General features: G+C 41.0%; 1 protein-coding gene across 1 annotated transcript; it reads right to left on the minus strand.

Annotated features, from left to right (window-relative positions):
- Positions 1 to 6218: 6218 nt before the first annotated feature.
- On the minus strand, positions 6219 to 36799 carry CREBL2 (cAMP responsive element binding protein like 2). The gene is made up of 4 exons (XM_064591548.1): positions 36480 to 36799; positions 16172 to 16369; positions 14870 to 15014; positions 6219 to 13197 (listed from the first exon to the last, which is right to left on the minus strand). The coding sequence occupies exons 1-4, from the start codon at positions 36492 to 36494 to the stop codon at positions 13193 to 13195; spliced, it is 363 nt and encodes a 120-aa protein (XP_064447618.1). The 5' UTR covers positions 36495 to 36799; the 3' UTR covers positions 6219 to 13192.
- Positions 36800 to 59032: the final 22233 nt, after the last annotated feature.

Consider the following 59032-nt stretch of genomic DNA (forward strand, 5'->3'; position numbering starts at 1 on the left):
TCCGACTAAGTAACATTGAGGGAGTGTTAATATTGTACATATTTTTACATCACCTTTTTCCAAGTAACCACTGTCCAGATCTCCTGTGGGATGCACTCCATAGGATGGAATATACTGGAACTTGCTGGGAAGCCTTCTGTGACTGAATTTTAATCAGGATTCTTAGGGAAAGAAAAGTGATAATCAAGTTGCCTAATTTCCCTCTTTGTCTCTCTCTCCATTCTCCCTTAACCTAAGCAACTGATGATGCCCTGAAAATTCTGAAGTCATGATGTTTTTCTCACATCTGTGTCCCATCTAGGCTGTATCTGGGACGTTTACTTCCCTTCTTTGAGTTAAACTCAAGCCAGTGAGTAGATGTCCTTGCTAGGCAAGCCCAGAAAGTGCCAACGGGAGAAACGGCAGGTGGCATTTCTCTGGGCTCTGCAGTTCGGGCAGAGGTCTTTGGCTGCCCATCCCTACCCTACACACAAAGACACCAAGGACAAGGAACACCTTCTTCATTGTCCTAGAGACTCGGACATGAGGCCGTTTCCCCTGCCAGCACCTCTTTCCCCTCATCTCTCTGCAGGATACATCATCACACCCTTGCCAAGCCCAGACTCTTCTTTGCCTGTGATATCTCGAGGTTTTCTTCTCTGCTTGTCAGTTTCGGTTATTTCAAATCTAGGGCCAGCACATTAAAAAAAACATTCTTATTTAAATAATAAAAGGCTTACAGACAAGACACGTATGCATTTTCACATCCCAGTTCAGAGCTGCAAATAATAATTCCAGTTGTTAGTGATTTTTACCAGCATGATCTCATTTTATCCTCTCAAAAGAATTCTGCGATGTACTTGTCACCTCTGCTTCACAGATGAGGAACCTGGGATGCCATGGTGTGTGACTTGCCCACATTGGAGTCTGACAGGGCAGGTAGTCACACTTGGGTCCTCTCACTGCAAGTATGTCACTCTTCCCTTGACATTACAGAAGTCTCTCTAAGGAACACGTGAGTGGCCAGTCCCAGCCAGGCCTCACTGGGCCTCCTGGCTGCTGCCTTGGTGGAAATCTAAGGAAGGTCTAAGAAAATCTGGCCATTCTTAAAAGGAGAGTCTAGGTGAAATTTGATGAGCTGGCCCTCATATTTTCTTTGGCCATGGATAGGTTGATAGGTTCTTGGACTTGTGGTGCTGAGTGTCAGAGATACAATCACAGAGAAACACAAGACTAGGTTTGATATTCAGGGCCAGGAACAAACACCATGAAATATCTTATCTGCAAAACATCTACAGAGATGTTTTTAAGTGGAGGTGCTTCCTTCAATCAACAGATTGAAGAGAGAAAAAGAACATCTCATATTTTTCTTCCTTTTCTTTTTCCTCCTCATCTTCTTACTTATCCCATCAGCAGATGGCACTCTAAAATGACTGAATGAGCTAGACAGTTCTCCCATTGGCTCTTGAATTCGGAGGTTCAGACCTGTTAAAAAACAGAGAAGACCTTTGCATTTTTGTCCATTTTTTTGTGCATACTTTTATTTTGATCCCTTTAAATGGTATATTTTTTGAAGTTAGATTGTAAAAAGTTAAATTTAATTCATCTCAATTTTATTTTGATACATCTTTTCAGGTCTCAGTTTAAACTAAAAGATGAGTACTAAGCTCCATTCTGTCTTGAATGTTCTGTGAGTTTACCCCAGTAGGTGGCGATTCAGTGAGACAATCTCATGGTGGTTTTTTTTTTTTAAAGAATCCCCCCAATAATGACAAAAGTGTCAACCAAATCATAGTCTCATGGCCTACGATAATTCAGCTGTATTCTCTTAGCATGTTGATAATTCACTGTATTTTGGTTCAGGCTTGTTTAATATTCAGGATTCCGGTTGTCTCACTTGATCCTGAAATCAGAGGATACTGGACATAATGCACAGATTGATGAAGATTTGTATAAGTCCCAGCAGGACAAGCACAACATTCACCATAACTCACATCTGCCTGGCAAGAACCAGAGTTAAATCCACAGGGAAGCAGGTTGTTGGAGAGAGTGAAAAATGACCCCAGTCTCTGCACTGGGTCCATGATGAGGTGCACCATGAATCTGGATTCATGGGGCCTCCAAACAGGAGTTGAAGAAAGGTAATGGGGGGCAGGGGGCAGGGTAGAGCCAATCGTCCTACCTGGCTCCCAGAGACTGTCAGAGAAGGGACAGGGGTGCATCCTGTGGGTGGAATGCAAATTTCTCCTGCTCTTCTAATCTTCAGTGGAAGCATGAGTCCAGCCAGCCTTCTGCTGAGAGTCCACAAGCACATGCTGCTCAGATGCACTTCTCTGTGGACCTTACATCACAGGTTTTTACCCAAGATGCCTGGAGCTGCTTCCCTGGGCCAGAATTCCTTGCTCAGGAAGGACAGATTTACCCAGGGGGACTCCACCAAACATGTGGGAGCAGTCATTTGCCAGAGAAGGTTGGCAGTTTGGCCTGTGGTGGTGGGCACAGTCCTTGCCTTTCCCCCTCCAGCTTTGCTTCCACCCGCTCAAACTCACCGTGAAGCCACATCACCGAGGTCTGCTGGAGCTCCTTGACTAGGATCAGCTGCAAGGATAAGCTCCTCTGGGGAAGAACTGCGTGTGAAAGTAGCAAAGAATTGGAGATTTGGGGATGGAAGGGACATTGAGAGACGTCGCACACGCCCCTCCTTGTTTAGAGGAAGACATTACAACCAAGAGAAGTCAGAGTAGGGGCGAACTAAAATGCCTTCTGCCAACCTATCCAGCATTCTTTTAACTTCACCATCCTGCTTGCCATGGCATGATTCATTTATCGAAGGAAAAAACCCCTCACTGTGTGCGGAAGAGCACGGAGAGAATACACAACTCCCCGCGGTTCAGCGAACCGGCTAATTCGTCTGGAACCGAGACAACCTGAGTGCTCTAATTAGAGAACAGGGGACACAAACCCACTCTGTCGAACCGTTTTGCAGAGTGACCGCTTGATGGCACTGTGGCTCGTCGGCAGAGCCCACCACCTCTTCATGATGCCTGTCACACAGGCCGGTTCGGAGCAGTCCTGGTCTCCTAGCAACAAGACAGGGAAAATTGCTGAGCACCAGGAGCAGCTGTAGATTAACTAATCAATCAGTGTGTTCCAAAGACGGAGCATCTAAACATTGGAGGAAATCCCAAAATAATTAATACTCTTTACGGACATGAAATCACCAGTCAAAATAGTATTTTAAACCCATTTTACAAATGGTATCATTTTCGAAAAATGCCATCAGACCCCAAAGTGGTGGTCGTGCCGCCCACACTTAACCCAGGCCTCTTTCTCTCTTTTCTGCTCCCTGTACCATTCCACTCTGAGAATTCGTGGCCCTTTTCATAGCAGTGCAATCCAGACTTGCCCAGCCTGAACCATTCTGAACTTTTTTGCTCAGCTGAACACTTCTTTTTTTTTTTTTTTTTTAAGATTTTATTTATTTATTTGAGAGAGCACATGAGAGGGGGGAGGGTCGGGAGGGTCAGAGGAAGAAGCAGACTCCCTGCCGAGCAGGGAGCCCGATGCGGGACTCGATCCAGGGACTCCAGGATCATGACCTGAGCCAAAGGCAGTCACTTAACCAACTGAGCCACCCAGGCGCCCGAACACTTCTGTTCAAAAGTTCTATATTCTTTTCCAGAAGAAGCCTCTTTCAAAGATTGCTTTGAAAACCCCCCTATCAACCCTGAGTTATACAGTTAGGGGCTCTACAATTAGGATTCACCTATAATTTGAAGAATGTGCGATTTTAGTTTTGCAGGAAAAGACTGCCAAGGAGCTCTGGGCTCTGCCATGATGGGTGCAAGAGTATCTGGCTTCATGATTAGGATGTAGGTCTGGAAGCTTGAGAACATCATCTGGTTTTCAGCAGGCAGTTAATAGAGCAGCGATTTGCCCACAACAGCTAGATATGGATTAAAACTCCTCTAAGGGAATTTTGAGTGCATCCTCTCTTCTGCTTCCCCGTTGTGTCTTCCAAAGAATAGTCTCTTTAAGAAGACTGGATTCTGCTAGTAGGACCCTGAGTGTGCGAAGATGAGGACATGGCAAAGATAATGGGGGAGCAGAGAAGTAGCTGTGAGGAGCTGGATGGGAGAGAGACAGGCAGCACAGTAGCTGAGAATAGATGTATATTCTGACTATCTAGATTCGTTTATACTTCTGGGCTCTCTGAATCTCCAGGCAGGTGCATTCTACTTGAATAACTCTTTAAACGTTAGTGAAAATTATGGGGCACCTGGGTGGCTCAGTCAGTTAAGCATCCAACTCTTGATTTTGGCTCAGGGCGTGATCTCAGGGTCCTGGGATGGAGCCCAGTGTGGGTTTCACACTCAGCAGGGAGTCTGCTTGAGTCTCTCTCTCCCTCTGCCTCTGCCCTCTCCCCACCCCTGCTCTCTCTCTCTAAAATAAAATAAACAAATCTTTAAAAAATAAACATTAGTGAAAATTAGGCACAACATTCCAGTGATATATCCAGCCAGCAAAGTTTTCTTTCGTCACAAATAGTATGATGATTGCTTTCAAAGGTTCTGAAGTCAACTTCTGTGTTGAAGTTCAGGTTTTTGCTTACCATCTGTTTAACCCAGCAAATTATTCTCAAACCACAGCTTCTCCATTTTTAAGATGGGGAACATGGCAGTGCCTACCTGTATGAGAGTTCTCTAGAACCCTAATCATAGAACCAGTAGGACATAGTTAGATGATGATTTTTGGAGGAAGTGGCTCAGGCCATTGAGGGGACTGACAAGCTTGAAATGTGTAGGGCAGGCAGGCAGGCTGGAAACTCAGGTACACAGTTGGTGTTGTCGTTTCTGAAATCTATAGATTGGGCCAGCAGGCAAGATTTGAAGCTGTAGTCTTGAGGCAGAATTTCTTCTTCTCTGGGAAACCGCATTTTCGTTCTTAACGCCTTTAACTGATTGGGTAAGTCCCACCCATACTATCAAGGATAATCTTTGTTTAAAGTCAACTGATTGTAGATGTTAACCACATCAACAAAGTACGTTCACAACAACATCTAGATTAGTGTTTGATAAATAACTAGGTATTACAGCTAGCTAAATTGACATGTACAGGGGCGCCTGGGTGGCTCAGTTGGTTAAGCGACTGCCTTCGGCTCAGGTCATGATCCTGGAGTCCCGGGATCGAGTCCCGCATCGGGCTCCCTGCTCGGCAGGGAGCCTGCTTCTCCCTCTGACCCTCCCCCCTCTCATGTGCTCTCTGTCTCTCTCATTCTCTCTGTCTCAAATAAATAAATAAATTAAATCTTTAAATTGACATGTACGACTTATCATCACACCACCTTATAGAATTGTAGTAGTAAAATGAGCCCAAATCCCTGTAAATCATTCAGTGCATTACTGAGCACAGGAGAAGCCCTTAATAAAAATTTCTATGGTTATTTTACTTTAGCCATTGCTAACCCAATGAGTTTTTCCAACTTTCAAGTTTCTTGGCACCTATTACCATGTGTTAACGTTAGTAGAAACAGGTTTTTAATGCTACTCTCAAATTGTGGCATTGTTTTCTTCCCTTAGCTCTTTTTTTTTTTTTTTTTAAGTTCTGCTAAGATTTTACAGACTCAAGGGAGAAGGAACAATTGGAAGCAGGAACTTGGATGGAAGGGACATAGGTGGTAGAGCTACTTCTCTACTCACCCCAAAGGAAATTATTCCCCCTTCAGATATTTCTTAAGAAGGAATGGTCTAAAAACAGGAGACATAAAATACTTGAGAATGTAGACTTTTATCATCACTCTTCTGTTGGGGTTTCCACTTACACGGAAGAGAAAACTGACGGGGGAAAATCAGTCTGTTAATTTAACTGTTTATTCTAGCAGAATATGAAAAAACAGTGAAACAGAACCTAAGTCACTGTAGGCCATGGTTAATCAGAGGCAACTATGGAGCTAAAACATGTAACGACTGTCTATTTTCAGTTAAACCATAAATGAATTATTACTAGAACTAGAAACAAATCTCAATGAAATCAAGTGAAACCCAAGTGATGGTATTAAAAAAAAAAAAGCTACTTGGTAATTGGAGTTGAAGGGGAAAGAAACACAATAAAAACCCAAAGACTCACACTTAGGAACACAAATAATGTAAGGAACATTTAAGTTTATTTTGAAGAAAAGTTTAAACTAACAGAATGGTTTATGGCTTTTTAATTTTTTTTTTTTTTTTTTTTAAAGAAAAGACACACGAGTTTACTGTTTGAGATGTTTATGAGAGGATAAGCCAAGGGCGAAAGCCAACCTACTGAGGATGGTAGAGCAAAAGGAAGGAAATACTCTGAGTCTTTAATGACTTTAAACGTCTTTCATGACATTGTCAAGCCACCATAACTTTCACTCTCATGGTTGTTTATAACAATTTCAATTGGGTATTTATTCTCACCTGAAAGACTCCTAACAGATTTCCTGTTCTTGTTCTATACAGATTATCCAGTGGTGTGAAGGTGGCTCATACGTGTTGCAAGAGCCAATTTCAAATTTTCAAAAAATGTTGTTTGCTGGTTGACAACACAGCATGAAATCAACCACGGTGGGAATTTTCCCACCCCAGAAATTGGTAAATACGACAAATCAGACCTCCCCCAACCAGGAGTCAGTCGTTAAACATCTATCAGCACACAACTGGCTACTTCTTTTTACTCAACAAAAATGTTTCCAAAAAGCCATCTGACTCAAAATGCCACAGGCACCTATTATACTTGTAGAGATACTCGATTTTCACTGTATCTGATAACAAATGAATGAGCACATTTTAGCTTGATGTTGTTCTGTCACCCCCAAGTACAGAATGATGTGGTTAATGATCAATAAAACATTTATTTTCACTAAAGGAGGGATAATGGAGAGGAACTCCGTGATGAGCCCTTTATAAAATTTGAAAAAGGACCTTCTCCTATTTCATACTTCCAGTATCTCTGGCTGGGTACAGAGTCAGCATCTCCTGAACCCAGTCATGCTAGGATTTGTCCTCAAGCCTCCCTTTCCCCACCTCTTCTGGCTCTCTTCACTCTGTCCCATGCCAGGAAGGGTGCATAGTTCTGCTTTAAAGACACCGCACTGGGTACTGGTAGGTAGGGTTCTTCCTCTGCCTCCCTAAAAATGCTCAAGGGATTGTGGCTTTTCTGTTTTCTGTCTGGAGTGGTAAAAACACAGGGCTACTCTCACAAGGGAAGAGGCACCTCCAGCTTTGATTTTGTATTTGACGCCCACATGAAGGCCTCCTTTTGGGAGAAGGCTTGGCTGTCTTGTTTTTGGCTTTCTTCCTTCCTTTTCTAATGCGGCAAGTTGGGGCCTAGGGCTGTCCTGGCCTGACGCTTGAGGGGAATTTTATATATACATTTATTTATTTATTTAGCCATAAATCCTATACTTCTCTCCTCGTGGTGCTGGCAGGCATGGTCTTCATTCCATTGAAATGGTATGATCCAAAACTCTGTGTAGGCCTGGGATGGCCTTTGGCCTGTTTGGTTCTGGACTATCCAAGTCTAGTCGGTGTAGGCAAAGTGGTCATTGTCAGCCTGCTAACTTGGTTCCATGTTGGGTTTGGGGCTGTGAAGTGCTTAGCAGGCATTGCTTTCCTTCTCAGCAGAGGGCCACTGAGGCGTGGCAAGTTTGGAATCGGTTCTGTTGAACCACAGGAAATTTTTCCTGCTCAAATATGTATTTTTCCAGTCAGAATGGCCTGCAAGCCAAAGCTCATTGTCCAACTCCAGCCCAACCCCCAGCCCAGGGATGTCTGGGGGACCTGTCACAGCCCAATAGGTGAATGAGTCTGTCCACTTGGACCCCAGGGCTTGCTTTAAGAAGTCAGCTGATTTACCTCTTAGTCACTTCAAGATTTGGGCCGAGTATCTCTCTGCGACCGTTAACAGTTTCTAAGTCACAACCATCATCTGTCTTGTGAAGTTCAGCTGACCCTTGAACAACGCAGGGGACACGAGTGCCAACACCCCACAAAGTCAAAAATCCACATAGAACTTTGGACTTCCCCACACTTAACTACTAATAGCCTACTGTTGACTGGAAATCTTACTGATAACATAAACAGTCAACACATATTTTGTATATGTATTATATTCTCTATTCTTGCAATATAGTAAGCTAGAAAAAAGAAAATTGTTATTAAGAGAATCATAAAAAAAATAGTGTTGGGGCGCCTGGGTGGCACAGTTGGTTGAGTGTCTGACTCTTGGTTTTGGCTCACGTCGTGATCTCAGGGTCACGAGATCCAGCCCTGCATTGGGCTCTGCGCTCAGCGTGGAGTCCGCTTGTAACTCTCTCTCCTTCTCCCTCAGCCCCGCCCCCACTGTTTCTCCGTATTTTTTTAAATTATTAAAAAATACAGTGCTGTGTGTATTGAAGATGTGTGTTAGGTGGACTTGCGCACTTTAAACCTGGCTTGTCCGAGGGTCAACTGCAATCTGATTTTGATATGGGCATCTCCAAGCTGCCTACAGACTTACAAAAAGAGCCCTTCCAGCTCCGGGGGTCTTCCAGTCATACATTTTTGAGGCCTCTACTATGCCTGCTCTGGTCAGGGCCATTCTAGCCTACACTAGGCCTTTTTCATTGGTGTGCTGGAAACCAAGTCTGGTGGGGCGGGTGGAGGGGGCGGTAATTCGTGATTTGTAGCATTCACTGATTTCTGTGGTGTCAATACTCCAATCGGGGGGGGCGCCTGGGTGGCTCAGTTGGTTGAGCGACTGCCTTCGGCTCAGGTCATGATCCTGGAGTCCCGGGATCGAGTCCCGCATCGGGCTCCCTGCTCGGTAGAGAGTCTGCTTCTCCCTGTGACCCTCCTTCCTCTCATGTTCTCTGTCTCTCATTGTCTCTCTCGCAAATAAATAAAATCTAAAGAAAAAAAAAAAAAAAAAAAAAACTCCAATCGGGGGCGCCTGGGTGGCTCAGTCGTTAAGCGTCTGCCTTTGGCTCAGGTCATGATCCCAAGAGTCCTGGGATGGAGCCCCACATCGGGCTCCCTGCTCGGCGGGAAGCCTGCTTCTCCCTCTCCCTCTCCCCCTGCTTGTGTTCCCTCTCTCGCTGTGTCTCTCTCTGTCAAATAAACTAATAAAAAGTCTTTTAAAAAAAATACTCCAATTGTTGCCGATTAAAAGCTACCAACTGGATGTCACTCAACGCGGAGTTGAGAAGAGTTGCACACAGTTGGCATTCCTCTGGGGAGCCAGCCATAGGCCAGCTGCAGCATGGCACTGTTTTGCATTTTTAAAAAGGCACCCTCTGGGTGGAAGAATTAAGAAAGGTACTTCCTTAGGGCAAATTTTAAAAAGGCACCTCGCTGGGCAGACCTGCACCACAGGTGCCCTGGTGAGGAGATACCTGGCAGGTGCCCGTTCCTCTGCACATGGCCTGTTGCAGGGAATGTGAGCTAGATTTTAGGCCCATTCACCTCCTCAACTGAGTGCCTTTGTGCAGTGCACAATTGGCAGAAACTTACACGGCAGTCTTGGCTCTGATTCATGACTACTCTATAGTTAAGTAAAATGGATGGAATAAGGGAAAAGAGAACCAAGTGACCTAGCAGCCTGAAAACCTGCTTTATGCAGATTATAGGATTATTACCAGTTAGAACACTAATTGTTCTTAAAATTAGCTTAATTAACAGAAGGCTATTATTGCTAAAAATGGCTTCCAACTATACCATTCCGGGGTAGACATAATGATAAAGCTAAAAAGACTTCAGAAATGTGATACCTACAACCCTACATGTTTAAATTCCAGCTTATCAAATAAATGTTTATCTTCAGTGATTTAAATCCTAACAAGAGTCAAACCCAGGCATACGTGACTATTTTAAATTTAATGTAGTTCTTTACTAATTAAGAAGCAGTTGTTCATAACTCCTATTTAGCCTGCCAATTACTCTGTGAAAGTTATCCTCCCCTTTTTTTATAGATGAGGAAACAGGCTAAGAGGTGACTCAGAAAATGGATCCAAGACCAGTTCTTCTGCCTCAATCTCACTCTTTTTACTACTCTGTGCTAACACAGACATATTTCAGTATTGTGAAACAGACCATTTGAGATGTCTCTGGTGAAGATATTTTATTTTTCATAAAAATATAATTGTACAATGCTCTTCAGAGAAAGAAAAATTCCCTCAATGCCCCCAATACCACGTGGATTAATAATCTTCCTCTTTTAAAACTAAGTATGTAATTGATAATATGCAACTGATTTCTTGTGAAATATATTTATGTTTTTAAATTTTCTTTGCCTTTATTTTAACTAAAGCTAAGTCCAGTTTAAACCTATGCTTTTTGTAATGAGCCAAATCAAGTCTATCATAATTCAAAGATGATGAAATAAAATGCTAAATGGTGATGCTGATAAATACTGTCAATTAGCTGGTACACAGTGATAGGAATTTGCTGCAGTAAGACAGATTCTGATTTAGATACAACAGACAGGTTTTAGATAAAATAGGAAAAAAATTTTAAGAATGTCAACTACATCCTAAAACTTGACCTGGTCAAACTTATTCCATATTATATTCAGTTGTTCTAATATATGGCAGGTCTATGCTAAGTTAATGACAGAATATGACTGGTCTAAATACACAAATATATATTTTCCCCTTACCTTCCTTTCTTTGGGGGGAAAAAAAGAGAAAAAGAAAACATTACTCTCTTTACTCAGGGAGCAAAGAGAACAGCACGGATCCAGAGGGACAGAGCTCAATGATTCTCTCACCCTCTTCTGTTCTCTCTCAGCCCGGATGTTGTCATTACAGTAAGTGAGAGATGCTAGGATTTCAGTATGCTGCTTCTTAACTGGAATGGGAAAAGAAATGCTCCAGCTGTTTTAATCAGTGACATTTATTAACATGCTTCAAGTGGCCAAAGCGTGCAGCCAGCACAATACCCAAAGCAATCAAAACATTCCTTTTTAAGACCAAGGAACTTTCTCTTGGTATGATCTACTTTAAAATACCAAAAAGATCAGTTTAGGAATAAACTCAGTAAGTTGTAATTTACTTTCATCCAAAATCACACATCCTCTACCTGAGGACAAAGTCACTGCTCTTGTAAAGATACTGGGGGTGGGGGTGGAGGGTTGCTCAAATGACCCTGTAATTTAAAGTTACAACCAGAGAAGAAATACTTCAAGCACAATGGAGACATTCCATTGAAGAGCCACATTCATTTTGGAATGTTTGCTTTGAAAACAACTCTTCTGGGGAATTCAAAAGGTACTGAACAAAGCAACACAGAGTAAATCTTGAGTTGTTTTGCAAAATAAAAATATACATTTGAGTAGACCAGATGGCAAAAACATACCCATTATAATCTGAACACTATATTTAAAACACTTAAATTCTGAAGGTCAGTATATTAACAATCTTTAATCTATCTATATTTGTGATCCTAAAAAGACATTAAATACTCTTAAATCCCCAGTCCTCCAAAACACAGAGAGACCCAACAGGCGGGGCTAGTGGTCTATCAGTAGTCACACAGGACTAGACTAGATCTGAGTTTGCAACCTACACACAAGAGATCTTCAGGAACTCAGGCTAAAGGGAAGCACTTTATTCAAACGTGTGGCCTAAGAGAAGGGGGGAGAGTACCTTGTAATCTGAAACTATGTGGTCCATCTCTTGTTCCATCTCACAATCTAGACTATGATGCCTCCTCTTAAACTGCCATTTCATAACAAAACATACTGTTTAGAAGCCAAAAATTTGCTTCATTAGAGCTAAGAACAATTATAATTTAGCAGCAACAGAGAACACAACTCCTGATTTAACGATGGGAAAGAGCAGAGAGAGTGATAAAGTGTCTCAGTGGGGAAAGTGAAAGATTCCTGGTCTGCACGTAGAATATGATGAGCTTGATTCCTCAACCATCACTGTGTTTTGTAGTCAGGAAGAAAGTAAATGTAGCTATGATGGGAACTGGAAACCCTGGCCTTGTGCACCTCCTGCCCGGCCTGCCAGCCGCCGAGCCATGCACAACGCCGGCTCAGTGCTTCGCTCCAGAGCGGAGGCGCCGTCAGGGCTGAACCAGAGGCACACCCACAGTGTGTTTCTTCCTGGCTCAGAACACATTCATACGGAAACTCATGTCAGGGAAGAAACTAAGTGTTCTGGTTATGCCTACAGCCATTAGATCTACTAGCAATTTCTCCCTCGTTTTGTTCCAGATCTCTTGAGGCAGAAACTCGATCTCAGCAGCTAATTTCATCCTATTTTCTTTAGAAAAATTCTCCTAGTTGACTACACAAGGCAATGTGTGTGAACATTCACTCCTACCCTCCCCACATACATATACAGACATACGATACAAACACATACATACATACAAACATACATACATACATACAACACTCTAGGTTGTCAAGATGATGTATGCTGCAGAAATGCCTAAAAGGTTACTTCCTGCTTAAAAATAAAATTTGACTAATTATTTTCCAAGTATGGACTAGGCCCTAGCAAACTTTTATAAATATAGTTTGAGAAGACAGCAACAAAAGTTTTAAATAGAGGCTGTCTTGAGGGCTTTCCTAATGGATTTTGTTAACACGTACATTATTTAAAACAGGCATATCATTATGGATTATAAAAATAGAAATGTATATATTTGTTAATACATATTCACAGCTTATGCTGGAATGGCTCACAGGAGAAATCATGGTTCAATGCAGAAAATAAACATTACTCAAGTAAATATAAACAAATAAAATTAGGTCCATTAAGGCTGAGAACTTGGTTATCAGCCCATTTGGTTTCTCTTTGTAGGGCAATCAAAAACATAGGTGACACCTAAACACACATACACATACAATGACATGAAATACATGGAAAGAATATAAATTAACCAATAAAGCAATGTGGAGTTAAGGTGCAAAAATACAATCTTCACCCACTTCTCTCTACTCCTGTGTTTTCAAGCATTGCAACATGTTCGATGCCATGGGTGGCAAGGCCAACCAGAACAGATCTGAATGTTTATAAATTCTCTAAGTGTTGAAAGTTAAAGCAAAATCCTTTGGGATTTTGGTAGAAATTGCAGATTTACAGAGATGACTACTGAGCAGTAGGTTGTAAATGGAGCCAAGAAGTACAATCTTGCCCTTTCATCCTCCATAGGAATCAGAATATTGACTTCAATCAGTGACTCGTCATTTTATATAATCTTCACCCTGAAAAATAAATCAAAGTTACCAGTGTAAGAATGCTTGTAAGTCAATGAAGCTTGGTTAATGTTTTAAAATGCATTTTGTTTGTTTAGTATCTACAGAGAAAGGCTTTTTTAAAATACAGCCTGAAAGAAAACTGAGCTGATTTGGCTTTTTTTCATCAATTCAGTTTAGATAAAGGCAAATGTTACCTCATCTAAGAAAAGCTATCAAAAAGCAAACCCTTCAATTTTATAAAAATATTTTAAAAGAGGGGCATCTGGGTGGCTCAGTCGGTTGGGTGGCTGGCTCTTGGTTTGGCTCAGGTCATGATCTCAGGGTTGTGAGATTGAGCCCCACATCAGGCTCTGCGCTGAGCGCAGAATCTGCTTGTCCCTCTCCCTCCCCCTCTGCCCCTCCCCCCGCTCTCTCTCTCTCTCTCAAAAAAATATCTTAAAAAAAATTTTTTAAAGATAAAGAGTTTTTGGCATTTTCTTTTAATTGTTACAAGTGCTCCCAAAGCAGTCACGATGATGAAGAAACCAATCCATGACATCTTCATTACAAAATCTTTCCAGTCTCTTCAACAAACAGTGCTGGAACTACTGGATATTCACATGCAAAAGAATTAAATTGGACCTCTATCTCACACCATATAGAAAATTAACTCAAAAAGGATCAATGACCTAAAATATAAGAGCTAAAACCAAAAATTCTTAGGAAAACACAGGGGTCAATCTTCATGACCTTGGATTTGGCAACGGATTGTTACATACGACAAAACATGAACAACAAAAGAAAAAATAAACTGGACTTCATCAAAATTTGAATGTTTTGTGCACCAAAGGACACTATCAAGAATGTGAAAAGACAGCCTACACAATGGGAGAAATATCTGCAAATCATGTATCTGATAAAGGTCTAGAACCCAGAATATATAAAGAACTCTTACAACTCAAGAACAAAATGAAAAACAACTCAATTAAAACATGGGCAAGGGACTTAGACATTTCTTCAAAGAAGATATACAAATGGCCAACAAGCACAAGAAGAGATGCTCAACACCATTAGTCTTCAGAGAAATGCAAATCAAAACCACAATCAGGGGCACCTGGGTGGCTCAGTCATTAAGCATCTGCCTTCGGCTCGGGTTGTGATCCCAGGGTCCTGGGAATGAGCCCCGCATCGGGCTCCCTGCTCCGCAGGAAGCCTGCTTCTCCCTCTCCCACTCCCCCTGCTTGTGTTCCCTCTCTCGCTGTGTCTCTCTCTGTCAAATAAATAAATAAAATCTTAAAAAAAACATACAACACAATCAGATACTACTTCACATCTTAGGAAGGCTAGAGTTTTTAAAAATGGAAAATAAAAAGCGTTGGCAAGATGTACAGGATTGGAAAGCTTCATGTTACCGGTGGGAATGTAGAAGATTTCATCCACTGTGGAAAACTACGGACTTTGGGGGTATACAAAGATTAGTCAGTTCAAAGGTTATGCCCTCAAATGGCTTATGCTGTAGAACGTGAGAAATAACTCTTCATAGATCCCATATAAAATTCATTTCAATATTTAGAATGTAACACTATTTCACTTGCTTATTAGTGTATTATAAATAAAATCAACATTTTAATGACATACCATGGAAACCCTACCTTAAGATGCTCCTCTAAATATAAACTCTCCCACTCATTGTACTCACAGGAATTGCTATTAGCATCTGTCTTTCCAGCTTTTGTGTGCCTGCTTGAGTTCTGCTGAGATTTGCTCTGCTCTTCTCCAGTGAGTAGGGCCTTGATTTCAGAAGGGATTTTTCCTTGGTCCATTGCCATGCACCACTGCTTGTACTGAAATATGTAAAATATTTTTAAGTAAAATTTTACTAGTCAGAGTTCAGGAACCAGTGGTAGAAATCCTAGACGTAGTAACTCCCATAACTAGAGGTCAAATTGGCTGCTGGGAATCCTACCCTCCACCGCATTTCCTATTTACCACGTAGCACATGTATGAGGCTTGCCATCTTTCAGAAGAGGATAGGCAACAGCTGAAGGATCTTCTTGTGCTAATACTGGCAATAATACTTCAGGCTCAGAAGGACCCTCTGGTGAAAAGAACATCTCCCCACAGTGTGCCACTAATTAGAATCCTCTTTTTGCTGGCCCTCATTTCTACTCCTAAAACAGTAATTCTGTAACTTCTGTTCTCTTTCATAAACATTCACTGAACATCTACTTTCTACCAGAATGTGTACTATGGACTTTGGGGGTATACAAAGATTAGTCAGTTCAAAGGTTATGCCCTCAAATGGCTTATGCTGTAGAATGTGAGAAATAATTTACAGCCTCTGAATTGTATATATCTGGACTCTCTTCAGGCCCCAACCTTATTTCTTGCCTTTTAAAATGCTGAGGTAGTAGCCTGTCCCAGTTTTGTAATAATCATGGTAGCATTCTCTCTCTTCTCCAACCTGTCACCTCCTCCCTTTAGGTCATAGTAATGAGATTTCTATTCTCTTTTACATTTCTACAGCCACCACCCAAGGTCTTAATGAATGAATGAAACATGCTGAATAAATAGATATGTTTAAATACAAATGATGTACTATACATATTGTTACATATTGCTATATTGCTTTCTCCACTTAGCAATATAATGTCTTGTAATGTCTTCCTACACCAGTAAATATATATTTGCATTGTAATTTTTACTGGCTGCAAAGTAGTCCCACATATGAATTAGTATAATTTACTTAACCAATCTCCTATTGTTGTACATTTGGGTTATTTTTCATTTTTTTCTTTGATAAACAGTCCCTCAGTGAAATAGTCATGTACATTCTACTTCCACCAGCACTGTGCCTACATCCTGGCTAAGAGATTAATATTATTTCCCGTATTTGTCAAACGGATACGTGAAAATCAGTATCTTCATATTTTAATGTAGATTTCTTTGACTGCTAAGCTTAGGTTGATTTTTTCATGTGTTTATTGGTGGACTTTCTTACCATTTCCAGTTCCTCTCTGAGGGCACATATGGCTCTTTCCCGACTGGATACCAACTCTTCCAAATACTGATATCTTAGTTTTTTCCTAGCTCGGCATTCTCTTGCACTCTGCCGGCTCCTCTCAAGTTTTGCCTTCAAGTCAATTTTGGCTGGCTTCCGACCACGTTTGCCAGGTTTCTTTACTTTGCCTCCAACCACCTTCAGCAAGAGAGAAAAGAAACTATTTTTTTCTCTCAGTTCTGTTTCTAGGAAAGTGACTATGGCGGCATATTAGTAAGGAAAACATTTACAAATAATAAATAGATGAAACTAAGAAAGCATAATCCCATGAAATATCTTATGAGTCTTTGCTTCCTGATTTTTTTCCTGATACTTTTGATACCATGAGTGTGAGAGAAGAAATACTGTAAGTTTTCATTATTTCTTCAATAATAAACTTTAAGTAGTTTAACAGTAAACTTTATGAACCATATGTAGCTGGATACTAATATCTAAAAGACTGCCACTAAATATTTTGTTCACAAGGAATTTTTATTGACTTGAGAAAATAGTAAGTAAAAAAAAAATCAATATTTAAAATTCTAAGTTCAGTGTGATTTCAACATTATAAAATAACACCCAGAAGAAAGGATATTTGTTAAAACATCAATAAGGATTTCTCTGACAGGTGTCATTATAAATAGCTTTTTTCTCATCTGTACTTTTTATGATTTTTAAATGTTTACAATTAGAAACATAAAATCTGTATAAAAATTGTATGTATGTATATACAAATATATATACTATATATATTTATAAGATTTTTAATTTTTATTTATTTATTTATTTGAGAGAGAGGGAGAGTAAGAGGGAGAAGCAGACTCTTCACTGAGCAAAAAGCCTGATGTGGGACTTGATCCGAGGACACTGAGATCATGACCTGAGCTGAAGGCAGACGCTTAACCGACTGAGCCTCCCAAGTGCCCTATATAATATATATACTTATAAATATGTATCCTAAGCAATTTGGCTATGAAGTCCCTCTTCAAATTTGTTGAATCCAAAGGAATACACAGCAAGTCTCTGACATCTTCAGGATAATTCTCTCCTGCCTTTACAAGCCTTTAATTATAACCCTAGACTGTCTCAGGAGATTTTTACCTGCTCCCACTGGTCATATGACATCTTTTCAGAATCTCTGTTATTCATTTACCTGCAATGGCATAATTTTTTGGTCACTGACAAAGTAATTTAATCTTCTTCATTGTTTAGCTTTGGAACCTCTCCAAGTTCTTATACAACATGTAACTATGAGCTAAATGTGATGAATTTTTAAATACATCAACCTGAACTTGTACATCAAATAAATTTTCTTGAAAGCAATTACCTTGAAAGGGGTTACATTTATTCCAATGAACAAGTTTTTTGGGAAAGTGCTTTTAGAGCTAGTTTCTTACAAGCTACAACACAGTCTGCCTCAGATTATCTACTTTATCTGACAAGGTTCTGAATGATGTCTAGATCTTTCTGAAAATTACCCTCAGGGAATAAAAATGTCACAACTTCAGTATTCTGAAAGGAATATTGCTGAGGCTTTAAAGGCAATTATTAAAGAGAAGATGCAAAACTCAAACACTGACAAATCACTGGAATAAAGTAGCAACTTTACCAGGTAATGAAACTCAAACTCAATATTCATGTAGATATAAAAACTCTCATTTGCTTGTTTGAAAAACACTATTAATATCACACACCAACAATGCCCAGTGCCCTACAAGGATCAGATCATTACTAAGTATAATGGTTAGGTGGAAAACCGAACTGTAAATATGAATCAGCCACATTTACCAGACCCTGGGTGATAACATGATGGTCAACCACTGCATCGTGCATTTTATAGGATGGCTCTGAAATAAGACTGAATATTCCAAGGCTCTGGGTCAAAACTTTCCCTTTCCAGCACTATCGCAAAGCTGGCTGCTTCAGTACTGCTCCCAAATTAGTTTCAACTTTTCAAAAATAGGTCTTTTAGGGGCGCCTGGGTGGCTCAGTCAGTTAAGTGTTCAACTCTTGCTTTCAGCTCAGGTCATGATCTCAGGGTTGTGGGACTGAGCCCTGCATGGGGCTCTGCGCTCAGCAGGGAGTCTGCTTCTCTCCCTCTCCCTTTGCCCCTCACCCCCCCACAGCGCCCCCACCGGACCCCTAGCACTCTTTCTTAAAAACAAAACCAAAAACAGGTCTTTTAAAGCTTTTTATAAGATGCATCACCATGTTTTTATTCCAATATAATAACATTCACCTCAGAAAACCACACAACTTTAATCTAATATTTTGAAATCATTGAAATAAAGTATATTTGCTATTGCTACAGTTTTTAAAAAGTAATATATTTACGGCATAAATTCAGGTCTATAGTAAAATAAATGGTAATCACATCTGTTCTCTATGTCGTGAAGTGAATCATCAATCACACCATACTATAACCTAATACCTCATATATTGCTGTTTGTAATTAATTCAGGAGAGGCTGCCTTTGAGAAACCAGCAAGAGGACACTGTACTTCAGAGACTTGACCGATTTTTTAAACAAACCTCACACAGTCATAAAAATCCAACAGTAGTTATAACCCTTTGTTGAGTTTTCATGGTAGGAATATTATTTTATTCCTTTCTTTTTTTAATTAGCAAGGCATAGTAAATAAATCCAGGATTCCTGTATTTTACGTCCTCTCCTATAAAATTACATCAAAACCACATAACCACCACTTCTCTAGTTTAATTTTTTCCTCAATGGTAGACTGAATTTTTGGCTTTGGGTGCCAGCTAAAATCGATTTAGTGTACCAGTTTTCAAGAGAATCAGTTATATTGCAGGATTACTGGGAATCTTAAGTAGAAGAGCATTTTGTAAAGAAAAAGGTACTATACAGGGGCGCATGTGTGGCTCAGCTGGTTAAGTGTCCAACTCTTGATCTCGACTCAGGTCATGATCTCACGGTTGTGGGATGAAGCCCCACGTCGGGCTCCATGCTCTCTCTCTCTTTCCCTCTGCCCCTCCCCCCACTCGCATGCCCTCTTGCTCAAAATATATAAATAAATCTTTTTTAAAAAGGAAAGAAAAATGTATTATACAAATGTGGGTTGGTATACTAGTTTCCTTAACAACTGAACTTCGTATGTTTTATAAGCCGTAATGATTAGGGGAGGGTTAGGAGAAATCAATGAAGGAACCAGAAACAAAAACTGAAATCAACCTCACAAATTCCTCCCAAATATCTCTGGCCCAAAAATCATCCTTACCAATGTTTCATAAAATTTTCACGAACTCAGTGATTACCACATTGTCCCCTTGCTCTCTCCTGTTTCTTCTGTAAGGAAGTACATTAATGTGGCTAAGTAAAAGTGATTTTATGCACCAACACAAACGCCAAAGAAAACTATGAAAATAATATGAAATTTAGCTTTTTCTAGTTTTATTTCTATTCATATAGAGCCACATGAAATTTTAAATAGCTATCTTTAAACAGTGGTATCTTTTTTTTTTTTTATTAAAGATTTTATTTATTTGACAGAGAAAGACACAGCGAGAGAGGGAACACAAACGGGGAGTGGGAGAGGGAGAAGCAGACTCCCTGCCGAGCAGGGAGCCCAATGCGGGACTCGATCCAGGGACTCCAGGATCATGACCTGAGCCGAAGGCAGTCGCTTAACCAACTGAGCCACCCAGGCGCCCAACAGTGGTATCTTTATCCACTACCCATTTTACTTCTCCACCCCCCACCCCTCACACACACATTTGTGAGCCAGAAATAGAAAGCCCCAAGGGAAACACTCAGAAAGCTTGTGTCCCTAGCCCTCACCATGAACAAACTTACTAGCCATTGATTTTTTCATACTCTCCACAGAGAATTTATTACACAAAGGTAGGACAGTAGAGATGTTAGATTTCAGTAGGGCTTTTGCAATACCAAGTTGTCTTCATTATATGTTAAAAATGTTCAAATCTATTTATTATAAGCAAGTTAAGAGTGAAGATCCTACTTTTCTGTTAACTACTTGGTTGTTTTTTCTTTTTTTAATACTTTCTCCATTGAGACAAGCTAAAACTAGATGTTATTTTTAGAAGGTAAGCACCAGGGACTGTCACATAATTCTATCTTAGTTCAAATATAATTCTATCTTAGTACACTTATTATTTAATAAATACAGCAGATAAAAACAAAAGATGTTCCTAAATAATGAATGGGTCAAAGAAGAGATCATAAGGGAAATGGGAAAACTACTTTGAGATGAATGAATAGGAAAACCCAACATACCAAAACCTGATGAGATGCAGCTAAAATAGGGCCCAGAGGGAGCCGTAAATGCCTAAACTAAAAAAAGAAGATTTGAAATCAATAACCTAACCTTCCACCTTAAGAAACTAGAAAAAGAGGGCGCCTGGGTGGCTCAGTTGGTTAAGCGACTGCCTTCGCCTCAGGTCATGATCCTGGAGTCCTGGGATCGAGTCCCACATCAGGCTCCCTGCTCAGCAGGGAGTCTGCTTCTCCCTCTGACCCTCCCCCCGTCATGCTCTCTGTCTCTCATTCTCTCTCTCGCAAGTAAATAAAAAAAAAAGAAAGAAACTAGAAAAAGAAGAGCAAATTAAACCCAAAGCAAGCTGATAGAAGGAAGTAACAAATATCAGACCACACATAAATAAAATAGAGGATGGCAAAACAATTGAGAAAATCAGTGAAAACAAAAGTTGGTTCTTCAAAAAGATAACAAAAATCAACAAAACTCTGGCTAAACTGGTCAAGAGAAAACAATTCAAAATACTAAAATCAAGGGCGCCTGGGTGGCTCAGTTGGTTGAGCGACTGCCTTCGGCTCAGGTCATGATCCTGGAGTCCTGGGATCGAGTCCCGCATCGGGCTCCTTGCTCAGCAGGGGTCTGCTTCTCCCTCTGCCCTCTTCCCTCTCGTGCTCTCTGTCTCTCATTCTCTCTCTCTCAAATAAATAAATAAAATCTTTAAAAAAAAAAAAAACTAAACTAAAATCAAGACCAAAAGAGACATCATCCCTATCAACTTTACAGAAATAAAAATGGTTACATGGGATACTATGAAAAATTATATGCCAAAAACTAGAAAACCTAAAAGAAATGGACAAATTCCTAGAAAGACACAAAGTAGCAAAACTGATTTGAGAAGAAACAGAAAATCTGAATAAATCTATAACAAATAGATTGAATTAGTAACTGAAAAATCTCCCACAAAGAAAAGACACAGGTCCAAGTGACTTCACTGGTGAATTCTACCAAACATTTAAAGAATTAACACTAATTCTTTATAAACTCTTCCAAAAAAACAGAAAAGAACATATCCAAATTCACTCTATGAGGCCATTATTAGCCTGATACCAAACCTAACAAAGATGTCATAAGAAAATCAATATGTTTTGTCAATATAGATGCAAATATCCTCAATATTTGCTAGCAGACTGAATCTAACAACATATAAAGAGGATTATACACCATGGCTATATGCGACTTATCCCAGGGATAAAGGCAGGTGTCACAACCAAAAATCAATTACTGTAATATATCATATCAATAGGAAAAAAGGGCCAAAGGTATATTTTTTTTCTTAAAGAGACTCTGAAAAAGCACTTGACAAAATCCAACACCTCATACGATAAAAAAAAAATACTCAATAAACTATGAATAAAGGGAACTCCCTCAACCTGATAAAGGGTACCTATGAAAAACCCACATTTTTTTTGTAATTTTTTAAACTTTTTAAAAAAAGATTTTATTTATTTATTTGACACAGAGAGAGAGGAAACACAAGCAGGGGGAGCAGGAGCGGGAGAAGCAGGCTCCCCGCCAAGCAGGGAGCCCAACACAGGGCTTGATCCCAAGATCTTGGGATCATGACCTGAGCTGAAGGCAGATGCCCAACTGATTGAGCCACCAAGGCACCCCGTGAAACCTACAGTTAACATCACACTTAAAGGTGAAAGATTGAAAGCTTTCCCCCCAAAGATCAGGAAAAAGACAAAGATCTTGTCTTATCACTTCCATTCAACATTGTATTGGAGGATCTAGCCACAGCAATTAGGCAAGAAAAAGAGAATTCATTCAGATTGGAAGGGAAAAAGTAAAATTATTTCTATTTGGGGATAATATGATCTTCTATATAGAAAATTCTTGGGGCACCTGCGTGGCTCAGTTGGTTAAGCACCCAACTCTTGATCTCAGCTTGGGTCTTTGATCTCAGGGTCAGCAGTTCAAGCCCTCTGTTGGCTCCATGCTGGGCATGGAGCCTACTTAAAAAAAAAAGAAAAGAAAATTCTAAGGAATCCACAAAAAACTATTAGTGGTAGTAAATGAGTTGAGCAAGGTTGCAAGAGGCAAGATCAATAAACAAAAATTAGCTCTGTTTCTATACACAATGAACAATCTGAAATGAAATTATAAAAGCATTCATTGAGAATAGCACAAAAACATTCCATTTAGAATAGCATTTTATTGAGGGTATTTGCATCTATATTCATAAACCATATTGGTCTGTAGTTTTCTTATGGTATCTCTGTTTGGTTTTGGTATCAGGCTAATATTGGCCTCACAAAATGACTTAGGAATAAATTTAACAAAAGAAGTGTAAGACTTGTACACTGAAAACCACAAAACACTATTATAAGAAACTAAAGATCTAATAAATAGACAGACATCCCATGTTAACGGATTGAAAGACTTAATATTGTTAAGATGACAATATTCCCCAAATTGATCTACAAATTCAACACACTCCCTATCAAAACCCCAGCTGAGGGCTCCTGGCTGGCTCAGTTGGTAGAGCATCTGATTCTTGATCTCACGGTCCTGAGTTTGAGCCCCATCCCATGTTGGGTGTAGAGATTACTTAAAAAAAAAAAAAAAAAATCCCAGCTGCCTTTTTGCAGAAATTGACAAGATAATAAAAAAATTCATATGGAGGGCGCCTGGGTGGCTCAGTTGGTTAAGCGACTGCCTTCGGCTCAGGTCATGATCCTGGAGTCCTGGGATCGAGTCCCACATCGGGCTCCCTGCTCAGCAGAGAGTCTGCTTCTCCCTCTGATCCTCCCCCCTCTCATGTGCTCTCTCTCATTCTCTCTCTCTCTCAAATAAATAAATAAAATCTTAAAAAAAAAAAAAAATTCATATGGAAATACAAGGACCCAAACAGCCAATCCTGAAAAACAACAAAATTGGATGGCTTACACTTTCTGATTTCAAAATTTAATAGAAAGCTACAGTAATCAAGATAGTGTGGCAATGGCACAGGGGAAACATACATATCAATGAAAAAGAACTGAGAATCCAGATACAAGCCCTTACATTTATGGTCAACTGATACTCAGTAAGGTGCCACAACAAAAGAGAAATGGGAAAAGAATAGTCTTTTCAATAAATGGTGCTGGGACAACTGGTTATCTGCAAGCAAAAGATTTAAGCTGGACTCCTACAAAACACCATATACAAAAATTAACTCAAAGTAAAACAAAGACCTAAATATAAGAGCTACACCTATACAACTCTTAGAGGAAAACATAGGAATAAATTCGTGACCTTGGATTAGGCCATGGTTTCTTAGATATGACACCATAAGTATAAGCAACAAAAGAAAAAATAAATTGGACTTTGAAAATTTTGTGCTTCAAAGACCATCATCAAGGTCAACCCATAGAATGGGAGAAAATATCTGTAAATCATACATATGATAAGGGACTTGTATCCAGAATATATAAAGAACTCTGACAATTCAACAGAAAAGGCAAATAATCCAGTTAAAGTGTGGGCAAAGTATATGACTCGACATTTCTCCAAAGAAAATATATGAATGACCAATAAACATGTGAAAAAACATTCAGCATCATTAGTCATTTTGGAAATGTGACTCAAAACCAAGAAATAACACTTTATATCCACTAGGATGGCTATATAATAAAAAACAGCCAATAACATGTGGAGATGTGGAGAAATGGAACTCTCATACATTGCTGGTGGGGATATAAAATGGTGGCCATTTTGGAAAACCATCTGCATGTTCCCAAAAATATTAAAGGTAGAATTACCATACAACCAGCAATTCTAGGTATATAACCACTCCTAGGTATATCCCAAGAAGAAATGAAAAATATGTCCACATAAGAACTTGTACAATGCATGTTCATAGGACTGTATTTCATGATAACTAAAAAGTAGAAACAACCCAAATGTCCGTCAACTGATGAGTAGATAACAAAATATAGTGTGTTTATACAATGGAACATTATTCAGACATAAAAAGGAATGAAGCACTGATACATGGTTCAACATAGATGAATACTGGAAACATTATGCCAAGTAAAAGAAACCAAACACAAATGGCCACACACTGTATGATTCCATTCATATAAAATGTCCAGAAAAGGCAAATTTATAGAGATAAAAAGTAGATTATTGATTGCTTAGGGCAGGGGGGAGGAAAGGAGAGAATGGGGAGTGGCTGCTAAAGGGTTTCTTTTTTTTTTCTTTTTAAAATTAATATATTTTGTTTTAGAGCTGTTTTAGGTTTACAAAAAATTAAGCAGAAAGTACAGAGTTCCCATATATCCCCTTTTCCTCCACCCTTCCAGTGTCCCCTATTATTAACATCTTGCATTAGTGTAGTACATTCATTACAATTGCTGAACCAATGTTATTTATTTATTTTATTTATTTATTTTAAATATTTTTTTATAAAGATTTTTTTATTTATTCATTCGAGACACAGAGATACAGAGAGAGAGAGAACATGAGCAGGGGGAGAAGCAGAGGGAGGGGGAGAAGCAGGCTTCCCGCCGAGCAGGGAGCCTGACATGGGGCTCGATCCCAGGACCCTGGGATCATGACCTGAGCCGAAGGCAGACGTTTAACCATCTGAGCCACCCAGGCGCCCTATTTTTTTTTTTTTTTTTAAAGATTTTATTTATTTATTTGAGACAGAGAGAATGAGAGACAGAGAGCATGAGAGGGAGGAGGGTCAGAAGGAGAAGCAGACTCCCTGCCGAGCAGGGAGCCCGATGCGGGACTTGATCCAGGGACTCCAGGATCATGACCAGAGCCGAAGGCAGTCGCTTAACCAACTGAGCCACCCAGGCGCCCTGAACCAATGTTATTAATAAATCCGAAGTCTACATTAGGGTTCACTCTTTGTGTTGTACAGTTCTATGTGGGTTTGACAAATGCATGTATCATGTATCTGCCATTATAGTATCATACAGAATATTTTCACTGCCCTAAAAATCCCATGTTTCACCTATTCCTCCCTCCCCCGCCCCCAAAATCTTGGCAACCACTGAACTTTTTACTACCTCTATAGTTTTGTGTTTCTAGAATGTCATATAGTTGGAATCACGTGGTAAGTAGCCTTTCCAAACTGGCTTCTTTCACCTGGCAATATGCATATAATAAGTTCCTCCCTGTCTTTTTGTGGCTTAATAGTTCATTTCTTTTCATTGATTAATAATACATTATATGGATATACCACAGTTTATTTATAAGAGGTTTTTTTTTAAGGTAATGAAAATGTTCTGGAAAGATAGTAGTGACCACTACACAACTCTGTAAATATACAGTTGACCCCTGAACAATGAGAGGGTTAGGGGCACTGACCCCCCCCAAGCAGTAAAAAAAATCCATGTATAACTTTTGACTCCCCCCAAACCTAATTACTAATAGCCTACTGTTACCTGGAAGCCTTCCTGGTAACATAAAAAGTCAACTAATACATATTTTGTATATGTATTAGATACTATATTCTTATAATAAAGTAAGCTAGAGAAAAGAAAATGTTATTAAGAAAATCTTGGGGGCGCCTGGGTGGCTCAGTTGGTTAAGCGACTGCCTTCGGCTCAGGTCATGATCCTGGAGTCCCAGGATCGAGTCCCGCATCGGGCTCCCTGCTCGGCAGAGAGCCTGCTTCTCCCTCTGACCCTCCCCCCTCTCATGTGCTCTCTCTCTCTCTCTCTCATTCTCTCTGTCTCAAATAAATAAATAAAATCTTTAAAAAAAAAAAAAAAAGAAAAGAAAATCTTAAGGAAAATACATTTATACTGAAAAAAGTCCACATATAAGTGGACCCACACAGTTCAAACCCAGGTTGTTTGAGAGTCAACTGTACTAAAAATCACAGAATTGTATACTTTAAAAGGATGAATTTATGGTATGTGAATTATTTTTTTTTGTGAATTATTTTTCAATAAAGCTGTTATCTTAAAAAGATAGTGTTATTAAAAAAATATATGAATCTTAAAAGCAGAAAGACTAGCAGAAAAGGAAGTATCAAGGTGGCATGGAGACACAAGCTTATGAGGAGAAAGGATATTATAGAGGGGAGGGGTCAAGCCTAAGGGTTCTAATCTATGAGTTTAGCCAAGAGGGAGTTCCTGATAATTCTAAATTTAACCATTACAGAGAAAGAAAAGAACCTAGTCTGCAAAGGCCTGAGTGTGGATGGCACAGGTTTCCCAGTCAACAAGTTTTTCTTTTATTTTTTTAAGATTTGACTTATTTATTTGACAGAGAGAAAGAGAGAGAACACAAGCGGGGGGAGGGTCAGGTAGAGGAGAGAGAGAAGCAGGCTCCCTGCTGAGCAGAGAGCCAGACGTGGGGCTCAATCCCAGGACCCTGGGATCATGACCTGAGCGAAAGGCAGACGTTTAACTGACTGAGCCATCCAGGCACCCCAACAAGTTTTAACTTTCATAGGAAGAGGAGTGAGGAAGGCTCCAGTGTCCAGACTAAATACTATGGACTCACTATGGACAAGGTCTTGAGTTAGGCACTCTACATGTTATCTCATGTTATTTCACACCATTTCAGGGGAAACAGCATTATGCTCATGTTTTTCAGGTAAAGAGGGGAAAATTAATTCCTTTATTCAATAACCATTTATTAAACACCTACCACACCCCAAACTCTGTGAAACTCCAGGAATATTAATATAAGAAGATGGGGTCCTAAACTGTAAGGAATATAGACTCACGAAATGCAGCAAACATGAAATAAACAATAACATCATAAAGGGCAGGATATCAGTGTATACAGGAGTGGAGGGATGCATGTATAAACACACACACAGAGATGCATAGTGATCTCTTTATTTTATAGATGACAAAATTTTAGTCCAGAGAATTTTAGTATCAGAGCAGGGTCCAGAACCTAGGACCCCTGATTTGCATCATAGCAACTTGTTATGAGTTAACTCACTATCAAGTATGACTATTCCCCCAGATTTCATGGTAGGACTGGTTGACTTGATCGTATCATGCCCTGAAAAGGCTCTAAAACTGACAGGTGCTTTAATATGCACTACTATATTAATGCTACAAAGTCATTCATCTACTCCAGCTCACTGTGACATTAGCCACTTGATGGAGGGTGGTGGCGAAGAGGTTAACTAACAAACTTTTTCATTTTATGCTTCCTTGAAATTTCCCTCTACTATTGTGGCTCTCCATGCCCACCAACTGAAGTCATGCCAATCTATTCCTTAAAAAATTCTGATTTAGCTCTTCCTCTCTACTCCTACTACCCATATTAGTCCGAGCCCCACTCACAGGTTATTACAATAGGTTCTCAGTGGGTCTTCCTACCATCTCTCCTTTTCCACTCCCACTTTCCTAGCTAATCCATCTTGCAAAGAGCTGCCAAGTTAAGCTTTCTTTTCAGCTTATTAAAATAACTTTGCTGTATTTTCCTTCATTGTAAAAAAGTAGTATCTGATCATTATAGAAAGAATAAACTTTAATGGCCCTTTGGCCATGTTACTCTCCAGCGCAAGAGACGATCTCTGACTCAGCACTGCTTACTAGGTCACCATATCCAGTATATCAGTTTGCTGTGGCTGCTGGGACAATTACCACAAACTTGGTGGTGATTAAAACAACAGAAATGTATTCTTTCTGTTCTGGAGGCCAGAAGTTTGGCAGGGTTGCACTCCCTCTGAGACCACAGGGGAGAATCCATCCTTTACCTCTTCCAGCCTCTAGCAGCTATGAGCATGCCTTGATTTGTGGCCTATCGATCCAATCTCTACCTCTGGGTCACACTGCCTTCACGCCTGTCTGCCAAATCTCCCTTGGCCTCACTCTCATGAGGACACTTGTCATTGGATTTAGGGCCCACCCAAATGATCTAGGATAAATTCTTCCTCTCAAAATCATTAACTGAATCACATTTTTTTTTCCGAATAAGGTAATATTCCCTTTTACCATATAAGGTGATATTCACAGGTTCCAGGGATTAGGACACAGATATATCTTTATAGGGGCCACCATTCAGCCCACTTCATCCAGGCTCCTGCTCACCAAGCCAATCTTCTCTTTCTTACTCCCAACAGGGGCATCATATCAAGTCATGCCTCCTTAGGACCTCACCCCATCTCCTGCATTCCCTCCTATCTTCACCATTTCTCTAAATGTTCTCTCCATCTCCCCAACATCTGGAACAGCAACTGTTACGCTTTCTTTGGTTAGGGTAAGCTCTAGCCCTCTTCCTCTGAAGCTCTCCCTGACCCTCTTCCCATATGTCACCCTCTTCCCATATGTCATTTTTCTTCTCCCAATGTCTGGAACATATAGTGAACACATTGAATTTATATGTTATATTGTTTTTTTTAGAGGCCTCACAGATTTAAGTTCTATCTCCTCCAAATAACGTGAGCTCCTCAGGCCCAAAAGCTGTGTTTTCTACTTCTGCAACCTCAACTCTATCCAGCCCAGAGCCAGGCATTTATTAAAAGACTGATCACTGAATAAATAAATGCAAAGAAAAATTAGGAACACTGTGAAACTGACTTAAGTTGATATCACTACTATGACTGCCAACTTATAGAAACCATTAAAAGAAAAAAAAGCTCCCTCATAAGGGATACAAAATCTGAAAAACCAGTTAAGAACCCTTAACTATTTTACCACCCTATTTGCACTTATTTACATCCTAATGCTCTAATTCTTAAGGCAACTCATAAAAGTTTCAAGCTGTTAAAGTCTAACAGAATTATCGCATTTACACGAAGGGGTAGGTAGCAACAGCTCCAGCTAAAAACAAAAAAGAGCAGGAGGGCTTGTTTCACTCTTTTTAAAAACGTGAAGTGAAAAGTTATCTCCAACTGCTTAAAGAAAAATAAGATAGATATGAATGTTCCCAGGTAGTGCTGTTTACCACTTTAAAGAAAAAACAAGTAGCTGCATTTTCATTTGGTGTTAAGACTCCCAAAACTTCCTTCACAGCTGTGGGTTAGGCCTTTTATTTACCAGATCTTCAGAAAGAAAGTCTAATCACATCTTCCTGCTGCTAACCTTTCTGCCAGTTTTTCTAGTCAACGGAAGGAGAAAGAAGATAAAGTAGGCCTCTCTGAACTGAGTTAACTCCTGCCTCTCCTCTCCCAATACCTATGCCTGCCCTGGCCCCCCCGCTGATTGAGGCTAAATGTAATACTACAAACTGACTCACTGACAGTGGTCTATACCTAATTGTCTTTGCTTCTTTCCTGCCCACCTCTTTCTCAACCGCCACATTTTGGCTTCCACCCTATCACTCCAGGGAAAATTCTCTTGCTAGGTTCATAAACAATCTCCTATTTTCCAAGTCCAACTGATACTTTTTAACTGTTTCCTTGACCCCCCCCCCCTTTTTTTTTGTAGCATCTCATATTGTAGACTAAGTCCGCTCTTTAAAATTCTCTGTTCCCTTAGATAAATGGCATAATAGCCCTTTTTGTTCTCGTTCTCCTGTATCACTAACCTCTCCTTTCCCGTTTATGTTGGTGAGTCCTATTCCTCAGCCCCTTCTGATCATTTTATTGTTTTCTAGGGTTTGTGTCTTTAGCTCTCTCTTCTGTCTACACTCTTCATCCCTGAAGGATTTTATGCATGTTCCATCAACCACAACCCAAACTGTAATAGTCTCAATATGGTCTTTAGCTCAGGCCTTTCTTATGAGCAATCTAACCGAGCTGGTGCAGAGTCAGAAAGCACTAGCATTTATCGAGAACCCATGAGGTACTAAGTTCTTTTGGTATGGGCTCACATATATACAGCTGACTCTTGAACAACGTGAGGGTGATGGATGCCAACCCCCAAGCAGTCAAAAAACCGTCTGTAACTTTTCACTCCCCCCAAAACTTGACTACTACTAGCCTACTGTTGATTGGAAGCTTTGCCAATAACATAAAAAGTCAATTAATGCATATTTTGTATGTTATATGTATTATATATTATAAACCTACAATAAAGCTAGAGAAAAGAAAATGTTATTAAGAAAATCATAAGGATGAGAAAATATATTTACTGTACTATATTTTTTAAAAATTCACGTGTAAGTGGATCTGTGCAGTTCAAACTTGCATTGCTCAAAGGTCAGCTGATTTTTTTTTTTTAAGTAAGTTCTATGCCCAACGTGGAACCTGAACTCACAACCTGAGATTAAGAGTTGCATGCTTGGGGCGCCTGGGTGGCTCAGTCAGTTAAGCAGCTGCCTTCGGCTCTGGTCATGATCCCAGCGTCTTGGGATCAAGCCCTGCATCAGGCTCCTTGCTCAGCGGGGAGCCTGCTTCTCCCTCTCCCTCTGCCTGCCTGCCACTCCCCCAGCTTGTGCGCTCTCTCTCACTCTCTCTCTCTGTGTCAAATAAATAAATAAATAATCTTTAAAAAAAAAAAAAAAGAGTCGCATGCTTTACCGACTGAACCAGCCAGATGCCCCAAGGGTCAACTATTACATTTAATTCTCACAATAATTTATTAAAGTTTTATTAACCCATCCAATGAAGAAATTTAGTTTGGAGGAGATGAAATAATCTGTCCAAAATCCTAACAGCTTGAAAGTGGTAGAAAGGAGATTTGAACTTTGGTTATATGCCAAAATCCATGTTCTTTCCTAATTGCACCATCTACTTCTAGTCTTATCCCAGTTCCTACACCTTTACCCTAATCCATTCTCCATATAGCTGTTAGCATTATTTCCTTCAAAGACACACATCCGATATTGTCAGCTCTGCTTTAAAATCCTTAACGGCTCCCCAACATCTATGGCCTTGGTTTTTAAACTTCAGTAAGCATATGAGCCACTCAACTGGGGAGCCTAATTAAAATTCAAATTCCAAGCCCCATTCTCAAGATTCTGGGTCAGCAGGTGTTTTCTTTATTCCACACTTTGAAAAATACTGACCAAAATTTGTTAGCTTAACTTGCCAGGCATATCATGATCTGGCCCCTGCTTATTTTACCAACCTTATCTCTGCCCATACCTCTACTTGTGCTTTATGCTCTAGCTCAGGGGTCAGTAACCTATAGCCCTGCTGGCCCAGCCTGTTGCCAGTTTTGGTAAATAAAGTTTTATTAGAACACAGCCACACCCAGTCATTAAGTTCCACCTATGGTTACTTTTGTGCTAAACTGGCAGGGTTGAGTAATTGCAACAGGGATCAAAATGGCCAGCAAATAATTACTATATGGCTCTTTACTGAAAATTTGCCAACTCCTGCTCTAACTTATAGCACAATACTTATTATCCAGTGCAGTATGCTTCAGTGCAAGATATTCCTTCTTTCCCATTTTCTCGGGGACTCCTATTCTTCCTCACAGATTCACTCCTACTGTGTGAACCCGTGTCTGACATGCCTAGACAGGCACCAGTTCCTACTGCTCCAAAAGCACTTTGCCTCTATTGCCCTTTTTTTTACCTCACTATATTGTAATGACTGTTCTATATGTCTGCTTAGCCCTTTACTGAAATGTAAGCTCCCAAGAATAGTTATAAACTTTTTCACCTTTGTATCTGTCTAGCATAATGCATGTACATATTAGGTGTCCAACAAATATTTAGTGAATTAATGAATGAATAAACTTTTCTGAAAACCTTAAAAGAGCTAATCATTCTGAATAAGAATATGTAAACTTAGATTTCAACTGGTTTCTGAATTATTGAAATTACTCCTTAGGGTTAAAACTATCTTTTGAGGTACCCTAGGTAAAATATGCATGTAACCTAGACAGGAAAGGAAGGCACATTAAATCTGTCAGAGATTTGTTTAGTAGAGGAGCTGACTCTTCTGTTTTGGTTTTGTGGATAGCACTAATGAAGAGGAGAATAGGAAAAGCAGAAAATATCTGGGTTTTGTGGCACTGCTCAAGGCGGATAGCTCCAACTACAGCAAAGGATGGATAAAGGGTCAATAGGATTCAGGGTCCAAAGGACAGATCTGGGAATGTCAAAGACATTTTTTGGCCAAGTTAAAATTTTTGTGAGAACCAATGCTACACAGAACAACTGAATGGAACAGAAGACCCTATCTTCTTACCTAAGAGGTAAGGAAGGTGTGAGAAACCTTATTTTCAGATAATTGTGTGTAATACAGGTAGACAAGAGGTCTATGAAGTCTATGAAGGAGAACAGCGTCCAAATTAGCACACTGTGGCCAGCGCCTGGCCCATTCTCTTGTCAGTTGCTCAACTGAATCTTGATGCCCTAAACTGTCAGGCAATACAGGATGGCAGTCTTTTACCAGCTTAGTCTGTGGCAGGATCACATCTGATCTAGGATATCTCAATTTACATCAGTCATTGATTCAATAAACATAAAAGTCAAACATAAAATAAAAAAATAAGAACCTTCTGCCTATGATCAAAGCCTCTGAAAATAACACACTTTTATTTTCTTTGTAATTAAGCAGGTCAGGAAGAAGCTTTCATAAAAATAAGCACTTCTTCCTGGTGGTGGACATGCAGGTGGGCTCAGGAGACTACCTTTCTCACACAATCTGACAGTTAAATACACAGCTTAAGTTCATTTCATGCCCCATCCCATTGCCCCGTCCCATCTGGGGCACAGTTAGGAACAAAGGGTAGTGTAGGTATAAACATGGCTGCAAATGTTAGGAATAACACGCAATTAAGAATTACTAAAATGAGCATCTCAGGTACCAACTGTACTGTGCCAAGGACCAAAGAAGTCACTCCTGGGTAACAACAACACTTTTTGTGTGTGTTTACTATGTGTTAGACTCTGTACTCAATGCTTTATAATAATGCATTATCCCTATTCTCAACAAAGCCTGTGAAAAAGTTATTGACCATTTAACAGATAAAATGGAAACTCAGAAAGGTTAATTAATCAGCCAAGATTTTTCTTTCCCAACTGGCCTAGAAGAGATCTACTCAGTCAATGTTTGAGCTCTGCTACTTAGCACTTTCCCACGCCCCCACTTTTGGATGCCCATGTACCTCTTGCTTTATTTTTGCCATGTGCCATTGTCTATATATAGTCTGGCTGGGTGGCTCAATGGAGCACACTGATTATAATAAAGCCCAGGTATGTCAGGGCAATCTTCTTAATGCCACTCTGTTCCAACTTAATCCAATCACTATTAGTGAGTACTCTATGCTGTATCAGGCACATTGCTAGATGGTAGAAAGGCAAAGCTGCACTCCCATTCAAATCTGTCCTACTCTGACTCCAGAAAGCTAGGTGACAGAATGTGGAGAGCTCCTGGCAAACTCATTCATCAAAACGGATGAAAACAACTCAGAAGGGGCACCTGGGTCAGCACTGATGAAAACAACTCAGAAGGGGCACCCAGCCAGTTAAGTATCTACCTTTGGCTCAGGTCATGATCTCCAGGCCCTGGGATCAAGCCCCACCCTGTGTCAGGCTCCCCATTCAGTGGGGAGTCTGCTTTTCCCTCTGACCCACCCTACTCTCTCTGTCAAATAAATAAATAAAATCTTTAAAAAGATTATTTTAAAAACCTAACTCAGAATACAGAATCTTTATCATCATCACCTGTTTCCCTGACCTGCTCATTCAAATACTGTCTCTCTATAACTGCTGCTCCTACCCAGTTCATCCTCTTCCTATTCCCCTGGCCTTGCTGTCAGCCAGTTTGTCATCTTTTATGCTCTCCCATCATACTTTATGCACAACCACTGTAATTCCAAGCCCCAAGTCTCACCTCCCCTTATACAGGAGAAAATGGAACCTGAGACTCCATCACCTATATATACATAATGTGAGGAGAAAATGTGTTTTGTACATATGTATGTCTATGCTAGGAGGACAATTTAATTCTGCAGGACTATAACAACTAGGGTACAGAAAAAGGCAGGGCTGGGAGGTGCCGAAGACTTAAGGGCTGCTTCCTACTGCCTGACTGCTGGAAGAGCAGTCCGATCTTGCTGTACATGGCATTTAAATATTACTCATCCACAACTACGACGTGCATTCAAAGTGAAAGTTGTGTATTCACAGAGGCACTATCCATCCAGAGACATGTGGAATGGATTTTCTTTTCCATAATCATTAAAGATTTAAGAAACCGCTGGTTTCTAAAAAAAAAAATGTATTAAAAAAGAATGAGAACTGAGTTCATTTTACTTACCTGTGAACCCTACAGGAAGTAAGTTATGGATAGTTTACCCCCCAGATTTAACTTCACTCTCTTAGGGAAAACAATACAATTTTATACCCTCCACTACAGTTTGCTAGTTTTAGAAATAACTCCTATGTGATTTTATAGGTAAGTAAAATAACTCCAAATCCTATGTATTTTTCTTGGACTTGAGACTACTGAAGACTTTGAGAAAGTTATTAAATGTCTCAAAAGTCTGAAAAGGAAAATAAAAATTTTATAGAATATACTGTGAGAGCCTCAAATTACGGAAATTAAAGAACAATGTTATTTTAGGGTGCCTGGGTGGCTCAGTCGTTAAGCGTCTGCCTTCAGCTCAGGTCATGATCCCAGGATCCTGGGATCGAGTCCCACATCGGGCTCCCTCCTCGAGGGGAAGCCTGCTTCTCCCTCTCCCACTCCCGCTGCTTGTGTTCCTGCTCTCGCTATCTCTGTCTCTGTCAAATAAATAAATAAAATCTTAAAAAAAAAAAAAAAACGTTATTTTAACATCCTTAAAGAACCATAACATTATTTTCTGCAAAAGATAATGGATACAGTATTCAGATTTACTTCCAAAATTAATACTGAACAATCAAGCTAGCAAGACTTTCATGAAAAAATTATTTTCTGATGTTTCTGGAAAACTTTCAGAACTCCCCCTTTCTGTCTTGGAAACACCACTTTCTGTTAGGGTTTGCTACTTCACAAGCAAACTGTTTCTCCAGGTGAGTCTCAATTCCAAAGTACTGCATTGGGCTTTCCCTTCATCTATCACTTTGCTCAGAGCCTTCTGTAAGAACAGGAAGAGGAGATAATGTAGAATAAAGCAAGCAGCGCAGAGAAGCTAGAAATTTTTTCATTCTCTCTAAGGATGAGTGAAACAAAAACATGAAAGCAGCAAAGTATTAATGGTTTGGTGGAGGGGGAAAGGGCACCCAAACAAAGGAAAATCCTAGCTCGAAGTATGCCAGAGACTGTGGAAAGTAAGACCTCTGAAAGGCAAGAGAAGGAGTGATTTCTACTTCAAAAACTGGCAAAGTCAAGAAGTCTGACTCCTTAAAAAAAAAAAAAAAAAAAAAAGTTCAATTTCCTAAACATTCTAAAACATCAATAAGCTAACCATCCCTATCTTCATGAACTAAAACTAGACAACACTAAGGTGGATAGACATAAAGACAGAAATAGGTTATATGTAACCTATATGAACTAGCCAATAATGAACAATGCCTGTTAGAATCATAGGAATAAGTGATTTGGACAGCAAAAGGGGGATGGTGGTAAGATATTAAGATAGATTAACAAGAAGGAATTCACTACTTTTCTTAGAGAAGGCTTTCTAGAGGAGGTTAGATTCTGGACGAATAGCAACAGGAGCTTAGCAGAGTGTTCCAACCAACCACAGGAAAATAGCTCAGAGGGGGAGTGAACTGATGATATGAATGGGGCATTGAGTAAAAGAGCCTGAGAGAATAAAGGGGAACCTTCAAGGGGAATAGGGCTGGTTCAGGGTGCCCTAATTAAGGTCTCCAAACTGGAGAAAGTCTGGGAGGGGGGCAGGGAAGGCAAAAAGAAAAAGCACGGTACTTTCTTCACTTATTTCGCTAGGCAAGTCAAGGACTAGGGTTTGCACTACCTGGAAAAGCTGACTAACAGGCTTGCCCTGGGACTGAAAAATCTCCAGAGGAGAGGGCCCTTTCTGGAAAGACGCAGCCCCCCGATCCCTGAATTCCTGGTTGGGTACCATGGGGTAATAACTGGAGGCGCAGGGATGTCTAAGGCAGGTGTTTCCTGGGTGTTAGCGTGGCTACCAGGCTGAGGTTCAGCGGCGGGTCTACCACTTAGCGACAAGCAGGCGGCGGCGGCGGCAGCTGCGCGTGCAAACCACAGGACTTACCTTACTGTCATCCATCTCGGCGGACAGGCCGGCCTGGCCAGGCGCTCCCTCCCCCTGCCCTCCCCCGGCTCAGCCGGCCTGGCCCGGCCCGGCCCCCGCCCCGGGGGAAGAAGGCGATATGGTTCTGACTGTCTCTTCCTCTCGCCTAACAGTTCGCTTCCCTGATGCCACAGTCACGGGGACGAGGGACCAGTTCAGGAATGACAGAGCGGACCCTGGAGGCGGCCCAAAACGCCTCCTTTCGCCGCCGCCGCGTCCTCCTCCCCCTCCATGACAGTCTCGGGGTGTGTTTACAGACGCCCTGGAGAGCGGCCCGGACGGGAGGGTGGGCGGGAGCACTGCTCGCGGAATGGCCTCTTCGGTTGCCGTAGTCGGCAGCGTTCTGGGGATTGTAGTTTTCCCTAATGCACTCTCTGCAGGACTGACTAGGAAGAAAACTACAATGTCCACATACCCTCAGCCAGGCGTCGGTTTTCCTCCTGCCGGCGAGCGCTGCGGGGGAGGAGCCAGCCAGGAGCCCAGACTACGTTTCCAAAAGTGCGCTGTTTTGGACTTCCAGCGCTCTGGGCACCGGTGGGGCGAGTTTGGGGCCCCGCAGAAGCCCGCCCCAAGGAGGAGCCCTTGGGGCAGGCCCTCTTGCGGGACACCGAGGAAACCCTGAAGGTTCTTTATTAAAAAAAGAAAAGAAAACTAAGAATGTGCAGTGCTGCAGCTGTTTTGAGAAACAATTGGGCAGTTCTCACGATATTAGTTACCATATAGCCAACAATTCCAAAGAAATGAAAACACACCTTCACATGAAAACTTGTACAGCGATGTTCTATCCTAGAAGCATTATTCATAATAGTCAAAAAGTGGAAACAACCCAAATGTCCATCAGTGGATGAATGGATCAGATAAACGTGGTACGTATGTGCAGAGGAATGTTATGAGACCATATAAAGGAATGAAGTACTGATACATGCTACAGTGTGGGTGAGCATTGACAACATGCAAAATGAAGAGCCTCATTTTGTAGATTCCATTTATAATGGAAGATCCAGAATAGGTAATTGAAAGAAACAAAAAGCAAGCGGTTGACAAGGGCTAGGGTGGGGAACAGCAGGGAGGTGGGGCAGGTATGGGGAGGGATTGTTCATGGGCACTGGTTTCCTTTTTTGAGGTACTGAAAATGTTCAAAAATTAAGGGCGCCTGGCTAGCTTAGTGGGTAGAGTATGGGACTCTTGATCTCGAGTTATGAGTTAAAGATATATTTGCAGCCAAATACAGTGAATATTAACTAAAAATTTTAAAAGAAATAGTGATCCTCAGGGCACCTGGGTGGCTCAGTTGGTTAAGCATCTGCCTTTGGACTGGGTCATGGTCCCAGAGTCCTGGGATCAAGTCCCACCTCGGGCTCCCTACTCAGCAGGGAATCTACTCCCTCTACCCTTCCTCCTGCTCGTGATCTCTCTCTTTCTCTACCTCTGTCTCTCTCTGGTAAATAAATTAAAATTAAAAAAACACTTTTAAAAATGAAAAAAAAGTGAATTTTACAATATGTGACTTATACCAATAAAACCATTAAAAAATAACTAAGATGGCCTTTGCATACCGCTGATTTAATAAAGTTTTTTGTTTCAGCCTAAATTAAACCATTGAGCATTTGATAAAGATTCATTAATGTTCCTTAATGTTATTCTGGAGAGCTCTTTGAACCAGTCCTTTTCAAAGACTCCTAAAACCCTTCCAAAATTCAATTGAGGTAGAGTTGCTAGATTTAGCGATAAATATACAAAACACTCACAGTTGGTTTTAGGATAAACAAGTAACTTGTTAGTATAAGTATGTCCCATACAATATTTAAGACACACTTTTACTAAAAAGAAAGCATTTGTTGTTTATCTGAAAATCAAATTTAACTGGGTACCTTCTATTTTATCTTTTAACTCCAAATTGAGGAAGGGTAATAGAGGCATACCTTGTTTTATCGTACTTCACTTTATTGTGCTTTTTACAAATGGAAGGTTTGTGGCAACCATGCCTTGAGCAAGTCTATTAACGCCATTTTCCCAGCATCATTTTCTCCCTTTGTATCTGTGTCACATTTTAGTAATTCTCACAATATTTCTTTTTTTTTTTTTTTAAGATTTATTTGAGAGAGAAAGAGAGCAGGGAGGAGGGGCAGAGGGAGAAGGAGAGGGAGAGAAGCAGGACCCCCCCCCCCCCAGCTGAGCACGGAGTCTGCAGTGGGGCTTGCTCTCATGACCTGAGCCGAAACCAAGAGGCAGTTGCTTAACTGACTGAGCCACTGAGATGCCCCAATTCTCACAATATTTCAAACTTTTTCATTATTATTATGTTTGGTACAGTGATCTGTGATTAGTGATTATGACTTACTGAAAGCTCAGAGTGATGGTTAGCATTTTTTAGCAATAAAGATTTTTTCATTAAGGTATGTACACTTTTTTTTTTTTTTTTTAGAAATAATGCTATTGCACACTTAATAGACTGCAGTTTAGTGTAAACCTAACTTTTACATGCACTTGGAAACCAAAATTTCAGTTGACTTGCTTTATTGTAGTGGCCTGAGAACTGAACCCACAATATCTCTGAGGCATGCCTGTAACAGGAAAGTTGAGTCATCTCTGACTGATCTATATAATGCTTCAGAGGAACTAAAGCAGGTCACTTCCTCCAAGTAAAAGCCACGTAGCCAGGCCTTGCGGCTGGTAATGGGTCTGGCATGCTGGGGTTTCAGCAGTTGGGCCCACCGAGGGGTGCACCTGTAACCCCCAAACTGCATTCATGGAGGTGTCAGAGACCCCTAGCCACATCCTTTCTGATGATCAGGGGAGCAAAAGTGTGTGCTCCTGGGAGGAGCTCTCTTTCTCCGCCTCCCCTAATGCCCCTTTAGTTCTACACCTCCAGGGACTGCTTTCCACCCCTTTCTAGCTTCCTTCTATTGTGCCCAGCCTGGCCTCAGTCCTGCTTCCCTAGCTATGCCCTGGTTGTTAAGTCCTCTTCTTTGAGGTACAACTCCTTTCCCCCTGGGTTAATCCTCTACCTCTCCCTTCCTGCATCCCAGCCGACAAAAGTGCCCCGGGTCCTCTGCAATGGCACTTATCCGTCTCGTCCTTCCACAGAGGCTGTGTGTGAGCTGTTTGCAGACTCAATCACCAGCCTTTCAGGAAGGAGAACTAAGACCTTTTGAACTATGAAGTCGAAATCTAAAAACATGCAGGAAAGTAGGTACACCGGTTTCAGGAGCGTGGTTTTCTCAAGGGAGGTTGGGGGCAGGCTTGGGGTGAGGAGTGGTTAGTTGTATATTTAACTTTTAAAGATATGAAGCAAATATTTTAACTCTGGAAGTGGAGTTGTATTGTTGTCTTTGTATTTCTGTACATTTGAAACATTACACAATTAAAATAGAAATTTATTTTTAAATTTTTTTTAAAGATTTTATTTGAGAGAGAGAGAGCACAGAGTGAGAGTAAGAGTGAGAGAGAGAGGCAGAGACAGACAGCATGAGCAGGGGGAGGGGCAGAGAGAGAAGCAGACTCCCCACTGAGCTGGATCCCAGGATGCCAGGATCCTGACCTGAGCCAAGGGAGACTGAGCCACCCAGGCACCCCTTAAAATAGAAATTTAAATATAAGAATTATAAACATGCTCACTTTAGGGGCACCTGGGTGGCTCAGTCGTTAAGCGTCTGCCTTCGGCTCAGGTCATGATCCCAGGGTCCTGGGATCGAGCCCCACATCAGGCTCCCTGCTCTGCGGGAAGCCTGCTTCTCCCTCTCCCACTCCCCCTGCTTGTGTTCCCTCTCTCACTGTGTCTCTCTCTGTCAAATAAATAAATAAAATCTTTAAAAAAAAAAAAAAAAAACATGCTCACTTTAAAAACTGTGGAACTACTTTAAATATTTTTTAGATTTAATTTATAAAAATAAACCTTAATCACATCATAAAATAAGACTTTGTAAAGGACAGAAAATCTTACGAAGAAGTATTGTGTAGTCATATGTTAAACATTTGCTGAGAAGTACCCAGAATTGGTAACAAAGAGGTGAGGAAGAACAAGAGAATTAGTTTCTATAAGTATAAATCCTCAAGGACTTTATAATCCAAGAAGAAATTCATACATACAGGAGACTGAACAATCACTAAACAGGGCATCCAGTGAAAACGATATAGACCGAACTTAATACCCATGTGCTAGATTGCTCAGAGTGGGTAGCGAGCGCCAAGCATCAGACTAATCCCTGGAAAGGTAAAGTGAACACAGCAAATGTACTTTTTTATTTCTAAAGGAGTGGGTGGAAGTTTAGAAGAAGAATATTTTCTCAGGGTGCTGAGCCTGCTCTATATTCATGATCTTCAGTCTTTTCTTCCTTCTCAAAAGGAAACTCCTAGGCATGCAAGTCCTTCTAAAAATGCATATAATTTTCTCCTCCCTCCCCTCCCCACTTCTCCCTCCCCAACACACACAAACACGTTTCATAGACTCCCAGACACCCCACGTAGAGGCACTGTTGGCCTAGGATGCATCAAGCCTCTGCTCCTGCCGAGGAGTTTCTTGTAGTGAATTCCTAAGCAGCATGGCACACACCCACTCCCACTAGGTCTGCATGCCTTCCATGCCCTCATCTCTCTCTCCTGTTCCCCTTACCAATAGGGCTGAAAGAGCACAGGTGTCTAAACAGAGCCGAGATGATCATGTTACTCCCTGGGCCACATGGGTCTGCTTGGCACATATTCCCTGGGGAACATCAGAAAGAAAGGAAGCTCATTAAAATAACTTGTTAGGCTCCAGCTGGCTTCCCACTATGTTTGACACATGAGTCTAAGAATTTAAAAATTATCCAGCCCTTTCCAAACTTTCCTTGGAAATGAAAACCATTTCCCTCAGTCCTGGCATGGAGATTTTGGTTAGACCCATCTCCGAACTCGAAATAGCCATAATTAAAAACAAAGCCTACCAAGAGAGAAAACAAAGGTGGCCATGAAATCTACCGTGATAACTTCTGACCCACCCTAACACACACCATACGTTTGGGGAAGAAGGTATACCAGAGTCAGCCCAGGAGTGACCCATCGTGACTTCTCTGTCCCTGCCTTGTCTTTTCAGAGAGTTGATCATCTGTGGTCGAGTGATAAAGATTTTAAAATGCAGCATGGTCGTACAGTGAATTTGTGGGTAGTCCAAATTATGACACACAGGCTGAGAGAGGACAGGAGGATAGCTATTCAAAGGGAAAAACAAACCACTGATTGAAGAGAGGTAGGGGGTGGATGCGATTAAGTGAAGAAGGCAAGGGAACAAAAAATTAACCTTATTCTAGAAACCACAAACAAGGGGAACAGTACAATATTCTACATTCAAGAATGCCATGGCTACGTTGATATGTAAATCTGGTGCTGGAACAACAGAGTATTATTGCTGCTGATATGGTAATCCGCAGAGGTACAGAGAAAAAGTGGGTGGGTCATGTGAAATTCATGAAATGCTTGAGGTGAACTCACTGCTCAAGTATTAGTCATGTTTTGTTTTGTGTGAGGTTTTTTTTTTCCCCAACTTATTTTATAGATAAGTATTTCTCTGTACTTTTTGTTTCTGAAAAGTTTAGCTTATTTTCATGAGGCTATCAGATATTCCATTGCAGAAGTTTGTTTCTGTTCTTCAGGCATTTTGCAAAATGCCTCCCCTCCTTTGGCCTACACGGACAAATATGCCTGCATTTGCATACAGCACAGTACCTATTGACTGCATTGGCTAGAAAGCTCAGGGGCAAGAGCCTAAAGGAACATTTTAAGAGTGAGCCCATAATTCAGCCTCCCTCTTGTCAGCAGGAGCAAAATAAATAAATAAGGCCGAGAAGGACTGAAACAAGTCTGTCAAAAAGGAAGGGAAAAAAGCCCTAATCAGCATAAAAATAAGGAAGAGAAAATGAAGCTCACGGAACCAAAACCTTCCATGTTCAAACTTTCCCATACCCCTTCCCCTTCACCAACTTAGAGAACTTCTCTCAAACTCAACAACAGCTTTTCTTAATATTGTCCTGACCTCCATTTCTACTTCAAATGCTGCAGCTATTCCTAAGCCAAATGTATACCTCACCCAATAGGAAAGAATCAAGTGTGCCCTTATTTGAGGAAATAATAGGATAATTATTTGGCCAGTAAGCAACTGTTTAAAAGTGAACCACTCTTGGTAAGAGATGGTTTGCCAAGCATCACTCTTAGTCATTTACACTCTAGTATGAATGTGCTTCTTTCTTTTCTCTCTTACGTGCTACCTAAAGGTTAGTTTAACATGGGGTTGAGGTGTGGGAGAAAAGAGGAATATATGGTTTTGAAGGATAGGTGTTATAAGATGGGGGGAGATCTGGGTAGATCTGATTCCTGTGGCGAGGGTTTGAGCATTGAAAAAGCAGCAAACAGCTAGGGAGGGTTGGGGTGGGGGGAGATAGGAGAGCCAAAAAGAATGAAGAACCCATCAGGTACCTTCTTTCACAATTCTCCAGAGGGCTTACCCAACACACACACATAAGACAGGCACGTTTTATTCAATTGACTGAGACCTGTAGAAGTTTAATTTACTATGGCACGTGTTATGGAGTAAGTGAAAACACTCAGCCTACATTTAAAGCTTAGAACCTTTTTTAAAAAGCAGCTTTTTTCCATCAAAGTTCACTTTTGAGGTTCTTGTTTCCAGTGTAAGCTTTGGTAAACCTAGAGTGGTTTGCTGAATGGAAATTTGACAGTGCTCTTCTTCAGGATCTTGAGTTTTTAAGGAACAAAAGATGATTCCTGGGTTATCCAGGAGAAAGTGTGGTTTTGGTACTTGGATACCTCACAAGAGAAACAGGGGGGACTTACCTCTTGTTTCTTGGGTTTGTATGTGTGTGTGTGTTTTAAGAATTTATTTATTTGAGAGAGAGAGGGGGAGAGCATGAGCCGGGGTGGGGGAAGGGACAGAGTGAGAGGGAGAAGCAGACTCCCAGCCGAGCAGAGAGCCCCATGTGGGGCTCTATCCCAGGACCTGAGCCAAGGCAGACGCTTAAGTGACTGAGCCACCCAGGCACCCCACCTTTTGTTTTATGAATAGCCTTAACTGCTCCAAATTTTGCTTTAATCTTCTCCATTTGTAAGGGAAAAAAAAAAAACCCGCAACCTAAAATTTATTTTTGGGACCCTATCAGATCTACTGATGACCCTAATGAAATTTTCAAAAAGGCACAAACAATATTTATGAGTATGTAAGTGTTAGCAATATTTTGGACATCTGCTTAGGTGCTGTCTATTGCTAATGTAAATACCTATTGCTAATGTAAAATACCTTTGATTCCTTCTTTCTGCTGTTATCTTTTAATATTATAGATATTCTGATTTTTCTGCTTGGTATCACATATCTTAATTTATCTTTTGATTCATTTATGTATTTAGGTTAAGAAGTTTTGTAAAGCATATTTTCAATTCCTTTGACTTGAAAGTCTTCTCTCATCTATATAAGAAGACTTCTATTCCAGGATATAGCTTTAACCTTTTTTGCTTATACATAGGATTATTTTCAAAGACATTTAAGTCTGAAGGTGGTTAATGTGAATCTTCTTGGGTCAATATACAATGTTACCTGAATGGTATAGCACCTGATATTTTGTGTGATAACATATAATACCCATAGTAGTAATATCACTTACAGTTTCCAAAAATGATTGTGTGAATATTATCTCACAGGAGTGAAAGTATTGCCACATGGAATCCAACCAATCATGCTACCAGTATTTCTGTCACCAACAGCAGTCCTTTGGTAGAAGGACATGGTTGTTCTAGCTAAGGTTATCCTTAAAAGTTAGGGGTGCCTGGGTGGCTCAGTTGGTTAAGCAACTGCCTTCAGCTCAGGTCACGATCCTGGAGTCCCAGGATTGAGTCCCGCATCAGGCTCCTGGCTCAGCGGGGAGTCTGCTTCTTCCTCTGACACTCTCCCCTCTATGATTTCTCTCTCTCTCTCTCTCTCAAATAAATAAATAAAATATTAAAAAAAAAAAGTTAGATAGCATAGTTCTGCTGAGTAGCCATTTCTGTCTCTGTCATTCATAAATGTGTCCAAATCATTTAAAGATTTTTTTTCTGTGCTATATGAAATAGTCCTTTTATTTATTTTTTTTATAAAGATTTTTATTTATTTATTCATGAGAGACAGAGAGAAACAGAGGGAGAAGCAGGCTCCCAAGGAGCGGGAAGCCCAATGCGGGACTCGATCCCAGGACCCTGGGATCATGACCTGAGCCGAAGGCAGACGCTTAACCATCTGAGCCACCCAGGCGCCCTGAAATAGTCCTTTTAAAATATATATTCTAGGGGCACCTGGGTGGCTCAGTTGGTTAAGCATCTGCCTTCGGCTCAGGTCATGATCCCAGGGGTCTGCTTCACTCTCTGCCCCTCCTCCCACTCAGTTCTCTCAATCTCTCTCTCTCTCAAAATAAAATCTTTTAAAAACTAAAAAAATTAAAATAAATAAAATAAAATATGTATTGTAGGGGCACCAGTCTGGCTCAGTCAGAAGAGCATGAGCATATGACTCTTGATCTTGTGGTTGTGAATTTGAGCCCCACACTGGATATAGAGATTATGTAAACAAACAAACAAACAAACTTTAAAAGATGTATTCTAAGTTTATCTCAACCAAGTTTCACCTTGATCCTCGTAAACAAGTCTGTGTTGACTCTACCCTCACTGTTTATGATTTTCACAGATTCACACTGTGCTATTTCTCAGTCTTTACCTATCCAAGATGAAAGTCTTTCCCCATGCCTGACTTCTGAGCAGCTTCTGACGCTATCACCTCTCCTTCCAGGGGCAAGATATCAGTAACATCCCACGTGTGTGGATGTGTGTGAAAGAACCATAGTTTTGCTTCTTTGTTCGTTCGTGTTTTAATCTGATTGAAATCATTATTCTGTTTTCATTTCTGTTCTGGACTTAGTGCTGCCTGACATGTTCTGGGGCCTTCTACTAGAACTTTTGGGACATGTAACCACATAACTGCAGGGATCTATAGGAAATTTGCATAGGTATATATATATTTTCTATGCAAATAATAAGCTCTTTGTTCCTTTCATTTTTTTTTTTTTTAAGATTTTATTTATTTATTTGAGACAGAGAGAATGAGATATGGAGAGCATGAGAGGGAGGAGGGTCAGAGGGAGAAGCAGACTCCCTGCCGAGCAGGGAGCCCGATGCGGGACTCGATCCCGGGACTCCAGGATCATGACCTGAGCCGAAGGCAGTCGCTTAACCAACTGAGCCACCCAGGCGCCCGTTCCTTTCATTTTTTTTCCCTTTAAATTAGATCTTTAGACAAGATAGTATTTTCAGAACTGAGAGTTTATACAGCTAGCTATTCTCATTTTATAATTCTCATTCCTCATTTTAGGAATGTAAAACTTTTGGGCGCCTGGGTGGCTCAGTCGGTTGAGCGACTGCCTTCGGCTCAGGTCATGATCCTGGAGTCCCGGGATTGAGTCCCACATCGGGCTCCCCGCTCGGCGGGGAGTCTGCTTCTCCCTCTGACCCTCCTCCCTCTCATGCTCTCTGTCTCTCATTCTCTCTCTCGCAAATAAATAAAATCTTAAAAAAAAAAAAAAAAGGAATGTAAAACTTTTTAAAAATATTTTATTTATTTATTTGAGAGAGATACAGATAGAGAGCAGGAGTGGGAAGGAGAGGGAGAAGCAGGCTCCCCACTGAGTAGGGAGCCCAATGCAGGGCTCAGTCCCAGGACCCTGGGATCATGACCTGAGCCAAAGGCAGACGCCCAACAGACTGAGGCATGAAGGTGCCCCAGGAATGTAGAAGTCTTAAGAGTTTGGTGCTACAGTCTCTCCTGGCACTCCTGGTGCCCAGTAATGAGACTCAAAACACGAAACACCCTCCTAACACTTTTTACCAGGAGTACATACATGTCTTTGCAAATTTTATAGATTTACTTTACATTTAAGCTGTGGCCTGTAGATGGTTTTCTAAACTAGAATAGAAAGTCACTGTGTCTTAAGTGATGCTGCCTTCCTCGAATAAGCTTCTTCTTCTTTTTTTTTTAAGATTTTATTTATTTGAGAGAGAGAGAGCACAAGCAGGGGGAACAGCAGAGGGAGAGGGAGAAACAGGTTCCCCACTGAACAGGGAGCCCGACACAGGGCTCAATCCCAGGACCCTGAGATTATGACCCAGCCGAAGGCAGAGGCTCAACCAACTTAGCCACCCAGGCACCCCTCAAATAAGCTTCTTGAGTTGCACTGAGGCCAGTTCAAGATGGCCTCGTGGTGGCTGATGCACACCAGGCTTGGGATGGGAGAAGACTCTTGATCTTTTGCTATGGTGTGTTTGGACCTCAGTTGTCAGCCTGGACTCTTACCCTCTCTGCTCTTCGCCCTTTCCCTTTTTTTGTTCCCCACATGGTTCTTGTGCTCTGTTGTTTTTGCCCTTCTGTGTTTGCAGACAGCAGGTCCTGGAAGTGGGTTATCCTTTCCCTAATCCTGTAAGATTTTCTCCAGTTTGTTTTGTCTGGAAAACTTCAGGGCTTTCTGTTTCCCTTAGATAGCCTCCTTTCCCACTTGGCATGGAATTTGTCTGTTGATCTGCTCAGTTCTGGCTGCTGCAGGTGAGGCCCGAATCCATGCTTGCTCCCTTCCTACCTGCTCATAAGCTTCCAGAGGGCAAGGTCACACCTCCTGTGCATGGTAACCCCTATCCTCCTGACCCCTCCCCCACCGACACTGTAGGATTCCCCCGGGGCAAGGTGGAAGGAGTACTGGGTACACTTGCCCAGGGTTCTGCCCTACAGTTGTGTTTCCTCCCCATTTCCAGTGCCTTCTCTCATTCACATTTTGCTCCCTTGTTTCTACTCCTAAATCAAGATGGACTTCTCTCCTGGCCACTGATGCGCATGGCGCTTGACAGCTCCCCAGCTTTGCCATCCTTTGGGGCTTGGGAAGAGCAGCAACTTCAGCAGTTCCTCCAGGTGCCTGCCGGGCAGCTCAATTCCCAGCCAACCAAAGTGCTAAGGTACCCAGTGAGGTTCTTCTCTTGTTTCCACAGGTGCTACTGCTAAGCTTGGAGGGGGCAGTTTGTTGTGGGGGAGGCTGGTAATGGAATTAGACCCCCTTCGGCATTCTTCAAGGGGGCTGCCTCCCCAGAGTTCCCTCTTCAACTGTTTCCAGCCAACAGGTGGTCCCTCCACTAGAGGTGAATTCCTGGATATTTTTACCCAACACCCCATAAACAAAATGACAATGTTATTGGACATGTCATACAACCAGGCATATGAGTAATGCTCCCATTAATCAATTTGCCAAAGAAAACAGGTTGCTATCTAAGCTTGTTTGGAGAGATGCTAGTTATGTGAAGGAAGAAAAACTCAGGCATCCGCTTAAAAGTACACTGTCAAGATTAAAATGATATATACTCAGTGACTTGTGTGTTTAAGCTAACCTTTCCCTATGCAAGATTGCACCAGCATTACAATTGACAAGCAATTGTTACAAGAACCTCACCACAATGGCCTGGGTGGCGCCTGTTCCATTGGGATTGAGGTAGAGATAAGATGGAATCCAAGAGAGATGCAACTTTACTAGATTTGTTATTATACTATTAAGAATGTCAACTACAAAGAAGTCCTTCAGTTGTACTGTGATTAATTCTTTTTTTTTTTTTTATCCGTTCATTTATAAACATACTGGGCAGCTCCTTCTCACCAGGCATTATGCCATTTGCTAGATCCACAAAGATTAATGAGACAGGGTCTCTGCCATCTAGAAGCTTACACACCAGAGGGGGAATTCATTTGCATCCTTCTCTAAGTATGTAAATGAATAACTGCATGGCAATGTGTTAAGTGTGATAATAAAGGTATACCATAAAATATAGAGAGGATCTAGGGGAAGACTGCTGATTGGTTGATTTCTGAGCCAGGTCTCAAAGGACGAGTATAAGTTGTTCAAGCAGGCAAGAAAAGAAACATTTGCAAAGGCATACTAGTGTGAAATAACAATAGGGGACTGCAAACAATTCGGTTTCCTCATAACACAGGCAGTCTCAAGAGATGGGAAGAACAGTGTCAAGAGCTAGGGCCAAAGAAGTAGTCGGGAGACAGAGGATGAAGCCTGTTGAACGTTAAGCTTAGGAGTGCGACTTAATTTGAGGGCATATGGGAACCCTTGAGACTTTAAGTAGGAGAGTAATAATTAAATTTGGGGGAACTTGGCTCTTTCACATGCAGCGGGCACTTCCTCAATACTTTTTATGTTATTTTAAAACATTTTATTATACCATATCATGCCACACTTATAGTCTATGCTATATGATGGCATGATCTATGGCATATAGAATTTACTATTATAGCATAAGGGCCCGGCCTATATTAAGCTCTTACTGAATATCTGATGACTGAATGAAGACTCAGACATCATAAGTCTCTCACCCTTGGTCAGATGTTGCTGGTATTGGCAAAACCACAGGCCAAACCTCCCCACTTGAAGGGCTTTTTCTATCATGCACAAGCAACAAGTTGGGATGTCTCCATAGGTATAACACTGTAGCTACATGACAATGCCTAATATATGTTCCAGAGATTATTTTAACCCCTCCATCACCCAGAATTTTAATTCAGCTTATTGTAATATCTCTGGGAAAGGACAGTAAGTTTTAACATGTTAGGAAGTCACGGAATTCACTCCAGAGAAACCTTCTATTTCCAACTTTGCTGAACTATGTCCATCTTGCAAGGCGAGTGATAACTATAATGGATATAGAGAAGACAGACTAAAAATTCTCAGTGCCCTTCATTTCCCCCATGCTGCGCCTGTAACAAGTATTAAGAAGAAGTGATGGTTGGGCAGATAGATAGAAGAGATGACAGATAAGAGAGACTGAATTTAGAATCTTCCATTTACCCAAAAGAGTTGAAAATATATTAAGAAAGGTGACAAAATTAAAGAAAACCCAATGTTCTCCACAGGAATTTTCCTTAACCAGATGAAATTTCTATTTTTCATTTGTAAAAGTAAAAAAAAAGATAGCTTTTTATTTCATAACGAGTATGTTCCCTTGATAAAACATTCAAGCAGTAAAGAAGGTTATAAGGTCAAAGGAGAAAACCTCGACCCCATCTCTCTGACTCACTCTCCAGAGTCAACCACTGTATATCCTCCACAAAGTTTCCATGTACTACAGAAAGTATAGGTATCTCCCTTTCATTTTTATACAAATGGAATTACAGAAAACATGCTGTTGTGCATATTTCAACGAACAACATGCATTGGATATTATTCCATATCACTGTATATGAGACACGATCCTCTTCCTTCAGCGATGTTTTCTTTCCCTTCAGAATTTATTTCTTGTTCCAGTTTCTATTTTTACTAGTTAGGCCATGCAGAAATACACAACATTGTCTATAGATCTTTCTGTTGTCGTGTGAATTTATCTGCAGGGCAGATTTCTAGAGGAAGGGCCCCTAGGTCAAGTATATGTGCACTTGAATTTTGGCAGAAATTGCCAAGTTTTCTTCCAAAAGGGCAATGAAATATATTCTTCTACCAGTAGTGCATGTCTCCCCACTCGCCAGACATGTTTTGTTACCCAACTTTTAAACCTTTGCTAACTTCTTATGTTAAAGCATGGTATCTTAGCGCTATTTTAATTTGCATGTATTGAATTGGCAGTGAAGTTGGGTATTCTTTGTGTGTGTGTGTGCTTTTGTAGTTCTTTTTCTGAGGACTACCAGTTCATGTTTTTGCTTATTCTTTTATGGGTGGTTGCTCTTTTCCTTATAGATTTCTAAAAGCTCTCTCTATATTAAAGGAATTGGTACTGATATCTTACGTGTTAACCAATTTTTTTTGCCCAGACTGTTGTTTGTCTTTGACTTTGTTGATTGTGACGTTTTATTTGGAAGATTCCATTTTTTTTTTAAAGATTTTATTTATGTATTTGACAGAGAGAGAGAGACACAGCGAGAGAGGGAACACAAGCAGGGGGAGCGGGAGAGGGAGAAGCAGGCTTCCCACCGAGCAGGGAGCCCGATGTAGGGCTCGATCCCAGAACCCTGGGATCATGACCTGAGCCGAAGTCAGACACCCAGTGACTGAGCCACCCAGGTTCCCAGGAAGATTCCATTTTTAAGTAGTCATATTTATTGATCTTTTCTTTATGACTCCTGGATTTTATGTCATACTTAGAAAAAGCCTTCTCTATGACAAGATTATTACAAAAATTCATTGTTTTTTTCTAGTACTTTTATGGTTTCACTTTTATATTTAAGTCTTTAGTCCACCTGAGATTTATTTTGGATGTTCAGAGAAAAATACAGCTCTATTTTTATTTTTTCTAAAAAACTAACCACTTGGGGTGCCTGGGTGGCTCAGTTGGTTAAGCGTCTACCTTTGGCTCTGGTCATGATCCCGGGGTCCTGGGATTGAGCCCCACATCAGGCTCCCTGCTCAGTGGGGAGCCTGCTTCTCCCTCTCCTGCTCCCCCTGCTTGTGCTCTCTCTGTCTCTCTCTCAATTAAATAAAAAATAAAATCTTTTAAAAAAAAAATAAAAAACTAACCACTTATCCCAACAGCATTTATGGAATATTTTTCCTATTGATTTGGAATGTTCCTTTTATCATAAAACTTATTTTGTTTGCGCTTGGGTCCATTTCCAGACCATCTACCTCTTTCCATTGATCTGCCTATTTCAGCAGTATATCAGTGGTTTTAGTAGTAGCTTTAGAATACATTTTAAAAACCTAATGGCTTTAACGCAGTGCAAATACTCTGTATGATATTATAATGATTGATATATGTCATTAAACATTTGTCAAAACTCAGACTGTACAATACCAAGAGTGAACCCTGAGGTAAAGTATGGCAGTTAGGTGATTATGATGTGTCAAGTACGATTGTCCTTGGTGAAAAATGAACCGTTCTGGTGAGTGATGATAATGGGAGAAGCAATGAATGTGTGAGGGCTGGGGATATATGGGAAATCTCTGTACCTTCCTCTCAATTTTGTTGTAAATCTAAAACTGCTCTAGAAAAAGAAAGTCTTTTTTTTTTTTATTTAAAGATTTTATTTATTCATTAGAGAGAGAGGGAGAGAGCACACAAGCAGGGGGAGAGGCAGAGGGAGAGGGAGAAGCAGACTCCCCGCTGAGCTGGGAGCCTGACGTGGGGCTCGATCCCAGGACCTGGAGATCATGACCTGAGTTGAAGGCAGACGCTTAACCATCTGAGCCACCCAGGCGCCCCAAGAAAGTCTTTTAAAAAAGTTAAGTTAAATTAAAATTTTAAAATTCTAACAGAACCAATTTCCTTTCATCACTCTATTTTCATGTTTATATTTCCAGATGATCTACACTCAAGTGCCAATAAGAAATGTAACTGTAGGGGTGCCTGGGTGGCTCAGTCAGTTAAGCGTCTGCCTTTGGCTCAGGTCATGATCCCAGGGTCCTGGGATCAAGCCCCACATTGGGCTCCCTGCTCAGCAGGGAGTCTGCTTCTCCCTCTCCCTCTTCTGCTCCTCCTGCTTGTGCTCTCTCTCTCTGTCAAATGAAAAAATAAAATCTTAAAAAAAAAAGAAAAAGAAAAAAAGAAGTGTAACTGTATGCTCTGTACTGAGTAACAATGGCTGGTAAGATAATCTAATGATTCTTAATAACCTGTATGATTTTTATTGTTGTTTTCATTTCTAATATTGCAGTGTAAACAACATTGATTCATATCAATTTTTCTGATTTGATCATATATATTATATCTTTTCTTGTATAAATAAACTTTCGGCTAAAACTACTTAACGATATCCCGGTGTTTACTCAGCCACCATACTGAACCCTCTAAAATGCATGACATCAGGCAGTACCTATTGCAAATTGGAAACACTAGGTCTGTGCTAGAATGTGGATAAAGAAAGCTCATGTTCATCATGCTTCTCACCCCACAATCCCAATAATTGTAGGGTCCCAGAATCAGCCGTTGTTCACTATCTTCTCCTCCATACCAGGATATCTCCCTTCTAAGTATTTAGAGATGCAACTTTTCAGTCTTGGAAGAAGAGAGATTTACCAAAAAGCACTAAGGCAACATTTGAAAACTTAGCAACTGCAGTCACTGTGGTCGAATTCTATCCCTTATGTGGTTTACCGTAGGCTACATCCTCCCTCTTGAAGGCCACAGACATTCTGAAGGTCTCTTGAAACACCTGTGAGTTACAGATAGGGGATTCAGAAATACAAAGCCAGAAAGTTCAGAAATTACAACCAGAAGGAAATGACAAATGGCATGTTGGCAAGAGTTGTCTTTCTTCCTCATCATTTCCACCACCCCTCTGCCCGCCCCCCTCAACAAGATATGGAAATTCAAAGCTAGAGATCACCTCTACAGGACCTGCCAAGAGAATTTCCCAGTTAGGCTTCCAAAATCTGACTGCCATTCATCTTGAAGCTTCAGGTGGGTCCTATTTTAATCACCATCCACACAAGAACTAGGGAAGCAGGAACAGACTGCCTCATGAAACAAAATAAGAGGTGGCTTTGACTGGTTTATGTGACCATGAGTGTGGGCCAAAGCCAATTGCCTTGTGAAGCCATGAGCTCTCCCTCTGATGACACTCTCTGCCTGGATGCCTTAGATAGAATTCCTGAATTGGGCTAGAAATTGGACCAAATGATCTTTGAGTTGGGGTGTGTATGAGCCATGGAAAGCTCCCCCAAGGAGATGGCAGCTGAGCCAAATCTAGAATGGGATTCAAATAGGCACAAAAGGGAGAGGAGGAGAAGAGAGAATAGCATCCTAGATGGAGGGAAGAGTATAAGCAAAGGCATGGATATGTGATACAGAATCGCAGGAGCTACAAAAAATTCAGTAGTTTGGGGTGCCTTTGTGGCTCAGTCGGTTAAGCATCTGTCTTCAGCTCAGGTCATGATCCCAGGGTCCTGGGGTCGAGTCCCTTGTTGGACTCCCTGCTCAGCGGGGAGTCTGCTTCTCCCTCTCCCTCTGCTCCTCCCCCTGCTGGTGCTCTCTCTCTCTAATAAATAAATTTTTTTTTTTTTTTTTTAAGATTTATTTGACAGAGAGAGACTCAGTGAGAGAAGGAACACAAGCAGGGGAGGTGGGAGAGGGAGAAGCAGATTCCCCACTGAGCAGGGAGCCTGATGTGGGGCTCGATCCCAGGACCCTGGGATCATGACCTGAGCCGAAGGCAGACGCCCAACGACTGAACCACCCAGGTGCCCCAATAAATAAAATCTTAAAAAATAATTCAGTACTCTATTTTTGGAGCACTGAATTCCAGGTAAGGAATGGCTGGAATGATGTTGGAGAAGTAAGGACTGGCCAGGTCCTGGGGGTCCTGGTACGCCATCATCAAAAACTTGGGTTTTATCTTAAAAATGTTTGAAGAGTTTTTAAACAGATGAATGATATATGGTAACTGGAATAGCCCTATATATAAATATCACAATAATGACCTTAACCAAAAAATATAAGACAATTTTGAAATTAGCCTAATTAATGAAAGCTGGTGGGATTCTTGTCATTTATATGTTAGAGGATCATCATACCTATCCTAAGATTAACAAAAAGAAGTTTCTACCTAGCTTCTTGAACTAGGTTTTGACATAGCTGCACTTATATAATGGATCATCCTGGTAGCCTTGCAGAAAAATGTTTTAAGGGTATTGAGACTGGAGGTAGGGAAATAATTTAAAGCATTCCTGGAATTGTCTAGGTAAGCAATGACAGAAGCCTGAACTAAGGAAGTAGGTAGAGACATCTGTTGAAGACAAAATCAGCAGATTTGCTTGAAGAGATAGTGTCACATAATAAGGTAACAATGAGAATGTACCCTCAGGGGCGCCTGGGGGGCTCAGGTGGTTAAGCATCCGACTCTTGATTTCGGTTCAGGTCATGATCTCAGGGCCATGATCTCAGGGGCATGAGATTGAGCCCCGCTTTGGGCTCTGTGCTCATTGGGGGGTCTGCTTGAGATTTTCTCCCCCCCCACCCCCTCTCTCCTCTAAAATAATAAAAAATAAATAAATCTTTTTAAAAAAAGAAAATGCACCTCTTAGAAAGAATCACAATTGACTGAGAAACCCAGCTTCTGTGCTCTGAAGTCCATCACTGCTTCTTGCCGAGGTCATGCTTCCAGGCAGGCTGCTTTATTACTGAGTATGGGAGGGATACTAAGGCAGGCCCATTCCTGGGAAATGTGGGACTTTTCTGTAAGACATTTTAGCTCCAGATGTTCCATCAGCTTTGCTGAACTTTCTTAGAACTGAACCGCAGTCTAAGATTCTTCCACCTAACTAACCTTCCAGCCTTCCTTCTCTCACCTCTTCCTCCCTCCCTCCCCACTCCCTCCCTCCCTCCCTTCCTTCCTTCCTTCCTTCCTTCCTTCCTTCCTTCCTTCCTTCCTTCCTTCCTTCCTTCCTTCCTTCCTTCCTTCCTCCATGATTCATAGGGTCAAACCTACATTATAGTTTGATGGCTCTCCCAGAGAACCTGGACTAAACTTATAGTGGGTAAGCTTTGGGGATCTGGAGTCACAATAACCTGGGTATGAATCTGGCCCTACCATTGCTAAATATGTGAGTTCAAGTGAGTGGTCTGTTAAATCATGATAACTGTTGGGGCGTCTGGGTGGCTCAGTCAGTTAAGTGTCTGCCTTCGGCTCAGGTCATGGTCCCGGGGTCCTGGGATTGAGCCCCACATTGGGCTCTCTGCTCAGCGGGGAGCCTGCTTCTCCCTCTGCCTCTGCCTGCCACTCACCCTGCTTGTACTCTCTCTTTCTCTGTCAAATAAATAAATAAAATCTTAAAAGAAAAATCATGATAACTGTTGTGAAGATTAAATTAGGCTTGCAAAATACTTAGCACAGTATCTGGCACATAGCAAGTGCCTGATAAATCTTAGCCATTCTTATTATTAAAGATGGAGGATGAAGGAGAGGAAGAAGTAAGGGCTAATTCTTAGTTTTCTGGCTGTTTACAGTATATAAAGTGATCTCAGTATTTCACTCAAGTTAATTCTCCTTTTGCATACAACAGACAATCCTTTTGAGGACAGAAGAGATTAGGTAATCCTTCCTTTCCTCCCTACTCCTAAATTTCTTGCCTCCTCCAGCTTTCATGGCTAATGGAAGATAAATCATTAAAATGATACATCAAATTGGACATAAAAAAGACTCCTCCACTCTGCAGTTGAGAGGGTGGCCTTTCCTTGCATTCCCCTGGGCACACCAGTTCCTGATAAGATACAAGCTGTGAGAATGTTCTTCTGCCCTGTGGAGGAAAGGCCCATTCTAGAGCTCCTTCAAGAAATAAGGGAGAAAAATTGTCCATCTTCCTTGAGGATCTAAAAAAACAAGATGGGAGAATTCCAAATTAAATGCTTTTTATAGTTTTATTTAGAACAATTTAGCTATTAAATATGAGATGGCAAGCACACTGCAAAGTGCACATTAGCAAATGATCTTCCCCTTTCCCAAACACCCTTAGGAAACTCAGGACAGAACCAAAATTCAAACCATAGGCTGGAATATGGAGTTAAAACTAAAAAATAAATAAATAAAAAAAAATAAATTTTAAAAAGGAATGGAAAGGGAAAATGTAAACTCCTGAACAAAATTTTAGGAAATTTATGGTATAAAGCTGGGGTGGGGAAAATCTGGCTGAGTAGTGTGTACATGACAAGCACCATGGGTTTTATGTCAACCACTAGCTCCTTGGAGCCAACTGCAGTTTTGGTTTATATATATAAACCAAATATATATATATATATCTCTATATAAACCAAAGACCCTGCTGCTATCATTCTCTTCAGAACCCCTAATCTGGCATTATCAGGCATTTCAAACATCTTTTGAGAAAAAGGCAACAGAGGAGACTCATCATGGGGAAAGCAAAGCTTTAATAAAAATAGAATTCCAAATATTTCAGCAGGGACCTCTTTGTCTAGCTAAAAGAGATTTAGAGAGTGGATTAGAAAGCTAGTATCTCCTTCTTGTTCTGCAATTAACCAGCCAGATCTTAGGCTGCCTAGTAGAAGTACAAAATCCTAATAGTGGAAAACTTCAGTTTCCTCATCTGCAAAATTAGGGGCTGGATTGGATGACTTCCACGTCCCATACAGCTCTATTATTTTATGAACATATGACTGTAACTTTCAAGTTCTAACCTTGAGTTCCTGCATTTTCAGGAAATGGCCATAGACAAGATTTATAGGCTTGATGAAAATAGATAATCCATTTCTCTGGTTAACTTTATAGCTTGAATTATCTCCGGGGGTGGGGGGCGGGGGAGGGAGAAGAAATCTCTTTGTGTGAAGTGACCCACAAAGAACTCCCAAAATGAGTGTGGCAATGGAAGCAACTTGTGTACGTACGTTTCACGTCATGTCAAGCTTTACACAAAACTATTTTTCTTGAGGTGGCAAGCTCGAGCAACCAGTTTTTCCTGAAGTTTGCCTGATAAATCTGTTTATGATGAGCTGAACTGTCATTCTTCTATCTTGCCATAGCCTTGGAGGGCCCCTCCCAAGCCAACCAGCTGCCTGTTGACTTTGGTAATCAAGGATTTCAGAGGCAGAGATCAAGGTCAATATGGGGCAATGGCAGAAATGACTTCGCCCTAGCACACAGGGGCCGCTTCCGAGGCTCTGCGGTACGAGGGCTGAGGGAGGGCAGGGATCTGAGTTTTAGCCACAACATAATAGGTAGTCTGAGATGGTTTTGTGGGTAACCAGTGCACTCCCCCACTCCACCCCTGCTGCTATCATTCTCTTCAGAACCCCTAATCTGGCATTATCAGGCATTTCAAACATCTTTTGAGAAAAAGGCAACAGAGGAGACTCATCATGGGGAAAGCAAAGCTTTAATAAAAATAGAATTCCAAATATTTCAGCGGGGACCTCTTTGTCTAGCTAAAAGAGATTTAGAGAGTGGATTAGAAAGCTAGTATCTCCTTCTTGTTCTGCAATTAACCAGGTGTATGCCCTTGGGCAAGCCACTCCATAACCTTGGGCCCTGTTTCCTTACTTGTAAATGGGGAGGAACCCTGTGTAGCTACTTCCAAGAGTATATAGGTTTATGGATGACCCCTAAACTAGGACCAGGTTGTATCCTGCGCAGGAAAGGAATTGTGTGTAGGCTTGGAGGTGATGTCTGTGAAGCCAATTAAAAAGGACCTAGAACTTTAAAAGGAAGTGTCTGAAAAGCAACAAGCAAGAACTGAAATCACAGGACTCCCGGGTTCTTGTCTTACTTCACTCCCTCCCAGGTATTGGCTGAGTTGCTCTATGTCTCACTTTCTTAATTCTGTCAGGCTGAAGAGGTCACGGAGGGTGGGGCTATGGCCAATGGATCATGCTCTCCACGTTCTGGAAAAAGGACAGAGGTAGCAGAAAGGCCAGAAGAGGAGTTTCCACTGAAAACTGACCATAATTGACTCTCCCCTTCTCTTTCCAGATCGGAAGGGACATGAGAGCTGCATAGCTGTGACATTCCTGGTTTCAGTACCTTCATTCCCTCAGCAGCACAGCCACCAACTTGGGCAAGGAAATCAAGATCGTGGACAAAGAAGGGTAAGTCCAAGAGCTACTAAATTAAATGGGCTTTCGGAAATTGCGTGTGGTGGGGGGATCCATAGACGTTTATGTTTTCGGGAGAGACGCCTTCCTCTATTTTTATTGTGGTACAAGATATATAATCTAAATTTTACCATAGTGATCGGTTTTAAGCATCCGTTCCAGTGGAGAGGACTTTTTTGGGTGACTTTGGTTCTCTCCCTATACTGATGTCGATTGTATATTCCCTGTTGCAAAGTTCCTGACTATTCTGCTGGGTCGGATTGCAAGCACCCCTCGGTTAGGCTGGGTTGGCTCCTGCAATAGGGAAACACTCCCAAATAGCAGCAACAGGACAGGAAATTATTCAGCAGTCATTTCTCCTTGATAGGAGTGAGATCTCATTTGTTGCTGTGTCCCTTTAATTCTTTTATCTCTCTGCCTTGGCCCTAACAACTTGTCCAGACCTGTGGCTTGCTTGCCCTTGGGCCTACTTTCTTTTGTTATGCTGCATTTTTGTTCTCTGCCAACTCCTGGACTCCTGGCTTATTCTGACTATGAAAATCCTATTTTCCTTGCAATCTGACTTGTCTGCCCTTTCAGCGGCCCTGCATAGCTTATTTGTCAGATGTGATTGACAGCTTTGGCTCTCTACCTGAGCTCCAGTCCCACCTCTCTGACTGTCTACTGGTCATTTTCTGCGGAATGTGCCAGTCATTTGTTCTGCGGAGCAGATTGCAACATGTTCAAAATCAACCTTCATTTTTTGCCACAAACCAGCTGCTTTTATAACCTCTGGTTCCATGTCAAGAGTCCAGTGAGTCATTGAGACCAGAAGCAAAGTCCTCTTTGACTTAATCTCCTTTCATTGGCCCTCAGCCATTCATTGCCTAAGAACCATCAGATTTTCCTTCAAATATTGGTCATTGTTTCTGTCCTTCTCCCCCTCTCCCCTACGCCCATTT

This window comes from Mirounga angustirostris, unplaced genomic scaffold, assembly GCF_029215605.1.
Source record: "Mirounga angustirostris isolate CCGP_5_RB_7025 unplaced genomic scaffold, mMirAng1.0.hap1 SCAF_5, whole genome shotgun sequence".
NCBI classification, from domain to species: domain Eukaryota; kingdom Metazoa; phylum Chordata; class Mammalia; order Carnivora; family Phocidae; genus Mirounga; species Mirounga angustirostris.

Bases quoted from the DNA above. Each gene is read 5' to 3' on its own strand.
- CREBL2 (XM_064591548.1), bottom strand. The intron at 15,015-16,171 runs GTAAGAAAGTCC...TACATATTTCAG, and splicing joins TCAGAGAGGAACTGGAAATG to TACAAGCAGTGGTGCATGGC.